The sequence below is a fragment of the Rutidosis leptorrhynchoides genome, chromosome 10, assembly GCF_046630445.1.
Source record: "Rutidosis leptorrhynchoides isolate AG116_Rl617_1_P2 chromosome 10, CSIRO_AGI_Rlap_v1, whole genome shotgun sequence".
Lineage (NCBI taxonomy): Eukaryota > Viridiplantae > Streptophyta > Magnoliopsida > Asterales > Asteraceae > Rutidosis > Rutidosis leptorrhynchoides.
Window position 1 is genome coordinate 334,976,813 of NC_092342.1, and position 72,089 is coordinate 335,048,901.

At 34.6% G+C, this 72,089-nt stretch overlaps 6 protein-coding genes across 7 annotated transcripts; 1 reads left to right on the plus strand and 5 right to left on the minus strand.

Annotated features, from left to right (window-relative positions):
• Nucleotides 1–3,102: 3,102 nt before the first annotated feature.
• On the minus strand, nucleotides 3,103–3,960 carry LOC139871377 (F-box/kelch-repeat protein At3g23880-like). Its single transcript, XM_071859094.1, has one exon. It carries the CDS (start codon nucleotides 3,958–3,960, stop codon nucleotides 3,103–3,105), a length of 858 nt encoding a protein of 285 aa, XP_071715195.1.
• Nucleotides 3,961–5,087: 1,127 nt separating this feature from the next.
• Nucleotides 5,088–6,065, plus strand: LOC139871378 (uncharacterized). Its single transcript, XM_071859095.1, has 2 exons — nucleotides 5,088–5,187; nucleotides 5,659–6,065. Exons 1-2 carry the CDS (start codon nucleotides 5,088–5,090, stop codon nucleotides 6,063–6,065), a joined length of 507 nt encoding a protein of 168 aa, XP_071715196.1.
• A 22,110-nt stretch (nucleotides 6,066–28,175) lies between these two features.
• Nucleotides 28,176–30,648, minus strand: LOC139871380 (F-box/kelch-repeat protein At3g23880-like). The gene is made up of 4 exons (XM_071859096.1): nucleotides 30,638–30,648; nucleotides 30,330–30,540; nucleotides 29,655–29,746; nucleotides 28,176–29,292 (listed from the first exon to the last, which is right to left on the minus strand). Exons 1-4 carry the CDS (start codon nucleotides 30,646–30,648, stop codon nucleotides 28,176–28,178), a joined length of 1,431 nt encoding a protein of 476 aa, XP_071715197.1.
• A 244-nt stretch (nucleotides 30,649–30,892) lies between these two features.
• LOC139873559 (F-box/kelch-repeat protein At3g23880-like) lies at nucleotides 30,893–32,650 on the minus strand. 2 transcript variants are annotated; one of them, XM_071861481.1, is made up of 3 exons: nucleotides 32,557–32,650; nucleotides 31,795–32,176; nucleotides 30,893–31,698 (listed from the first exon to the last, which is right to left on the minus strand). In XM_071861481.1, exons 2-3 carry the CDS (start codon nucleotides 32,168–32,170, stop codon nucleotides 31,076–31,078), a joined length of 999 nt encoding a protein of 332 aa, XP_071717582.1. In that variant the 5' UTR covers nucleotides 32,171–32,176; nucleotides 32,557–32,650; the 3' UTR covers nucleotides 30,893–31,075. The 2 variants fall into 2 exon arrangements, with proteins under 2 accessions (XP_071717582.1, XP_071717581.1); XM_071861480.1 differs by having other exon boundaries at nucleotides 30,893–32,176.
• A 1,094-nt stretch (nucleotides 32,651–33,744) lies between these two features.
• Nucleotides 33,745–34,906, minus strand: LOC139871381 (F-box/kelch-repeat protein At3g06240-like). Its single transcript, XM_071859097.1, has 3 exons — nucleotides 34,869–34,906; nucleotides 34,175–34,588; nucleotides 33,745–34,087 (listed from the first exon to the last, which is right to left on the minus strand). The coding sequence occupies exons 1-3, from the start codon at nucleotides 34,904–34,906 to the stop codon at nucleotides 33,745–33,747; spliced, it is 795 nt and encodes a 264-aa protein (XP_071715198.1).
• A 16,553-nt stretch (nucleotides 34,907–51,459) lies between these two features.
• Nucleotides 51,460–53,064, minus strand: LOC139871383 (F-box/kelch-repeat protein At3g23880-like). Its single transcript, XM_071859098.1, has 2 exons — nucleotides 52,957–53,064; nucleotides 51,460–52,557 (listed from the first exon to the last, which is right to left on the minus strand). Exons 1-2 carry the CDS (start codon nucleotides 53,062–53,064, stop codon nucleotides 51,460–51,462), a joined length of 1,206 nt encoding a protein of 401 aa, XP_071715199.1.
• Nucleotides 53,065–72,089: the final 19,025 nt, after the last annotated feature.

A 72,089-nucleotide genomic window follows, 5' to 3' on the forward strand; every position in this document is an offset into this window, starting at 1 on the left:
CATGACCCGGTTTAGGACTCCCCGTTTCCAGTTTGCCATAGACCGAATCTTCATCAAAAGTAACATCGCTAGAACTAATTACTTTTCTAGCCTCGTTTTTTCAACAACGATATCCCATTTCATCTGACCTGTAGCCTATGAAAATACACTTCTTTAACTTAGCTTCAAGTTTGTCTCTATCCTCATCTTTGGTCTTCACATATGCATTACACCCAAAGATCCTAAGATGACCATAACTCACCTTCTTACCATGCCATTCTTCCTCGAGAATTCGGAAACCCAACGGTATTGAGGGTCCCCTATTTATCAAATAAGCCGCCATGTTAACCGCATCCACCCAAAACATTTTAGGCAAACCGGCATGTAGTATCATACTCTTTGCCCTTTCATTTAACGTACGATTCATACGTTCGGCGACCCCATTGTGTTGCGGTGTCTCCGGTACTGTTTTCAACATTCTAATACTGAGCTTTGCAAAATGGTCTTTAAACTCAAGACTACCATATTCCCCTCCATTATCCGACTTCAAGCACTTGACCTTCAAGTTAGTCTCATTTTCTACCATAGCTTTCCACTTCACAAATGTATTAAATACATCAGATTTAGCTTTAAGAAAATAAACCCATACCTTTCGAGTGGAGTCGTCAATGAAGGTGACATAATAGCGAGAACCTCCATGTTATTCTACATTCGTTGGATCAAATACATCCGTATAAACAAGCTCCAATTTCTCCAACTTAGGTGCATTCCCCGATTTCCCAAAAGTCACCTTCTTTTGCTTCCCATAGACACATGGTTCGCAAAACCCAAGTTCTACCCTTTTTAAATCCGGAATTCTCCCACTCGAAACGAGCATCTTCATACCTTTCTCACTCATATGCCCGAGTCTTCGGTGCCATAGAGTTGATTCAGACTCAACATGAACCGTAGAAACCATCGTGTCTTCATCAAACACTTCAACCATATAAAGAGTTCCCCTTTTAAGTCCACGGTCCACAATACAACTACCCTTAACCACCTTCCATTGGTGGTTTTCAGAAGTAACCGCGTTACCTTCATCATCTAATTGACCAACCGAAATAAGTTTCCTTTTTAATTTAGGAATGTACCTTACATTTTTCAAGGTCCAATTAGAGCCAAGAGTAGTCTTCAATACAACATCTCCAATGCCCTCTATATTGAGTTGTTTGTCGTCCGCCAATCTCACCTTGCCTTGATATGAACGAAAATTCTTCATCATGCTTTTGACATGAGTAGCATGAAACGAAGCTCCCAAATCCAAAATCCAAGACTCCATAGAATTTTCAACACTACATAAAAGTGCATCATCACTTTCTTCCTCGGTCAAGTTCACACCTTTCGCCGGACCATTTTTACAATTCCTTTGAAAGTGTCCTTTTTGATTGCAACCCCAACAAATAGCTTCACTTCTATCTTTCGATGGATACCTCTTCTTAGACTTATTTCTACTCTTCTTCTCACCGCGATCAAATTTCCTACCACGGTTGTCGGTACTTAACAAAGACTCGGATGTCGATTCCCCCGAGTTTCTCCTACGAGTATCTTCACCAAGAATCAAATCCCTTATTGCTTCAAATGCTAGCTTAGTAGTTCCCGAAGAGCTACTAACCGCGGTAACCGTACCCGACCAACTTTTCGGTAATGATGAAAGCAAGATTAGTGCTTTTAGTTCATCATCAAACTTAATCTCTACTGATTCAAGCCTTGAAAAAATATTATTAAATTCATTGATATGATCCGTTGCACTCGTACCTTCCTTCATCTTTGTATTGAACAATTGGCGCATGAGAAATACCTTATTAGAAGCGGTAGGTTTCTCATACATGTTAGAGAGTGCTTTCAAGCAAGCAAACGTCGTCTTCTCATTCACAACGTTGTATGCAACGTTCTTAGCAAGTGAAAGACGAATCGCACCCAAAACTTGACGATCCAAAAGCGTCCAATCGGCATCGCTCATGCTTTCGGGCTTGGTCTCTAACAGAGGTTGATGTAGCTTCTTTTGATACAAGTAATCTTCAATTTGCATCTTCGAAAAGCCAAAGTCTCTTCCATCGAATCGGTCGATTCTAAACTTTCCGTCTTCCGCCATCGTTCCCTTAAAGAAACCTTGTGCTCTGATACCAGTTGTAAGGATATTAGGACCCAAAACAACGCAAGTGATTCAACAAGATCACTCACCGATAGTAATTCTACAAGATTACTAACCCACTTAATGAACGAAAAATCTAAATGCAAGAAATTTAAATCGACATAAGAGATAACGTGGTTATATGCAATCGTTGTGATTGCTTTAGTCCACGGACCAACTAGAGAATGTATTTACTGAATATTTGTGGTGTGTTTACAATGAGTTACAAGAGGGTCTATTTATAGAATGGTTTAAGGAGTAAGCTAAAAACAATTCCTTGAAGTTTCATGTGAGTTTCCTGACAGCTTCATGGAGGCTACATGTGAGTATCCTGACAGCTTCGTGGAAGCTACATGTGAATTTCCTCACAACTTTGTGGAAGCTACATGTGAGTTTCCTAACAACTTCGTGGAAGATACATGTGAGTTTTCTAACAACTTCGTGGAAGCTTCGTGTGAGTTTCCTGGAATCTTCCCTCTAATTGTTTAAAGTTCTCCATATCTCCAACACCCAACAATACACTTCAAGGATGTGATGTAAAAGAACAATTATATTACTATGTTATTGTGACATTGCTTTTTTAAATTACAACGGAGTATTTTATTTAAATAGAGATTATCTTTTTTCTTGTATATATTTTGTATTGCAAGTAATGAATCAACAATTAGAGTAAACAAAGAATAAATAAGCTAGTACTTCAACCATGTTCATCAGAACCATATTATTCACAATCTAACATGTCTACTTACTAAAATAGTAAATTAGGTCTACCAAAAATATAATAAAGATTACATAGTCACTCCAACCAAGCTACAGCATTGCACTATAAATAATATAAACAACTTTTTGTTGCCTAAAGATTGGTCATAATTTTCTTCTGTTCATGCTAATAGAGTTGAAGGTGAGATTAAAATGATAACTACAAGATCAAAACCGGAAAAACATTAATCTGTTCATTTTTTTCTGGTAAAATACGGTTGGTTTGCATTAATGCAAACAGTTCCTATGTCGAGTAATGCAAGGCTTTCAACATACATTACCATGTCAACTGTTGGAGAATCACGCACGCATACTTCTGAGCACACTCCTCCTTTTGGATAACGAACTTCATACACATTCTTATAATTTCTGATCAAGAAATTACCATTCTTAAGTTGCAATACTGCCTTTACACCCCCTTCGAATTGAAAATTTTTCAATTTTAAAACCATATACCAAGACGCACTATTATTATACTCTTTCATTGCCCAAATAGGAGTGTAATAATCATTACTAAACGACATACCTAGAGATCCATTAAAATTAAAGATTATTGGGCGCATGGTGTGCCGATTAGGTTCTTCTGGCAACATTATCTCGCTAAATAATTGAGTACTCAAATCAAATGTCAAAATAATTTCATTGAGTGAATAACATGAAACAACCCAATGCAACACCCCATTAACAAAACACGCACGTGACCTGACACGCAAGATGTGAGTAGAAGGCGGAGTGATTTCACACCAAACACGTTTCTTCACGGAGTAAACTATTGATTTATATGGTTCTCCACATCCAGGATAGAATACTCCTACTCGGTTGTAATCATCAGGATAGAATAGTCTTATAATCTTGTAATCATCAGTCTTGGAGTCAAAACCAAAACCAACAACGTTACAGTTTTGTCTAAAATAATCATGAAAAGGTAAATCTAGCTTACGTCTAATTGAAGGGTTCCAGTGACTAACATCGTTACTACAGAGATCACGCAGACAGATAATTCCATTACATGAACCTTCAATATAACAACCGTTTGGGAACTTCATTGGCATTGTGCCATAGTTTCCATACTGGGATCGGATTAGTAATGTACCGTATAGAAATCTTCCCAACGGTAAGTTTGATGTTGGATAAGAATATTTTGATAGTTTCTCGCAGATTGAAGAGTCGTTTGCTTAAGAATGAAATTAGGGCTAGAAATACGGGAACACCATGATTTGGATAAAAATCTGAATCGAAGAAGAGGTTTGGATGGTAGCCTTTGAAAAATTTCATCAAGCAACTCATCACATATGTAACTTGACATCATAAAATCCTACAAAAATAAGTACTGTAATAATTAAGTAAAATATATTGTATACTTTGATACATTCGAGAACAATAATAAGTACCCTAATAATTAAGTAAATACAATTCTATCATTTGTAGTCGATAACACATTATAACTGTACGTTAATGGAACAAATAATTCAATAAAATCTGACCCCTGAATTATAACCTAAAATTTTTACAATCAACACAAATTATAGAAGGAAATAGATATCAGAAACTACAAAAATTTACTCACCGTATGTTAGAAGACACTAAAATCAAAATTCCGGTGAAGAAGGATTCTTCGCCGGAGATTGACAGAGAGTTTTGGAGGACGAACTTGATAGCCGGACAGAGGCGGAGTGATCTTCTAGGGCTTTAGAGTTTGTTGGTATAGTTTCGGCTTTTGCCAACTCTACATTTTTACACTATTAGATAAAACACCGGGGGCCCAATACGCCAATACATTAATATGTTTATTTAGACGTGAATTAGTGCAGCGTGATCGAGCGAATTTGGTCCCATCATGCCCCCTATCACCCCTCTATGGGGCGCGATGGTCTTGGTAGATCGCCGGCGCGATGGATCCATCACATGCAGGTGATGGTCCGAATTGCGAATGGGTGCATGCCACGTGTAAAGCTGGTGCAGGGAGCCGTTAGTAATAGCGGTTTGATTTTTTATTTTTTATTTTATTTTATTTTTTTTAAATACCCCAACTCTTATACCATTATTCACACACATTTCATTCAATATTATTAAAATTCCTATTCTATACTTCAAAAAAATAAAATGGTACGTGGGTTGTTCCAAATGTTTAATATTTGGGATTCCGACGATGAAGAGGATTTGGATTTTTTTACGAGAAATGGCCGAAGAATTGGATGCTGAAGAAGCTGAAGAAGCTGCCAACGATGACCGAGTTCGAAAGCGTCGAGTTTACCTGCGTAGAGATCGTGAAGAAGCAGGTAAAAATTTACACAAACATTATTTTTCAGATCATCCAACTTATCTTGATCGTTGGTTTAGAAGACATTTTAGAATGAGTAGAGATTTATTTTTACGCATCCAAAATGACATACTTAGTTATGATGTAGAACCTTTACCTAGTCATTTCGAGTATTTTATACAAAAAAGAGATGCGCTTGGTAGACTAGGTTTTACTACTGAGCAAAAGATTACATCTGCCTTGCGTCAATTAGCGTATGGTACAGCAGCAGACATGTTTGATGAATATTTACAAATGTCGGAAGCCACATCAATAATATGTCTTAATATGTTTTGTAAGTGTGTTCTGGAACTTTATGATGACGAATATTTGAGGAAACCAACTAGTAGTGATATAGCTCGCTTGTATAGCGCTCATGAAGAAAAGCACGATTTTAAGGGAATGCTTGGAAGCATTGATTGCATGCATTGGAAGTGAAAAAATTGTCCAGTTGCTTGGAAAGGGCAATATACGAGTGGTCATCAAAAACACCCAACCATTGTTCTTGAAGCCGTTGCTTCATATCATACGTGGATTTGGCATGCATTCTTCGGTGCTGCGGGTGCAAACAACGATGTGAATGCTTTGAATCAATCTTCATTATTCGATGACATCAAAAATGGAAATGCACCATTTGCTCCATTTACTGTTAATGGTCATGATTACTTGAATGGTTATTATTTAACCGATGGGATTTACCCAGATTGGGCAATATTAATCAAGGCGTATTCGACACCAACCGATGAGCCACGTGCAAAATTCAAACAATTTCAAGAAAGTGCACGTAACGATGTGGAGAGAACATTCGGTGCTCTTCAAGGTAGATTCCATATTCTACAAATGGTTGGACGACTGTAGTGACCCGAAATATTCCATAATTATATATTAAATGAAAACTATATTTACATGATTAAATGTTTTCAACATGTTAAGCAATCAACCTTGTTAAGACTTGATTATTTGAAATGAGTTTCATGTAGACAATTGACCACCCAAGTTGACCGGCGATTCACGAACGTTAAAACATGTAAAAACTATATGATGATATATATATGGATAAATATATAGTTAACATGATATTATGATATGTAAGTATCTCACTAGATATATTAACAATGAGTTATATACATAAAATGAGACTATTGAATTAAGAAACTCGAAACGATATATATAACGATTAATGTTATGACTATGTCTTACTAAATACATATGTATCATATTAAGATATTGTTACACTATATTTAACATGATAAATGATAAATATATATATATATATATATATATATATATATATATATATATATATATATATATATATATATATATATATATATATATATATATATATATATCATTAAGTATGTTAACCATGAACTACATATGTAAAACAAGACTACTAACTTGAGAATTTTGAAACGAGACATATATGTAACGATTATCGTTGTAATGACATTTTAATGTATATATATCATATTAAGATATATTCATACATCATAATATCATGATAATGTGATAATTTAACATCTCAATAGATATAATAAACAATGGGTTAACAATATTAAATGAGATCGTTAACTTAAAGGTTTCAAAATAACACTTACATGTAACGACTAACGATGACTTAAGGACTCAGTTAAAATGTATATACATGTAGTGTATTAAGATGTATTTGTACACTTTTAAAAGACTTCAAGACACAGATCAAAGTAATTCTACTTAACTAAAATGCTTACAATTGCATTCTCATTCATTTTCATCAACAATTCTACTCGTATACACCCGTATTCGTACTCGTACAATACACAGCTTCTAGATGTATATACTATTGGTATATACACTCAATCATCAGCTCCTTAGCAGCCCTTGTGAGTCACCAACACATGTGGGAACCATCATTTGGCAACTAGCATGAAATATCTAACAAAACAACAAACTAATGGAGCCTATATGGATCCTCTAAATTCACGTGAATGGGGAGACTCACAAACACAATTCCATTTCAATTTTCTTGAATCAAACTACTCTCTCTCAAGTGTTCTTCCATTGTTCTAAGTGTTCTTCATCATCTTCAACAAAATCTAGCTCAATCTAGTTCATAAATCCTAACCTAGATCAATAAACAAAACAACAACTCAAGAACACATCAAGAACACTTTCAAGTTTACTAGTTTACTTCCAATCTTGCAAATCCATTTCAAGTGATCATCTAATCTCAAAAAATCGTTGTTATTTACAGTAGGTTATCTTTCTAGATCAAGGTAATACTCATATTCAAACTTTGATTCAATTTCTATAACTATAACAATCTTAATTCGAGTGATAATCTTACTTGAACTTGTTTTCGTGTCATGATTCTGCTTCAAGAAATTTCAAGCCATCCAAGATCCTTTGAAGCTAGATCAATTTTTGTCACTTCCAGTAGGTTTACCTACTAAACTTGAGGTAGTAATGATGTTCATAACATCATTCGATTCATATATATAAAACTATCTTATTCGAAGATTAAAACATGTAATCACTAGAACATAGTTTAGTTAATTCTAAACTTATTCGCAAACAAAGTTACTCCTTCTAAATTGACTTTTAAAATCAACTAAACATGTGTTCTATATCTATATGATATGCTAACTTAATGTTTTAAAATCTGGAAACACGAAGATAACCGTAAAACCGGACATACGCCGTTGTAGTAAACCAGGGGCTGTTTTGGGTTTGATAATTAAAAACTAAGAAAAACTTTGATTTAAAAGTTATTCTTATGGGAAAATGATTTTTCTTATGATCATGAAACTATATCCAAAAATCATGGTTAAACTCAAAGTGGAAGTATGTTTTTCAAAATGGTCATCAAGATGTCGTTCTTTCGACGGAAATGACTACCTCTTTCAAAAGTGACTTGTAACCTGTATTTCTGACTATAAACTTATACTTTTTCTATTCAGTTTCATAAATTTCTGATCATTATGAAACCAAAGCAACTTGATTCACTCAAAATGGATTCATAACGAAGAAATGGTGGGTAAAACAAAATTGGTTAATTTTACTAGTTTTAGCTACGAAAATTTTGTAACAAATCTATACTAACCATAACTTAACTAACTTATGTTGTACATGTATACTAACATATATTTATGTAATCTTGATAGACCATAGACACGTATACAATGTTTTGACATATCATATCGACGTCATCTATATATATTATTTGGAACAACCATAGACACTCTATATGCTGTAATGCTGGAGTTCGCTATACAGGGTTGAGGTTGATTCCAAAATAATATATATACTTTGAGTTGTGATCGAGTCTGAGACTTGTATACACTGGGTCGTAGATTAATTCGAGATAATATATATTGATTTATTTATGTACTACTAACTGTGGACAATTAGTTGTAGATTACTAACGTTAGACTTAACAAACATAAATCGTTAAAACGTAATAAAATATGTTGCGAATATATTTCGATCATACTTTGATATATACATATATTTGTTTTAGGTTCGTGAATCAACCCGTGGCCAAGTCTAAATCTCGACGAATTGGTAATCTGTGAAAGTGAGTTATAGTTCCATTTTTACTAATGAATATTTTTTGGGATGAGAATACATGCAGTTTTATAAATGTTTTACAGAATAGGCACAAATACTTGAAACTACATTCTATGGTTGGACTATTAAACCGAATATCTCCCTTTTTAGTCTGGTAATCTAAGAATTAGGGAATAGAAACCCTAATTGACGCGAATCTTAAAGATATATCTATTGAGCCTAACAAACCCCATTCGGGTTACGGATGCTTTAGTACTTCGATTTTATCATGTCCGATGAGAGTCCCGGAATGATGGGGATATTCTAGATGCATTTTTGTTAATGTCGGTTACCAGGTGTTCTCCATATGAATGATTTTTAATTCGCGGGTTACGCGTATTATTTTGTACACGGGTTACGTGTGCGGTTATAATTGAAATCTTGTGGCCTATTATTATTATTATTATTATTATTATTATTATTATTATTATTATTATTATTATTATTATTATTATTATTATTATTTAAGATAAAGATTAAACCTATAACTCACCAACATTTTTGTTGACGTTTAAAGCATGTTTATTCTCAGGTGATTATTAAGAGCTTCCACTTTTGCATGCTAAATAAAGACAAGATTGGATTCTGCATGCTTGTATAATATTGTTTAAAAACTGCATTCGAAGACTCATATTGATGTGTAATATTATTGTAAACTATTATGTAATGGTCGTGTGAAAATGCTATATTTAAGATTATCATTATTTGATAATCGTCATAATATTTTAAACCTTTATCGATAAAATAAAGGTTATGGTTTGTTTCAAAAATCGAATGCAATCTTTGAAAAACGTCTCATATAGAGGTCAAAACCTTGCAATGAAATCAATTAATATGAAACTTTTATAATTATTATGAACGGGACATTTCAGTTGGTATCAGAGCGTTGGTCTTAGAGAACCCGAAATTGCATTAGTGTGTCTTACCGAGTTGTTAGGATGCATTAGTGAGTCTGGACTTCGACCGTGTTTTCTTTAAAAATGATTGCTTAACACTTTTTGTTGGAAACTACAAATTGTTAACATGTAAATATTATGTGATATATTAATCTCTTAATGTGTTTGATATTGTGTGATAGATATCTACCTCTAGTACAAATCCCATCGACTCACCTAATAATAATGAAGAGTCGAATATATATTGGGAAGATTCACAAATTCCCGAAGAGGAACCGGAAGAAGAGGAATCGGAAGAAGAGGAACCGGAAGAAGAGGAACTGGAAGAAGAGGTTCCAGAGGGGGAAATATTAGGAATCACAGAAAAACAAATAAATAAAAGGAAATCCTCAACCAATGGACCAAAGTTAATAATGGTCAATGGTGTTTCCGCCAAGGAAGCAAAATATTGGGAAAATTACCAATTTTCGGATGAATCGGATCCCGATGAGGATTCCGATGATGTTATAGAAATTACTCCGACCCAATTTGAAAAAGCAAAAGAAAACAATAAGGAAAAAGGCAACAAAATAGAAAAACCCGAGTCCAAAACCGATGAACTTTATGTTAACATGAAACATCCCGATGGGAAATACCGTCAACACCCGTATTTCTTAAGTTTTAGCTATAACCTGGAAATATCTAAGCCACCAGGTTTTTCTAGACCATTTGTGAAAAGAACGGCTCGTATTAGGGGAGCACCATATATCCCTAGGAAATTAGCGAAACGAACCAAGTCCGAAGAGGAAGAAACAAGTGAGTCGGAATAAAGAGTAGTAACCATGATGTGTAGTATATGTATTGAAGTGTGCTTGTACTTTTATGTTGTATGTAAAAATTGCTTGTATTGTTTGTAAAAAATTTTTTTACGAATCTAATCCTCGTCTATTTTACAGTATAAAAACACACACTGGACGTTAAGGATAGACAACCGAAAATTTTAGAAGACCTACCAGGGGATATGATTGATGAAATCTTGTCTAGAGTCGGTCAGAATTCATAGGCACACGGCAAAATTAGTTTGTCGAACATTTGAAAGACGTTTCAAGCATGCCTTAGTTTATAAAAGGCTTTCCTTTGAAAGAAGGGGTTTATCACATTGGGGAGACCTTAAGTTACGCCAAGTTTTCTTTAAAGCATTAAGTGCGGGGAACCTAAATACAATTTTACGCTACGGGTTGAGAGCCTATTTTGACTCCACATATCCCAACATAGGACTTCGTTCTTTAGAAAGAGCTTCAAATATGCAACATAAAGAAGCATGTTATGTTTATGGGTTAGTAATGTTCGCTTCTCACCAAATTGAGAAAAAGAACATCGGATTACAACTTCTAAATAAAACATTTCCACAAGTAACGGATTCAGTAGTTGGGGTGAGAAACAAGGTTTTTAGATTGTTACGGGGCTGTTGGGCATTACGTAACCCTCGTCCTTTTGACGACGTTACAACATGCTGCCTAGTCAACGGTCACAACGGTTATTTTTCACAAGACCAAGGATGAGAAATAATACTAGTAAAACCCGAATGCATGACTTGTTTCTGGACTTATGAATTACGTGTCTTTATTGCCTTTGTTGAACGACTTGCGTATTAACTAGAATTGTTTTCGCAACTGCCTTGTATCAAAGTTATTATGTGCTAGACTTCATGCTATATGTAAAATAGCGGTATTGTAAATTTGTAAAAATATTGTATAAAAGTTTGAACGTGAAATATTATTGTATTTAGTTTTTCATATAGAATCGTAGTAGTTGAATTGTATAGTAGCTACTAAGTATGAACTTAACGGGTAGGTACTACCCGAATTAAAACTATAAAACGCTAATATGAAGAAAAAGCTTTTATAAATAAGTTCATATTATGCTACGAAATACTATTGACTACTCTTGAATTCTATATGATTAACTCAATTCTTTTGGCTATTTTTGAAGGAAATGGCACCGACTGTGACGACCCGGAAATTTTCGACCAAATTTAAACTTAATCTTTATATGATTTCGATACGATAAGAAAAGTATGTAATGTTGAGTCTAGAAATTTTTGAAACGATGTTCATATATTCAATTGACCTTTGACTGCTCTCGACGATTCACGAACAATTAATTGTAAATAGATATGTGTGTATGTATATATAAATAATAATTCGAAATATAATTTGAAGTATTATATGTTGTTGTTATTACAAATTTATAAAATAAAAATAGGATATTATAATAATTATTATTTAAAATATATCTCTATATATAAATAAAGTATATTAAAAATAAATATTAAATGATTGTAATACTCGTTTGATGTTTCGATTGATATTAAGTATGTTAAATTCAAACTTATATAATTTTAAAATAAACGGTGAGACGAAAATGAGTTATATAAATTTTAGGCTTATTAAAAATGTATTTAGGAACTATTTGTTAAGTTTTAACACTTTTTATATTTCATCCATAAATGAGAGGGACAGTTGATGTAATTTTTATTTAATAAATTAATGATCGAATATTATACCATAATGACCAAAATAAATAAATATATTTAATTTAAAAATATGGAATTTTTCTGAGAGCTTATATCCACCACTGATTAACAACGGAGTACGAAATAATACCCCTAATTTTTATGTCATTAGAGTAATGACAATTAAGGGCGGCTAGTATATTAACATGCTTTAAAATTGTGAGAATTATATTAATCTATTTTGTTATTTTCAAACTTTCCGGTAGAATAATGTAACGTGAATTTTCAACTTGTGTTTGTGATTCATATTAATTATTGTTGTTGTCTCCACTTTTGAAAATTTCATAGGCAACTTGGATACTTATTTGGTCTGTGAATTGCATTATGAAACCGAGTAGTACTATGCTACTTTTTGCTTTACTATTTTACGGATTCTTTTCTAAATGTGATGTTAATATGATTATTATATTAAATCATTACATCCACTACCACTCTTTCTCTGCATATATAGATATATATATACATGAACCATTTACATGAAATTGTCATCACCATATTACCACTTGATCTCTCTGTAAATATATACATACATTTAAAATGGATATACATATTCATGTGCATAACATAAAGCACACAACCCTCGTCATTCTTACTAAACCATCGGGTTGCACCACAACAACCATCAAGAACACCACCCGACTACCATCAACCTCGACGCCATCATCGTCACTACAACCACCACCACCGGTCATCAATCACCACCAAGCAATAACCACCATCCACCGGTATCACCAAGAACAACCACTTGACCACCTCTTTCTCTCTCTCTTTCTCACTATATATATATATATATATATATATATATATATATATATATATATATATATATATATATATATATATACGTATTTTTATGCTTACTTCCAAGTTTTATAGAACACCTTGAATAACAACCACCATCACCTCATCACCCCTTCCAACCTTCTTTACTCGCCATATTGCATCATCTACTGCAACACCCTATCGCCACCTTCACCACAACCATACACAACCAACACCTCATTCTTTCTTTATCCTACTTTTGATTTAACCGCTACCTAGTTTTATCACAAACACCACCTTATGTCCCTATCACATGTTCTTTGTAAACGACACCCTAAGCCAACTAACACAGCCACACCACCCTCACCCCAAACCGTTACCTACAACTTGTCTATGCTACAAATGCGTCTTTTTTTTATTTTTAATTTTTTTTTTCATGTTCGCTATTATATTACAAAGTAATATAAGTGATTGATTGAAAGTTGCTTTTACATATAAAAAGAAGAGGGGAGGAGACCATGATGAGACGTGTTTTGGATACCTAAAAAGCACGAGCAAAGTTTGTTTATTTTTTTTTTTACAGACCTTGAACTGGGCCGTTAATGGATTGTTTGAGCTACCATTTTTTATTTGGGCTGTATTCCTATTTTGATTGGGCCAAGAACTGGTATAAATGGCTGTTGAAATGGCGACAATAATGATTATGATTATGGAATAATGACAATAATAATACTCTTAAGATGTCATGATATTGATGGTGATATCGTATGTGATGATCGATATTGAATACAATGATGATAACAATGAAACGAAAAACGTTAATTATGTTGGTAACGTGATCGTGATATGATGATGAGGATTCAATAAGAATAAAAATGATGATCATGATAATGATCATGAAGATAAATGAGATTGGAATAATGGAGATTGATGATGGTTACGAAGATGATAATGGATAATGGCATGATTAAATGATGATGATGGTTTGATCCATATTAGATGATGAAGAAGGTAAAAACTGAAAGTTACATAAATAGAATTAATAGAATTAAGTAAGATTACATTTCAGAAAAACATAAATGGATGGATGGTATGTGTGTATCTCGGGGTAGCGAGAGGTTGGGGGTTCGAGCCTAGGCTCGGGCAATTTTTTTTAGAGAAAGAAGAAGAAGAGAAATTTTTTTTAGAGAAAGAAGAAGAAGGATACAGAAGTAAGGGTTAAAAACAATTCAAGTTGGGTGTTATTTCAGAGTTGAAACACATAGCGTAATGGTTAAGGATGTTATCGGGTTAGCGGGACGTCGCGGGTTCAGACCGGACTTGGGCATTTTTTTAAGGACTACTCCTTTGAGGTAGTTTACTTAGTACTCATTATTATTATTATAATTATTAACATTATTTTATCAAATAAATATTAGATACATAAAAATATATATTTGATACATAATATAATTATATTAGTATTACATAAGATTATAGAATGAAAATAATGACATTAATTATATAAATATTACCTATAACAAATTACTGATTTTGATATAATACTAACTACTGTATACATATGTTAATATAACTATATGTATAAATATTAATTATTTTACAAAATAAATATATGTAACACATAATTGAAGATATAATGTATATATCTTAAATAGATTTGAGTACGATTATTATATAATTAAAATACTTAAATAAATAGCACATAATTAATAAATGGAATTATGTGATTATATATTTAATATATATTACTGATATAGGTTCGTGAATCCGAGGCCAACCTTGCATTGTTCGGTTCAGTCGTATGCATATTTTTACTACAAAATATCGTATCGTGAGTTCATTTGATTCCCTTTTACTCTTTACATTTTTGGGACTGAGAATACATGCGCTACTTTTACAACTGCTTTATTAAATTCTTTTGAAATACATTTTGAACTGCGAATACATGAAATGCTTTTATAAATGTTTGACGAGATAGACACAAGCAAAACATTCCTCGAATGAATTATGTGGACGTGATAATTGCCACCATTGAATTATGTGGACGTGATAATTGCCATAATTGATATGAATATTTTTCCCCTGATTATTATTGCTTGGTAACCTAAGAATTAGGGAACATCACTAATTTTGAGAATTAGTGCACGCCTAATTCACGCGAATCCTAAAGGTAGCTACCGGGTTTAACACCCCCACCCAGAATGTTCACTAGACGGAAGGGCTAGTGAGCGTGGTATTTAGTACTTCGAAGTTTATATGATTATTATACAGACGAGATGTTCTGTGTTGGGGATATTATTATGCGCATTATATGTTAAGGTCGGTAACTAAGCCAAGCTATTGAAGCAATGAAAAGTGAATGTTATGTATCGAGAGAATGATTTTATACACAGGTTATGTGTATGTTATTTTTGTGCACAAGATATGTGTACGGTTACTAAGATTTATGAAAGATAATTTCGTACACGAGAAAGGTGTACTGTATTTAAAAGATATCGCATGTACATTACAGGTGGGTATAGGATTCGGGCCCATTTGTATCATGCATCATTTAAATCTTGTGGTCTATAAAAATGATGAATTTTATTGTTTTATGATAAACTTATGAACTCACCAACCTTTTGGTTGACACTTTAAGGCATGTTTATTCTCAGGTATGAAAGAAATCTTCCACTGTGCATTTTATCATATTACATGGAGTCGTTCATGGCATATAGAGGTCAGAACCTCGCAATGGGACCAACTGTTGAAGACTTCGTCCAGATGGATTAGGACGGGTCACTACACCGACGACTCGTCAGAACTTGAACATGAGTAAGGAAGACTTCCGTATTTTCCTTACTGCGAACATAGCCGCAGTGCAGGCCGCAATGCAAAATAACAACAATAACTCTAGTTCTAGCAGTGGAACTGATACCACAAGAAATCGTGTAGGATGCTCCTACAAAGAATTCACTGCATGTAAACCTTTGGAATTCGATGGAACCGAGGGTCCAATCGGATTAAAACGGTGGACCGAAAAGGTTGAATCGGTGTTTGACATAAGTAAATGTACTGAAGAAGATAAAGTAAAGTACGCTACGCATACCTTCACAGGTACTACGTTAACATGGTGGAACACCTATCTCGAGCAGGTGGGACAAGATGCTGCTTACGCACTACCGTGGTCAGCATTCAAACACATGATGACTGAGCAGTATCGTCCCAAAAATGAGATCAATAAGCTCAAGGTAGAGCTTAAAGTGTTACGAACACAAGGATTCGATATTACCACATACGAACAACGATTCACAGAGTTGTGCCTATTGTTTCCAAGAGCGTTCGAAGATGAAGAAGAGAAGATCGACGCATTTGTAAAAGGTTACCAGAAAGGATTCAAGAAGATATATAAGTTCACATGAGCCCGCCTCCATACAAAAGGCAAGTCGAATGGCTCATAAACTCATAAATCAGATTGAGGAAAGAATTAAAGAGCAGGCGATTTAAGAGGCCAAAATGAAGCAAGTCAAGAGGAAGTGGGAAGAAAACAGTGACAAGAGTCACCAATCTTACAACAACAACAATCGTTATAACAACCACAACAACCGCAACATTAACCGCAACAACAATCGCAATCCCAACAACAACTACAATAACTCCCATAACAACTACAACAAACGACCCAACAACAACAATTCCAACAACTATCTCAATAACAAAAATGGCAACCAAAATCAGAAAATTCCGTGCAAAAGGTGTGAAGGGTACCATTCGACTACTTTCTGTTCGGTATTATGTACCAAGTGTAAAAGAACGGGGTATAGTGCGGCAAAGTGTGAAGTTTACGGACCAGAGGTTAATGGAACAGAAAATACCGACGTTACTTATTTCGGATGCGGGAAAAAGGGCCATTACAAAAGTATGTGTCCCAACCAGGGGAATAATAATGGTCAAGGCCGGGGAAGAGTTTTTAATATTAATGCGGCAGAAGCGCAGGAAGACCCAGAACTTGTTACGGGTACGTTTCTTATCGATGAAAAACCTGCTTATGTTTTATTTGATTCGGGTGCAGATAGAAGCTATATGAGTAAAGATTTTTTTGCCAAATTAAGTTGTCCATTAACGCCTTTGGATAATAAATTTTTACTCGAATTAGCAAACGGTAAATTAATTACAGCAGATTAAATATGCCGGAACCGAGAAATTAAATTGGTTAGCGAAACGTTTAAGATTGATTTGATACCAATAGAGTTAGGAAGTTTTGATGTGATAATTGGCATGGACTGGTTGAAAGAGGTGAAAGCAGATATCGTCTGTTACAAGAATGCGATTCGTATTATGCGCGAAAAGAGAAAACCCTTAATGGTGCACAGAGAGGAGAGCAACGCGAAGTTAAATCTTATTAGTAATTTGAAGGCGCAATAGCTAATAAGAAAAGGTCGCTATGCCGTTCTAGCACACATCGAAGAAGTCAAAATCGAAGAAAAGAACATCAATGATGTTCCCGTCACGAAAGAATTTCTCGATGTATTTCCGAAAGAATTACCGGGACTACCTCCACACCGATCTGTTGAATTTCAAATAGATATTGCACCGGGAGCTGCACCAATAGCTCGTGCTCCATACAGAATCGCACAGAGCGAAATGAAGGAACTCCAAAGCCAATTACAAGAACTTTTAGAGCGTGGTTTCATACGACCAAGTACATCACCGTGGGGAGCTCCTGTTTTGTTTGTCAAGAAGAAGGATGGTACATTCAGGTTGTGTATCGACTACCAAGAGTTGAACAAAGTTACCATAAAAAACCGTTACCCACTACCGACAATCGACGACTTATTTGATCAACTACAAGGCTCGTCAGTTTATTCGAAGATTGATTTACGTTCTGGGTATCATCAAATGCGGGCGAAGGAGGATGATATTCCGAAGACTGCTTTCAGGATGCATTACGGTCATTACGAGTTTATGGTTATGCCGTTTGGTTTGACTAACGCACCAGCTGTGTTCATGGACCTCATGAACCGAGTGTGTGGACCATATCTTGACAAGTTTATCATTGTCTTCATCTATGACATACTTATTTACTCAAAGAATGATCAAGAGCACTATGAACATTTGAGAAAGGTGTTAGAGTTATTGAGGAAGGAAAAATTGTACGCTAAATTTTCAAAGTGTGCATTTTGGTTGGAAGAAGTTCAATTCCTCGGTCACATAGTGAGCAAAGAAGGTATTCAGGTGGATCCGGCAAAGATTGAAACCGTTGAAAAGTGAGAAACCCTGAAAACTCCGAAATAGATACCCCAATTATTAGGACTGGCTGGTTACTACAGAAGATTCATCCAAGATTTTTTTAAAATAGCAAAACCCTTGACTGCATTAACGCATAAAGGGAAGAAATGTGAATGGAAGGATGAACAAGAGAAAGCGTTTCAATTGTTAAAGAAAAAGCTAACTACGGCACCCATATTGTCATTGCCTGAAAGGAATGATGATTTTGTGATTTATTGTGACGCTTTGAAGCAAGGTCTTGGTTGTGTATTAATGCAACGAACGAAGGTAATTGCTTATGCGTTCAGACAATTGAAGATTCACGAGCAAAATTATATGACTCATGATTTGGAATTGGGCGCTGTTATTTTTGCATTAAAGACTTAGAGGCACTACTTATATGGGGTCAAAAATATCATATATACCGACCACAAAAGTCTCCAACATATATTTGATCAGAAACAACTGAACATGAGGCAGCGTAGGTGGATTGAATTGTTGAATGATTACGACTTTGAGATTCGTTACCACCCGGGGAAGGAGAATGTGGTAGCCGACGCTTTGAGTAGAAAGGACAGAGAACCTATACGGGTAAAAGCTATGAATATAATTATTCGTAATAACCTTACTACTCAAATAAAGGAGGCGCAATATGGAGTTTTAAAAGAAGGAAATTTGAAGAATGAAATGCCCAAAGGATCGGAGAAACATCTTAATATTCAGGAAGACAGAACCCGGTATAGGGCTGAAAGAATTTGGGTACCAAAGTTTGGAGATGTGAGAGAAATGGTACTTGGGGAAGCACATAAAACTAGACACTCAATACATCCCGAAGCGGGAAAGATGTACAAGGACCTCAAGAAACACTTTTGGTGGCCGGGTATGAAAGCCGATATCGCTAAATACGTAGGAGAATGTTTGACGTGTTCTAAGGTAAAAGCTGAACATCAGAAACCATCAGGTCTACTTCAACAACCTGAAATTCCAGAATGGAAATGGGAAAATATTACCATGGATTTCATTACTAAATTGCCAAGGACTGCAAGTGGTTATGATACAATTTGGGTAATAGTCGATCGTCTCACCAAGTCAGTACACTTTCTGCCAATGAGAGAAGATGATAAAATGGAGAAGTTGGCGCGATTATACTTGAAGGAAGTTGTCTCTAGACATGGAATACCAATCTCTATTATCTCTGATAGGGATGGCAGATTTGTTTCAAGGTTTTGGCAGACATTACAGCAAGCATTGGGAACTCATCTTGACATGAGTACTGCCTATCACCCACAAACTGATGGGAAGAATGAAAGGACGATACAAACGCTTGAAGACATGCTACGAGCATGTGTGATTGATTTTGGAAACAGTTGGGATCGACATCTACCGTTAGCAGAATTTTCCTACAACAACAGTTACCACTCGAGTATTGAGATGGCACCGTTTGAGGCACTTTATGGTAGAAAGTGCAGGTCTCCGATTTGTTGGAATGAAGTTGGGGATAGACAAATTACGGGTCCAGACATAATCCAAGAAACTACCGAGAAAATCATTCAAATTCAACAACGGTTGAAAACAGCCCAAAGTCGACAAAAGAGCTACGCAGACAGTAAAAGAAAATATATAGACTTTGAAATTGGGGACATGGTCATGCTTAAGGTATCACCTTGGAAAGGTGTTGTTCAATTTGGAAAGCGGGGAAAACTAAACCTGAGATACATTGGGCCATTCAAGGTTATTAACCGTGTCGGACCAGTAGCCTACCGACTTGAATTACCTCTACAACTCGCTGGCGTACATGATACTTTTCACGTCTCGAATCTGAAGAAATGCTTAGCCAAAGAAGATCTCACTGTTCCTTTGGACGAAATCCAAATCAATGAAAAACTTCAATTTATTGAAGAACCCGTCGAAATAATGGATCGTGAGGTTAAAAGACTTAAGCAAAACAAGATACCAATTGTTAAGGTTCGCTGGAATGCTAGTAGAGGACCCGAGTTCACCTGGGAGCGTGAAGATCAGATGAAGCTGAAATATCCTCACCTATTTCCAGAAGATGCGTCAACACCTTCAACAGCTTAAAATTTCGGGACGAAATTTATTTAACGGGTAGGTACTGTAGTGACCCGAACTTTTCCATAATTATATATTAAATGAAAACTATATTTACATGATTAAATGTTTCTAACATGTTAAGCAATCAAACTTGTTAAGACTTGATTATTTGAAATGAGTTTCATGTAGACAATTGACCACCCAAGTTGACCGGCGATTCACGAACGTTAAAACATGTAAAAACTATATTATATATATATATATATATATATATATATATATATATATATATATATATATATATATATATATATATATATATATATAGTTAACATGATATTATGATATGTAAGTATCTCACTAGATATATTAACAATGAGTTTTATACATAAAATGAGACTATTAAATTAAGAAACTCGAAACGATATATATATATATAACGATTATCGTTATGACAACGTCTTACAAAATACATATGTATCATATTAAGATATTGTTACACTATATTTAACATGATAAATGATAAATATATATATCATTAAGTATGTTAACAATGAACTACATATGTAAAACAAGACTACTAACTTAAGAATTTCGAAACGAGACATATATATAACGATTATCGTTGTAACGACATTTTAATGTATATATATATCATATTAAGATATATTCATACATCATAATATTATGATAATGTGATAATTTAACATCTCATTAGATATAATAAACAATGGGTTAACAACATTAAATGAGATAGTTAACTTAAAAGTTTCAAAACAACACTTACATGTAACGACTAACGATGACTTAAGGACTCAGTTAAAATGTATATACATGTAGTGTATTAAGATGTATTTGTACACTTTTGAAAGACTTCAAGACACATATCAAAGTAATTCTACTTAACAAAAATGCTTAAAATTACATTCTCATTCATTTTCATCAACAATTCTACTCGTATACACCCGTATTCGTACTCGTACAATACACAGCTTCTAGATGTATATACTATTGGTATATACACTCAATCATCAGCTCCTTAGCAGCCCTTGTGAGTCACCAACACATGTGGGAACCATCATTTGGCAACTAGCATGAAATATCTAATAAAACAACAAACTAATGGAGCCTATATGGATCCTCTAAATTCACGTGAATGGGGAGACTCACAAACACAATTCCATTTCAATTTTCTTGAATCAAACTACTCTCTCTCAAGTGTTCTTCCATTGTTCTAAGTGTTCTTCATCATCTTCAACAAAATTTAGCTCAATCTAGTTCATAAATCCTAACCTAGATCAACAAACAAAACAACAACTCAAGAACACATCAAGAACACTTTCAAGTTTACTAGCTTACTTCCAATCTTGCAAATCCATTTCAAGTGATCATCCAATCTCAAGTAATCTTTGTTATTTACAGTAGGTTATATTTCTAAATCAAGGTAATACTCATATTCAAACTTTGATTCAATTTCTATAACTATTACAATCTTAATTCGAGTGATAATCTTACTTGAACTTGTTTTCGTGTCATGATTCTGCTTCAAGAACTTTCAAGCCATCCTAGATCCTTTGAAGCTAGATCAATTTTTGTCACTTCCAGTAGGTTTACCTACTAAACTTGAGGTAGTAATGATGTTCATAACATCATTCGATTCATATATATAAAACTATCTTATTCAAAGATTAAAACATGTAATCGCTAGAACATAGTTTAGTTAATTCTAAACTTGTTCGCAAACAAAGTTAATCCTTCTAACTTGACTTTTAAAATCAAATAAACACATGTTCTATATCTATATGATATGCTAACTTAATGATTTAAAATCTGGAAACACGAAGAACACCGTAAAACCGGACATACGCCGTTGTAGTAAACCGGGGGCTGTTTTGGGTTTGATAATTAAAAACTATGATAAACTTTGATTTAAAAGTTTTTCTTCTGGGAAAATGATTTTTATTATGAACATGAAACTATATCCAAAAATCATGGTTAAACTCAAAGTGGAAGTATGTTTTTCAAAATGGTCATCAAGATGTCGTTCTTTCGACGGAAATGACTACCTCTTTCACAAGTGACTTGTAACCTGTATTTCCGACTATAAACTTATACTTTTTCTATTTAGTGTCATAAATTTCAGATCATTATGAAACCATAGCAACTTGATTCACTCAAAACGGATTCATAACGAAGAAATGATGGGAAAACAAAATTGGTTAATTTTGCTAGTTTTAGCTACGAAAATTTTGTAACAAGTCTATACTAACCATAACTTAACTAACTTATATTGTACATGTATACTAACATATATTTATGTAATCTTGATAGACCATAGACACGTATACAATGTTTTGACATATCATATCGACGTCATCTATATATATTATTTGGAACAACCATAGACACTCTATATGTTGTAATGCTCGAGTTCGCTATACAGGGTTGAGGTTGATTCCAAAATAATATATATACTTTGAGTTATGATCGAGTCTGAGACTTTTATACACTGGGTCGTGGATTAATTCGAGATAATATATATTGATTTATTTATGTACTACTAACTGTGGACAACTAGTTGTAGATTACTAACGTTGGACTTAACAAATGTAAATCGTTAAAACGTAATAAAATATGTTGTGAATATATTTCGATCATACTTTGATATATACATATATTTGTTTTAGGTTCGTGAATCAACCCGTGGCCAAGTCTAAATCTCGACGAATTGGTAATCTGTGAAAGTGAGTTATAGTCCCATTTTTACTAACGCATATTTTTGGGATGAGAATACATGCAGTTTTATAAATGTTTTACAGAATAGGCACAAGTACTTGAAACTACATTCTATGGTTGGATTATTAAACCGAATATCACCCTTTTTAGTCTGGTGATCTAAGAATTAGGGAACAGAAACCCTAATTGACGCGAATCCTAAAGATAGATCTATTGGGCCTAACAAACCTCATACGGGTTACGGATGCTTTAGTACTTCGATTTTATCATGTCCGATGAGAGTCCCGGAATGATGGGGATATTCTAGATGCATTTTTGTTAATGTCAGTTACCAGGTGTTCTCCATATGAATGATTTTTAATTCGCGGGTTACGCGTATTATTTTGTACACGGGTTACGTGTGCGGTTATAATTGAAATCTTGTGGCATATTATTATTATTATTATTATTATTATTATTATTATTATTATTATTATTATTATTATTATTATTATTATTATTATTATTATTATTATTATTATGATTATGATTTAAGATAAAGATTAAACCTATAACTCACCAACATTTTTGTTAACGTTTAAAGCATGTTTATTCTCAGGTGATTATTAAGAGCTTCCGCTGTTGCATGCTAAATAAAGACAAGATTGGAGTCTGCATGCTTGTATAATATTGTTTAAAAACTGCATCCGAAGACTTATATTGATGTGTAATATTATTGTAAACCATTATGTAATGGTGGTGTGAAAACGCTATATTTAAGATTATCATTATTTGATAATCGTCATAATATTTTAAACATTTATCGATAAAATAAAGGTTATGGTTTGTTTCAAAAATCGAATGCATTCTTTGAAAAACGTCTCATATAGAGGTCAAAACCTCGCAACGAAATCAATTAATATGAAACGTTTATAATTATTATGAACGAGACATTTCAACGACCACATAGTGTGAACAAGTTAAGACGAATATTGTATTGTTGTGTGCTATTGCACAACATGATAATCGAGGATAACGGGTTTAACATTACCTGGCTCGAGGAAGAATTACTTGCCACTGATGAAGCAAATCCTAACTATGTAAGGAATCGATCTTCAAGTCGTGATGTACGAGAACAAGAAATACGAGATATAAACGTTCATGACCAACTTCGACATGATCTTACTGAACACATTTGGAGCCTTCCCCCAAACTTTAGAACTATGAATGGTTAATTTGTGTGTTTGTTGTATTTTGAATTTCATTGTTGTATTTTAATAAATTGCTGTATTTTAATAAATTGTTGTATTTTAATAAATTGTGTCTTTGTTGTATTTTGAATTTCAACATTGGATTCGTGTAATAAAGCTGTGATGAGCAGAGATGCTCTGCATAAAGTTGTGTTGAGCAGAGATGCTCTGTATAAAGCTGTTTCCACTATTACTTTTATTAAAGCTGTATGCAACATGTGATTTTAATTCATGACCATTGGATTCGTTCAAACAAGTGCTTCAATCCCCTATAAATACAACCCCCCAATTGTTAACAAACCACACCTCAAACACTTATCTCTCTACTAAATCTAAAATTTATAACTCCATCACATAACCATCACGCCCACTACTACAAACTCCATCACGCCCTCACCCCCATCACATTTGCCAACTCAGCACTATACCCCACAAAAATCTCAAAAAACCCCCCATCACCCCCATCACCTCCATCACCACTAAATAAGGTCTTATATAGTATTATGTTTCTACTTTATGGTCTTAACTAGTTTTTCAACCCTCGCTTCGCGCCGGGGTTCGGTTTCCAATGTATTTTATTGCGTTTATTTTGCAAAATTATTTCGTGGCTAACGATGATGTCGTTGAAGCGCAACTCGAGTCGAACGAAAAGGTATAACCCGTCAAAGATTTAAACGATATCTTAAATTAACAGTACATGTGTATTTTCGCGGTTCGCTATTTTTAAAATTTAACGCAATTAACTCGTTAGCTTATAATAACACTCCGTATGATTTAAGAATAGAATATTTACCAAGTAATATCAAAAAAATTACTAAATAATAAGTTTTTAAAAAAATAATAAGACCCATATGTATATGTTGTTAATAGATGAAAATAGTTACGGAGCCCGTGAGGAAAAAATCAACGTGTATGAAAGGTGGACTCAAATATTTAGCGTTTTTTAAAAAGCGTCCGTTTTGGATATAGTTAGTGACATTGTGTTCGTAAAGTTATTTCGAGTTTAACGATGGTGTTCGAAAAAATTTAACTCGTTGCGGGCGAGAATATATGACCCGTTGAATATTTGAGTGAAGTGTATTTAAGATTTTTTATGAAAATGTTGATTTGACACTTTACCCTCGTGTTTGGGGGGTCGATTTTAATTTTTGAACAAATTGTGGGGGACTTTTCGGGGAAAAAAAGAAGGTGAAAGAACGAAAATGCCCTCGGTACTGTTCATAACTTTTGTCTAATAGATAATATGGTAATAATATGGTAATTTGATCTTTTAATGAAACCTAAATTCTTAATTACAATAACGGTTTTACTAACGTACGTCCCCGTGACATATCTAAGCTACATTTATTGAACTCTTAATTTCTTTAAAATCGATTTGATTTTTCAAGGTGAATGGTAAACGTTTGAAGCTCGTGTCTAAATGTAAAAGCTCTAACGTTGAAGTCGGGAATTTTTTTAAGAATAAGGATAGCTTGTTCGGTGGGGTCATTCAGGTTCTTATTCGGTTTGTTTTGTTGTTAAGTCTTTAGTGTGGTTAGTTCGTAGGTGGTTTTGTTGGTCTAGTTGTTCATGTCGCTCTCATTTCCTTATTTTTATAGAGTAGTTTGTATGTTACTTTTGTTGTCCTCATATTTGTTAGTCTTTGTCCTCCGTTTGCAAGTTTGTAGGTTTTCTTTCATTTTATGATGAAAGTTTCATGTTGTTTTAATAGAGTCTGTCTTTTTTTCTTTTGAAAAAAAACAAGATCTTGTTGAGGTGCAAACCTATCCCACGTAGGAGGGAGACAAAAACAAATGTATGTATATAAGTCTAAGGGGAAATCTCTCTAATACCAATTGGTTTTAGAAAAGGATGGACTCTTGGGCTTATATTGCAGGACATTGTGTTTGGGCTATGCGATCTTACAAATGGTATCAGAGCTAGGCTATAGCCCGATGTGGTGAACGATGCAGTGGTGGCGCACCCCTAAGCGCACGGTGCGACATAGCGCACCCCTCAGTTTGCCAACGATAATGGAGACATGGTGCCTTATATCGAAAGTCTTCCTTCCCAAGGCGTGGAAGTGCGGCGTGTCCCGATGGTGAAAGAAAAGTGAAAGAAAGAGATCGGCGGTATAAGAGGCATGTCCCGGTAGTGAAAGAAAAGTGAAAGAAAAGAGACCGGTGATATAAGATGGCGGGAGTATCGTTGAAGGGGAGGCTCGGTGATGTGGTCTCGGTTTGAGGGGAGGATTGTTGGGGTGCAAACCTATCCCACATAGGAGGGAGACAAAAACAAATGTATGTATATAAGTCTAAGGGGAAGTTCCTCTAATACCAATTGGTTTTAGAAAAGGATAGACTCTGGTTTTAGAAAAGGATGGACTCTTGGGCTTATATTGCAGGACATTGTGTTTGGGCTATGCGATCTTACATGTCTCTATATGATAATTAATAAGACAAGACTAACCATATTCATAGCGGTTTAATATGCAGCGAAATATTCACACATATGAGACTATAGACATCAAATTTCTATAGTCTGTATTGTGCTAAAATGTTATCTTCTGATGAACTGGGCGATTTATAGCTGTTTTCAAAAATCCATCAAAAAGATTTTGTTTCAAGTCTAATCAAAACGTATGCTGTTTAACAGTGTATCGGAAGATAGTCCAACGAGTGTAAGAGAGTTTGCTATTGTGTAGCTCGAAAACATATTCTGCTGCTCAATTTTATGCCAGCCTGCAGCTTCTGTTCTGGACTGGACTTCACTTAATCTAGCACAAGTTTCAGCCCTTCAGATCTCATTGTTAGAAGCACAATTTTCGGTTACAAAAGTCGAGGAAGTCATTAAAGGGCTCGATGGTTTCAAAGATCTTGGTCCGGAAGGTTTTACGATGCGATTTGTTGTTTCTTTAGGCTTAGGCTTTTGTATTTTCTTGTAGTTTTCTTCATGGTGTTTGTGTGGTTCTTGCATTTTCTCATCGGCTTTTCACGCCTGTCACTGTTTTTTGGACCTTCATTGCTTTAATGAAAGTTTCTTTCAATATGTTTCCTTTTTTTTCGCCAAAAAAAAAAAAAATGACTACAGAGTCAGAGACGATTAGTTATAGAGTTTTCATTGTAATTTGTTGTCAATTACAGAGAAGTGTTCTAAATTCTCTATATTGTGATTTTTGGGGTTTTCATTCCTTGCTGAAATGTTCCCAAACTATTTATATATTCTCGTTTTTTCGTAAAAAAAAAAAAGAGACTAAACAGAGGGAGGGAACATGGATTTCATATGCATAGAAACTTAAAGAAAGTTGAGTATTGTTGTATATGCAAAGAAATATGATACTCCGTATATATTAACATCACAGACATTGCTTTTGTGTATAAAATTATAAATATAAATATAAATATATAAAAATAAATTAATTATTTTTATCGATTAAATATCGGGTAGTACTCGGTATATTGCAAGTAAAGCTACTAGCTAGATCAACCATCATAACCATAAAATTCACAATCGCACATGTCCGTACTTATTAAAATATCGAATAAGGTCAACCAAACAAATAATACGAGTATAGATCGATTATATAGTCACAACAGCTTTGCAATAATTTAATGAAATACTGTAAATAATAACAGAAACCATAAATTTCACAATCTCACATGTCTATACTTAATAAGATTTCAAATAAGGTCAACCAAAACATAAATAGATTACGTAGTCACTGCAAGCTACAATTCTTTGCCCTTAATTATACGAAGTACTGTAAATAATAACAGAAGGTGTTTTTGTTGGCAAAGATAGATCATAATTCACTTGTGTTTATGTTGATAGAGTTGAGGTTATAGTACGTGGTTAACTGAGCAAGTCAATCAAAGCCGAAACATAATGATCTGCTACGTACTACCATTCTATCGTCTCATGATCAACTTAATACGATTTGCTCTGTGTAGCAAACAGTTCCTATGTCGAGTAATGCAAGGCTTTCGACATACATTACCATGCCATTTATCTTAACTGTTGGAGAATCACGCACGCATACTTTTGAGCACACTCCTCCTGGATAACCAACTTCGTAAACATTCTTATCATTTCTTATCAACATATTACCATTCTTTATTAGCAATACTGCATCTACACCCCCTTGGAATTGAAAATTTTCCAATTCTAAAACCATATACCAAGACGTATTATTATTGTACTCTTTCATCACCCAAAAACAAGTGTAACAATAACTAGTAAACGAAATACCTAGAGAACCAATAAAATTTATTGGGCCGATGAGATACTTAGTATTCATTGGTGGGAACGGGATCTCGCTAAATACATGAGTACTCAAATCAAATGTCAAAATAAAATCTTTGACAAAATCACTTGCAAGAACCCAATGCAACGCCCCATTAACAAAACACGCATGTGGCCAGACACGCATAATGTGAGTAGAAGGCGGAGTGATTTCACACCAAACACGTTTCTTCAAGGAGTAAACCATTGATTTATATACTTCTCCATCTATAGGATAGAGTAGTCTTACAATTTTGTAATCATCAGTGTTGGAATCGAAACCAAAACCATCAATAGTATAATATTTTCTTGAAAAATCATGATAAGGTAAAGTTAGCTTACGTCTAATTGAATGATAAGGTAAAGTTAGCTTATGTCTAATTGAAGGGTTCCAGAGACTATAATTGTCATTATGTTCATCGCGCATACAGATAATTCCATTACAGGAACCGACAAAAGAACCTGCTGGGAACTCCAATGGTTCGGTGGCATTGTATTCAAATCTGGAATTAACAGGGTAATGTAACGTATATAAATTTTTGGAATGAGAAGTTCGGTGTAGGATAAGAATTTTTTCACAGTTTCTCGCAGATTGAAGGGCCGTTTGTTTAAGGATGAAATCGGGGCTAGAAATACGACAACACCATGATTTGGATAAGGATCTGAATTGGAGAAGAGTTTTAGATGGCAGCCTTTGGAAAATTTCATCAAGCAACTCATCACATATGTTATAACTTGACATTATGAAATTTGAAATCCTACAAAATAAACATTAGTTATAAACATAATAAAGTAAGAAATGAATATATAAAACAAATGCACAACAATTGATAACAACAACCCTTAAAAGGTTTACACATTAATAACTAACTGTAAATTATAAGTACCATTAATAATAATTAAGTATATACAATTCTGTCATTTGTATGCGATATCACATTATAACGGTACGTTAACGGAGCAAGTAATTCAACAAAATCTGACCCCTAATTATAACCTAAACAAATTATTATAATCGGCACAAATTATAGACGAAATTAGATATCAAGAACTAATAATTTCACTCACCGTATTTTAGAAGACCCTGGTATCAAAATTCCGGTGAAGAAGGATTCTTCACCGGACAACGACAGAGTTTTGAAGGACATAGGCGGTGTGATCTTCTAGGGCTTTAGAGTTTGTTTGTATAGTTTGGGCTTTTATGGGCCAAGTCTACATTTTTACAGTATTAGATAAAGAGCCCTTAAGTAAAGAACCGGAGGCCCAATAAGCCAACACATTAATTTTATTTATATTTTATGTCTCTATTTATGGTTTTAATATTTTTTTTATACCTAACAAGCGTAATGGGACGGAGTTGGATTTTTGATTGGTGGAGAATGAAGTTAGTGAGATTTTCTAAAACTGTATGCAAAAAGTAAGTGGACACTTGTAATGGGACGGAGGGAGTAATTAGTTTTGAGGTTTTACTCACGTATGACCATGACATATGTTAAGCTACATGTAATGAACTTTTGAAGCTCTTCTCTAAATATAAGAGCTCTAATATATTGAAATTGAGAATTTTCTTAAAAATATGGATAGCTTGTTCGATGGGGTCATTCGGGTTCTTAGTCGGCTTGTTTTGTTGTTTAGTCTTAAGTGTGATTAGTTTGTAGGTGGTTTTGTTGGTCTAGTTGTTGTTCATGTAGCTCTCGTTTTCTCATTTTTACCGTTTGTATTTTAGTTTCGTTGTTCTCATGTTTGTTAGGCATTGTCCTCGGTTTGTAAGTTTGCAGGTTTTCTTTCCAACAACCTCGGAACAACGAGCCTTATGAGCAAGAACGTTGCGCCTAAAAGAGTCGCAACACAAGCAATCTTTCTTCAAACCCGAACCCGTGTCATGAGCATCATCCACACCAACAAGCGTCTTCAATGTGGCACCCAAACCTTCACTAATATCTAAAATATCAACCGGGGCATTTGTTGAAGGCGCCAAGTTATTCACCAATACTTCTTCTTTCGACCTGATATCAGAATTATAGACCTAACCAAACCTAGCTAGCCAATGCAATTTTTCGAACACATTGTTGTGCATAAACATTCGACACCGGGACATCTTACATTTGCACCATTCAAAACCGATTTGATTCACTTCAGAATCTCCACGAACAGGTTCTTCCAAAACACAGAAAAATCATATTACTATGTTACTGTGAATAGAGATTATCTTTTTTCTTATATATATTTTGTATTGCAAGTAATGGATCAACAAATAGAGCAAACAAAAAATAATAAGCTAGTACTTCAACCATCAGAACCATAATATTCACAATCTCACATGTCTACTTACTAAAATACCAAATAAGGTCTACCAAAAAATAATATAGATTATTACATAGTCACTGAAAGCAAGCTACAGCATTGAACTATAAATAATAGAAACGAGTTTTTGTTGCCTGAAGATTAGCCATAATTCACTTATGTTGATGTTAATAGAGTTGAAGTTACAGTACACTATTAACTATGATGATCAAAACTGAAACAGAATAAGTTGTTCATTCATTGTTGTCTGGTGAAATACGGTTGGTCTGCATTAATGCAGACAGTTCCTATGTCTAACAATGCAAGGCTTTCGACATACATTACCATGCCAAACATCTGAGCGGCTGGATAAACAGGCACGCATACTTCTGAGCACACTGCTCCTGGATAACCAACTTCGAACACATTCTTATCATTTCTTATCAACATATTACCATTCTTAAGTTGTATTACTGCACGTACTCCCCCTTTAGATTGAAGATCTTCCAATGTTAAAACCATATACCAAGACCTATTATTATTGTCTTCTTTCATCACCCAAATTTTAGTGCAACAAGAATTACTAACCGACATACCTAGAGAACCATTAAAGATGATTGGGCATACGATGTGCTCTCTGTAATTAAGTTCCTCTGGTAACATTATCTCACTAAATACATGCGTGCTCAAATCAAATCTCAAAATAAAAGCATTGGACAAATAACTTACAAAGACCCAATGCAACGCCCCGTTAACAAAACACGCAGGTGACTTGACACACATTATGCGAGTAGAAGGCAGAGAGATTTCACACCAAACACGTTTCTTCAAAGAGTAAACCATTGATTTATGTGGTTCTCCATATTCAACATAGAATAATCCTACAATCTTGTAATCATCAGTGTTGGAGTCGAAACCAAAACCCACGAAATTACAGTTTTGTCTAAAATAATCATGAAAAGGTAAATCTAGCTTACGTCTAATTGAAGGGTTCCAGAGACTAACATCACGAGTACTGAAATAACGCAGACAGATAATTCCATTACATGAACCTACAATGTAACAACCCTTTGGGAACTTCATTGGTCTTGTGCCATAGTTTCCATATTGGGAGTTAAGCGGGGATTGGTAATGCACTGTATAGAAATTTTCTGAATGGTAAGTTCGATGTTGGATAAGAATATTTTGATAGTTTCTTGCAGATTGAAAAGTTGTTTGCTTAAGAATGAAATCAGGGCTAGAAATACGGGAACACCAATATTTGGATAAATATTTGAATCGAAGAAGAGTTTTGGATGGCAGTATTTTGAAAATATCTTCAAGCAACTCATCACATATGTAAAATGACATCATCAAATTCTACAAAAATAAACATTAGTTGAAAACATAACAAAGTTAGAACTTAGAAACACTCTGTAAATATATAAAACAAATGCAGAACAACTAATAATAACAACCCTTTAAAGGTTTAGACATGTAAAATAATGCTCCAATAATGATAAATATAAGACATAAATAAATTAAACAACAATTATTTAGTAGAAGTCTATCATATGTACGTGATATCTCATATAGTTCACGGAGGAAATAATTCAATGAAAATATGACCCCTAATATATAACCTACATAAAATAAAATTATTATAATCGGAACAAATTATAGGCGTAAATGATACATGACATATGATTGGCACAAATTATAAACGTAAATAGAGATCAATAAATAATAATTTTACTCACCGTATGTTAGACGACACCGATATCAAAAATCGGGTGAAGAAGGATTCATCACCGGACAGCGACAGAGAGTTCTGCAGGACGAACTTGACTGCCGTACAAAGGCGGGGTGATCTTCTAGGGCTTTAGAGTTTGTTTATATAGTTTTGGCTTTAGTGGGCCAACTCTACATTTGTATAGTAAAACATCGGGGGTGATCTTCTAGTACTCCGTATTAGATAAAACATCGGGGGCCCAATAGGCCAACACATTAGTTTGTTTATTTATGTTTCTATTTTATGGTTCTATAAATTTTTTTTTTTAAGAAACGTTATTTTATAAGTACAATATGTGATCAATATCTTGTTTTAAAATCAAACCTTTAATCATAATTATTGACGGCATGGGACGGTTATAATCTAAAGATCAATAAGTAAAAGTTGGAGTGAATTAACAAAAAGTAAATAAAAGTCATGGTTTGAGTAAAATTGTAAAATAACCGATTATAATAAACACAAGATAAAAACATAATTGAACTCACGAAAGTTGTTATTACAATGTTCGTGATCAGAAACGTAGAACTAGCAAGATTTGTTATTGTTAGCTCATTAAATAAAGGGTTGTTAAAGCTATAAATTGATTATATACTTTTATTTTTGTTACGATGTAGACTATATAGTTAAAAATACTAGTGTAGGTTATAAACTTATTGTTTATGTATTATTATCAAACACATTTAAAGTTTGACTTGATAAAGTTTTGTTAAATTTACACGGGGATGAGTTAGCACATACATGACTATCTTTGTAAAAGTTGAGCATTGTTGTTTATGGAAACAAATATGGTACTCCGAATATATTAAAAGGTTGTGTTTATCTATATAAAATCTATATATATAAAACTTAAAACTAATATCTTTTATATTGATTAAATATTTCGAGTATGTTGCAAGTAATGTATCATTAACCATGTACATCAGAACCATAAAATTCACAATCTCAAATGTCTATACTTACAGTACATGGTTAACCGAGTCAATCAAAGCCTAATCAGAGTGATCTGCTACTACCATTTTGTTGTCTCATGACTTGATACGATTTGCTCTGCTTTGCAAACAGTTCCTATGTCGAGTAATGCAAGGCTTTCGACATACATTACCATGCCGAGTATCTCAACTGTTCGAGAATCATGCACGCATACTTCTGAGCACACTCACACTGCTCCGTTTGGATAAACATCCATCACACGTTTATGATTTCTGAATAAGTGAATAACAAAGTTACCATTCTTGAGCTGCAAAACTGCATCTACACCTCCTTCATATGTACAATTTCCGAAATTTAAAGTCATATACCATGATGTCACATTATTGTACTCTTTCATCACCCAAACCCGATGGTGGTAACAATCTTTAGTACTAACCAACATACCTAAAGAACCATTAAAGATTATTAGGCGTTGTATGGTGGACTGCTTAGGTTCTTCTGGCAACATCATCTCACTAAAAACATGAGTACTCAAATCAAATGTCAAAATAAATTCTTTGGATACATCACTTCCAACAACTCAATGCAACACCCCGTTAACAAAACACGGGATGGCACATGATACAATGCGAGTAGAAGGGGGAGTGATTTCACACCAAACACGTTTCTTCAAGGAGTAAATAATTGATTCTTCCCCACGTATTATTACAATTTTGTAATCATCGGTCATGGAGTCGAAACCAAAACCATGGACAACACAAATTTTTGTCAACAAATCATGATAAGGTATAGTTAACTTGCGTCTAATTGAAGGGTTCCAGAGACTAACACAGCCTAAAAAGGCATGGACTTCACGAAGACAGATAATTTCATTACATGAACCCACAATATAACCTATTGGGCACTCCAATGGTTTTGTGGCATTGTATCCATATTGGGAGTAATTATAATGTGGGGATTGATAATGTAAAGTATAGAATTTTTTGTAATAAGAAAGCTGGTGTTGGATAAGAATCTTTTCATCCTTTCTCGCAGATTGAAGAGTCGATTGCTTAAGAATGAAATCGGGGCTAAAAATACGGGAACACCATGATTTGGATAGAGATCTGAATCGTTACCTAAACGTAACAGCCTCCAACTTATGATAAATAAATTAAACTACAAATATTTAATGGATGGGAAAATCCTTAACGACATTCCTTAGTGTTTCGTTAACAAGATAAAATGTGAAAGACTTGTGATCAAATTATCTCGTGACTATTTCCAACAATTATATAATTTATGTTACGATAACGGTAAACAAATGAAGTTAATGAGGTTTTTTTGGTTACCAAAGAAAACAAGTAGTACGGAGTATGTCGTAATAACGAAAAAGAAACACTTTCCATATTGTTCGCAAAAAAAAAAAAGAGTACATAAATATTGAATGAGGGTTTCACCAAGAGTTCGGTCATAGAAAGAAAGAAAGAGTTTTTTTAAACTGAAAGGAATACTCAAAATAAGTTCATGATTAGTGAAGAAAAGAATAATGTTTAACCATGAAACATTCGTTCAATGTAGAGAAGCATTAGGTCTATCATCTAATCCCTGTTGGAAGTTAAACTTGATTTTGGGCTATGTGTTTTGGATATGGGCTTGCAAGTATACAAATATATGGATCAAGATTGTAGTCCAATATCTAGAAACTTCTTGTAATATGTAGTAGTGAAAGTGTGTAGAATAATCTTGTAAAATATCTAGGTCTAGAAATACTAGGAAATATCTAGATAGTAGTAGATGATGGAGTGATCTAGACTACTCCATTGAGTAGTATAAATAGAGGGCTTCACCCCTCATTTGTAATCAAGCAACAAAGCAATTCAATAAGTAATAAAAGAAGAGTTTTCAAGATCAATCAAACTTCTAAATTATCAATCCTCTCTTCCACAAATAATATACACATAACCTCCTATTTCCAACAAATTGGTATCAAGAGCTTGGTTCGACAAGATGATGGCCAACAATGTCATCACATTTCCTCGCCTCACAAAGGATAATTATGATCGATGGAGCATCCAAATGAAGACCTTCCTAGGTGGACAAGACTTATGGGAGATTGTGGAGGAAGGCTATGAGGAACCTGCAGAAAAAGGTCCTCTCGGCAAGGAGAAAAAATTAATGAAGACGAACGATCAAAAGGCTCTTTCCATCATCCAACAAAGTGTAGATGATGGAGCTTTTGAGAAAATTGCAAGTGCAACCACCGCCAAGAAAGCATGGGAGATCTTGGAGAATTCTCACAAGGGAGTTGAAAAGGTGAAAAAGGTTCGACTACAAACACTACGAGGTGAGTTCGAATCCTTAAATAAGAAAGACTCAGAATCAATTTCCGATTATTTTACAAGAGTCTTGGCGATTGTCAATCAATTAAAGAGGAATGGTGAAACTCTAAGTGATGTAAGAGTCATTGAGAAGATTCTTAGATCATTAGATTCGAAATTCGACTATATAGTCGTAGCCATCGAAGAATCTAAAGATCTAGAATCAATGACTATCGATGAACTCATGGGTTCACTACAAGCCCATGAAGAGAGGTTCAATAAGAAAAATAAGGAGCCTTTGGAGCAAGCTTTACAATCAAAACTGTCTTTCAAGGAAGAGAGTAGTGAAAAGACTCATCAACCGAGTCAACGAGGTCGTGGTCAAGTACGTGGCCGAGGACGAGGGCAAGGATATTCCAAACGTGGAGGTTATAGTTCTTATAAAAATGAAGAAAGAAGTCAAGATTTTCACCCGACAAGAGGTCGCGGGAGAGGCTACACAAGTAGAAGGCCAAGGTATGACAATTCTCAAACCAAATGCTATAATTGTCATAAATTTGGCCACTATGCCTCGGAATGCGAGAAATCAAACAATTACGTGCAAGAAAGAGCAAATTTAGTGCAAGAAGATACCGAAGCCGTGAAAAACACTTTGTTACTAGCATGCAAAGGTGAAGATAACGGAGAATCAAATTTGTGGTATCTCGACACGGGTGCAAGCAACCATATGTGCGGTGACAAAAACATGTTTGTGGAGTTAGACGAGGTAATTAGTGGAAATATCACCTTCGGAGATTCCTCTAAAGTCCCGGTTAAAGGCAAAGGTAAGATTCTCATCCGCTTGAAAAATGGAAGGCATCAATTTATCTCTAACGTGTATTATGTGCCTAATATGAAGACGAATATACTGAGTATTGGACAACTCTTAGAGAAAGGCTATGATATTCACATGATAAATCGTACTCTTTCTTTAAGAGACCAAAAAGGAGGTTTGATTGCTAAGGTGCCAATGTCAACGAATAGGATGTTCATGCTAAATATTCAACATGACATTCCAAGATGTTTAAAAGCATGTTTCAAAGATAATTCTTGGCTTTGGCACATGAGATACGGGCACTTAAATTTTGGAGGGTTAAAATTATTATCAAGTAAAGGAATGGTGAAGGGTTTGCCTCCAATTAATCATCCGGATCAAATATGTGAAGGATGCCTTCTAGGAAAGCACTTCCGAAACAGTTTTCCAACAGAAGCTTCTAGTAGAGCGAAGAAACCTCTAGAACTTATTCACACGGATGTGTGTGGACCCATAAGCCCACCGTCTTTTGGTAAAAATAGATATTTTATTCTATTCATTGATGATTTTAGTCGAAAGACATGGGTCTATTTTCTAAAAGAGAAGTCGGAAGCTTTTGGAATGTTCAAGAAGTTTAAAGCATTTGTGGAGAATCAAAGTGGTCTCACCATAAAGGCGTTGAGATCCGATCGTGGAGGAGAGTTCACATCCAAGGAATTCAAGGAATTTTGCGACAAAAATGGGTTACGACGTCCTCTAACCCTTCCGTATTCACCTCAGCAAACTGGTGTTGCGGAAAGAAAAAAATGGACCATTCTTGATATGGCTCGGAGTATGTTAAAGAGCAAAAGGATGCCTAAGGAGTTTTGGGCTGAGGCAGTGGACTGTGCGATCTATCTAGCAAATCGTTCGCCCACTAGAAGCGTCAAGAACAAAACGCCCATTGAAGCTTGGAGTGGAAGGAAGCCCGGCATCTCACACCTTCGAGTGTTCGGAAGTGTGGCATATGCTCATGTGCCAGATCAGAAGAGGACGAAGCTCGAGGATAAAAGTGAGAAACTCATATTCGTAGGTTATGACTCAAGTTCGAAGGGTTACAAGCTATACAATCCCAAGAATGGTAAAGTAATCTCAAGTCGAGACGTGGTGTTCGATGAAGAAGCAACATGGGATTGGAATGTTCCCAAAGAGGAGAACTACGACTTTCTCCCTTATCCATTCGAGAGTACTGCAAAGAACGAAGAATATCTAGAAGTTCAAGAACCTTCTAGTACACCATCTCCGCACTCTCCACATACTCCAACCACTACACCTAATGAAGTGACACCAACATCAGGAGGAGAATCAAGTAGGCTACAACATCACACAAGGAGCATTGAGGAGTTGTACGAGGTAACACAGCCTATGGAGGATCTATCATTGTTCTGCCTTCTTGCCGATTGTGTGCCAATAAGCTATGAAGACGCAACAAAAAGCCAAAAGTGGAAATGTGCTATGGACGAAGAGATTCAAGCAATCGAGAAGAATAATACGTGGGATCTTGCCACACTACCAAAGGGACATAAGGCTATTGGTGTAAAATGGGTGTACAAGGCCAAGAAGAATTCCAAAGGTGAAGTTGAAAGATATAAGGCAAGGTTGGTGGCGAAGGGATATAGTCAACGAGCCGGCATAGACTATGACGAGGTATTTGCTCCCGTCGCTCGTCTAGAAACTATAAGATTGATAATCTCACTTGCGGCTCAACATAATTGGAAGATTTATCAAATGGATGTCAAATCCGCGTTCCTTAATGGCCACTTAGAAGAAGAAGTCTATATAGAACAACCTTTGGGATACATCGTGAAAGGCCAAGAGAATAAGGTGCTAAAATTGAAAAAGGCCTTATACGGGTTGAAGCAAGCGCCTCGGGCATGGAATAGCAGGATAGACAGGTATTTCCAGCAGAATGACTTTACGAAATGCCCCCATGAGCATGCCCTCTACACCAAAGTTAGCAATGATGGAGATGTTATGATTGTGTGCCTATACGTGGATGACTTGATATTCACCGGTAGTAATCCCAAAATGTTTGAGGAGTTCAAGAAAGCAATGGTTCGGGAGTTTGAGATGACCGACATTGGACTTATGGCTTACTATCTTGGGATCGAGGTAAAACAAAAGAAAGATGGAATATTCATATCCCAAGAAGGTTATGCGAATGAGGTGCTCAAGAAGTTTAAGATGAATGACTGCAAGTCAATGAGCACACCGGTGGATTGCAATCTCAAATTGTCAAAAGATGATGAAGGATACTTGGTGGACCCAACACAATACAAGAGTTTGGTTGGAAGTCTGAGGTACCTAACCTGCACGAGGCCAGATATTCTCTACGGAGTTGGACTAGTAAGTCGATACATGGAAGCACCTACAATAAATCACTTGAAGGCGGCCAAGAGGATACTCCGCTACATCAAAGATACGATTGACTATGGCCTGTTTTATTCACCTTCTGATCACTTCAAGCTAGTTGGATACAGTGATAGTGATTGGGCTGTAGACATAGATGATCGTAAGAGTACGAGTGGTTTCGTGTTCTATATGGGAGATACGGCGTTCACATGGAGCTCGAAGAAGCAACCCATTGTGACTCTGTCAACGTGTGAAGCCGAGTTTGTAGCAGCAACATCGTGCACCTGTCATGCAATATGGCTCGGGAAGTTACTAAATGAGCTTAAGTTTTTTCAAAAGGAAGCTACGGAGATATATGTGGATAACAAGTCTGCGATTACTCTAGCAAAGAATCCAGTCTTCCATGATCGAAGCAAGCACATCGATACGAAATACCATTACATCAGGGAGTGTGTTACAAATAAAGAGGTGCAGATAAAGTACGCGAAGTCACTTGACCAAGTTGCTGATATTTTCACAAAGCCTCTAAAACATGAGACGTTTCAGAGATTACGGAATATGCTCGGAGTGACGAAATCAAGTTTAAGGGGGGCTGTTGGAAGTTAAACTTGATTTTGGGCTATGTGTTTTGGATATGGGCTTGCAAGTATACAAATATATGGATCAAGATTGTAGTCCAATATCTAGAAACTTCTTGTAATATGTAGTAGTGAAAGTGTGTAGAATAATCTTGTAAAATATCTAAGTCTAGAAATACTAAGAAATATCTAGATAGTAGTAGATGATGGAGTGATCTAGACTACTCCATTGAGTAGTATAAATAGAGGGCTTCACCCCTCATTTGTAATCAAGCAACAAAGCAATTCAATAAGTAATAAAAGAAGAGTTTTCAAGATCAATCAAACTTCTAAATTATCAATCCTCTCTTCCACAAATAATATACACATAACCTCCTATTTCTAACAAATCCAACCCTATCGCTAATGATTGACTTATTTCAAGGACTAGTAAGCTAACGGAGTTCTCAAACGAAAATGTTGATCTCGACAAAGAATAGAAGTACAAGCAACTACATCAAAAACAAACATCTATTACGCCTTACAATCAAATGAACCATTTCATAACTAACGTGACCGAGAATATTTAAAAAAAGAGAAGACGTACAGGAATAAACACAACATTGATTAATTACACACGCCTCGATCAAAACAAATCGCGAATAGAGACTAACGACCATTGGCTGTGGACCCGCAACCACAACTTCTTAGCATCAAAAAGAAAACACTTTTCAGACTCTTAATCATTGAGCCTCCTTAAAAATTGTTATTGGAAGTATAACTTATAATTACTTCTGGTTCTAGTGTATGTGACCTCACGGGGAAAAAAAAAAGTTAATCTCAACTCTATCATAAGTACCATACAATAAATTAATTGAAGAAATCTATCATATGTGCGTGATATCTCATTATGATTATAAAGTTATGGAGCAAATAATTTACCGAAAATATGACCCCCAAATTTATAACCTACAGAAATTATTATAATCGAAGACAAATTATAGGCGTACAGAGATATCAAGAACTAATAAAATTACTCACCGGAAGTAAGATAGAACTGAAATCAGAACTTAATTTATCACCGCAGGAGTTTTCTAGGGCTTTATAGTTTGTTTATATAGTTTTTTTTGCTATTATGGGCCACCTCGACATTTCTACATTTGCTAAGACACCGAGAGCCCAAGAGGCCAACACATTATTTTGTTTACGTGTGTTTCACTTAATTTTTGTTTTAATTTAATAAGGCGTAATAAATCTTTTAATTTAGGACAATATTTGATCACAAGTTCATAAAACGACCGCGCGATGTTGCGATTGTTTTTGGCTGTGCTTTTGAGTTTTGCTGTTGTGATAGCGATGAAATAGCTGTTTTATGCTATCTGATAACGTTATATGCAAAATGACTATGTACGTGTACATAGTGAATATTATCCGATAGAGTTACATAACATTTACAGTGTACACGAAGAAAATGGCTATGATAGTTAGGTTAATTATTATACTACGGAGTACAAACTTGGAAATTGGCTATCGACGATGATTGTGGTGTTTATTCTTTTTTCTTCTTGAATTCTTTGCCTTCGGTTCCAGTTAACTGTGCTCTTTTTATGGAAGGGTTGGATTCTTGGTCGTTTTTGTTGGAAATAGGATATAGGGAATGACCGGATAAACCTTTGAATCGTGAAACTACTGTCGCAATAAAGTATTTCGACCCTATACATTGTCATGTACATTGTCTTAGGGTTGCACGAAATATTCATTGGGATAAGACAAAGACACAACTCCGCAATTAAAAGTTTGGAGTCAAGAACATAAAGATTATGTATATTTGTGATTGTTCGCTTTTTCATCATCTTTAAATGTGAGACAAGAACTCGATCCATATATATATATATATATATATATATATATATATAGTGTGAAAGGTTGTAGCTTTTGATGAAAAGATGTTCATGAATGGTTATAACTTTTCATGAAAAATTTTCCATGGAAAATTACACCATTTTATGAAAATATACACCCTTTCATAAAATACACCATTTCATGGAAAGTTACATCATTTTTTAATTTACATCATTTCATGAAAAGTTGTGTCTTTTGGTCAAAAGACATAAATTAATAACATAACTTTTCAATTGGATTAATCATGTTAGGTTATATAATGTTAGGTTATATAAGCGTTCACTTCGCACTCTCTTAACTTGTATTTAAACTTAACTTGAAATCCTCTTGTTTCAAATAAATCACTAATCACACAAAATGGCCGATAACAATAAAATCACTAACAGTTTTTGCCTTGAGTTGTCTCTGCAAAGTAAGATGGTGGTTATATGGTGTTATTTTTTTTTTATCTAGAGTGAATTTGTGACGGCTCGTTGAGGCGGTAAAGTTGTTAAGTCCAGTACGTGGTGGGTTTGAAAATCACAAAAATGTGTTGAACAAACTATAACTTCAACTAAAAGGGTGTAAAGTAAGCTAAAGAAGTATATCATGTAGCATACATTTAACCACTTGAAAATAAGTTGCACACACAATAACAAAACAAAATAGATGCACACAGCACACACTATGAAATAATAATACATAACACTAGGGCTGTTCAAAACCGGATATCCGAAATTTCGGATATCCGAATTTCGGATATCCGAAATTTCGGATTGTGGATTTGGTCATCCGATATCCGAATCCGAAATTTCGGATATCCGATTTTCGGATATCCGAAATTTCGGATTCGGATATCGGATTATCCGAATATTCCAAATTAAGTTTGAAAGTTGGATAAAATACAAATTACATGAATTATCCCAACACAAACACAACACATGGATGGCTGGATTACATAATACATAAGTCCCATACCTGGATTACATAATACATAAGTGCCATTACAAAATACATAAGTCCCATTAGTCCATTACATAAACATAACAAAGAGATTATCCAAATTACTACTACTAAAGTTCAATATCCAAATTACAAAATACAAAGTGGTAATATAGATCTTCAATTCTTCAAATTTCCAATCATCAAACGAACAAATCGACTACCTGTACATAGAAATAAAAAAAAGTTTGAATAATATTGACTTTACATATTAGTTTAATAGTTTTTCCATTCACACTACATATTAATATACTACTCAAAAGGTTGAGCTTTGGCTATGACTAACTAATTGGTCAGTAGATAATTGCATAAGAGTTGAGTTGGTTAAAATTTCAACTTTATCTCTTTTATATATTTATACTCATATCAAAAACAGTCCACAATAAAACTCATATTTAAACAGTCAACACTTTATCATTAACATATCAGCAGTAAGATAGCACAAATTAAAACAGTCACAACTGTAAGTTATAATTACCTAAAACAGTCACTATATCTAAAACAGTCCACAATAAAACTTATATTTAAAACAGTCAGCACTTTATCATTAAAACAGTCACAGCAGTAAGATAATTGCATAATACTCATATTTAAAACACAGTAAGTTGTAATGTAGCAACAACATCAGTCACAACAGTAAGTTATAATTACCTGGTTAGTCATTAACATTCACCACATTATCCTCGCTATCCACAGTTTCGTCAATGATGATGGTAGGCTGCCCCAAGGTTAGCTCCTTAACTATTAAGAATCAAGCACACGAAAAATAATTATGCAAAAACAGTAAGTTTAACAAGTTAAATATAATATAAATTAGATATATATTAGTACTAACATTCATCTTCCATTCTCTCAATCTCAAGAAAAGTGTCATCAAGGAAAATAGGAGAATGGGAAGACCGAATCCAATCTTGTGTACAAACTAGAGCTTCAACCATTCGAGGAGTTAAGGAAGTTCGGTATGAATTAAGCACACGTCCCCCGGTGCTAAAGGCAGATTCGGAAGCAACTGTAGAAACAGGAATAGCAAGGATATCTCTGGCCATTTTGGCAACGGTTGGATATCGAACTTGGTTCACTTTCCACCAATTCAAAATGTCAAAATTATGGTCAAGCGGTTCATGATCTTCGTTCAAGTATTTATCTAACTCGGTCTTTTTAACAATGGTTTCTGAATTTCCCATAGCCATTTCAAAGCGGCGAGTCATGTGTTAGCCATACTTTTTTGCTTTTTATCAATGTTAGCTGGATATTCTTTGCAACTATTGATGTGATTTCTTAAAGGAGTAGTCCCATTATCACTTCCACAACCAATACTTTTTTGACAATAACGACAATTAGCAAAATCTATTTTATCGCTTTCTTCGAAATGTCTCCACATTTTTGATCTCTTTTTCTTGTTTCCAAACATTATAACTTCACTTACATTGGATTGTTTAGGTGCACATGGTGGTTTTTGAGTTATGGTCTTTTTCGCTTTACTTACAACTTCACTAGCAGCAGCCACCACATTTTCAGATACAAATTCTACATCAATTTCGTCATTATATTCCTCAAAATAGTTCTCTGCTTTATCCATCTGCATCCGAAACATATATCAGACTATATGAGAGAGTTACAAAATTAATCATTCAATATCAAAGTCAAAGTAAAATGCATATAGAATTTCTTAATAAATCATCACAAAAAAACAGCATATTTAGCTTTCAATGCATAAATGCTTTCTAATATGAAAAGTTACAGCCTAAATCGACAGTAAAAACACACACAGTAATACACTATGCATAAATGATTTCTAGTAAAAACACACAATTCATTACAAGTATAATTATTAAACAATCAACAAATTTATAATTAATTATAAGCCCTAATCGACCTAGATCAGCAGGGATGAGTGACGACTGCTGAAACTGTTAATACGAATTTACAGATTATTAAAAGCCCTAATTGCTGAGATGAAACTTACCTTGAAATCTTGAATAGTGAGGATAGATGCAGTCACGTACTCACGCAGGGAGGAAGATTGAAGATGAGATGAAAGACGATGAAGAATAGATCTAGGGTTCGTGATATTTGAGATATGAGAGAGTGAAACGGTGTTGCAATTTTAGATCTAGGGTTATTTGAGTTTTTAAGTCTGTGATATATTACTGACCGATGAGTTATGACCTGATGATGTAGTGAACTAGTGATGGATATTTTGATGGGCCACTAATAGAAACCCAATGGGCCACTAAAACATTAATTATCAGTCCATTAAATTTCGGATATCGGATTATCCGATTATCCGAAAATTTTGAAAAATCGATCCGATATCCGAATCCGAAAATCCGGATATCCGATTTTCGGATATCCGAAAATCCGGATATCCGAATTTTCGGGTATTTTCGGATCGGTTTTTCGGATTATTCGGATTACGGATTCGGATTCGGATATTATGAACACCCCTACATAACACCAAGTGACCATACTATGAAATACTTACACACACAAATAAAAACTAAAATGATGAGCTGGTTACCCATTATTCAATCATTTAGTAACTAAACATTAAAGTAAAGCATTCAAGATCAATGAAGTTTATGTATAAAACTAATTTGTTTTATGGGTCATACCCCAAACACGATATTGTGGTTTCGGGAAACTTTTGGTGAATTTAGACCCTTAAGTCACTTGAAAGTACACTTGCATTTAAAGTTACCAATTGCTTACTATAACAATGATATGCTGCCATGAGAATAGCAACACCAACCATTATACTAATGATTTACTTAATTGGTTTCTTTAAGTAATAGAGACTGTTAATTAATAAGAAATAGAAGCTAAAATGATTGTATTGATTATTGATCAGTGATTATTTCACTTGAATTGATTACTTTACAATGGATTGCTATTTGATTTATAATACAAAGAATATAACAGCTAATTCCTAATTTGGAATAATGCTTTGTTACTTTCTTGAAGAATCTACTTTTGACTAAAAAGGAAATAGCCGTTGGTCAACTGGTGCACTTTGGTCAACTCTGGTCAACTCTTTCGTTTGGTCTTTTCCAGGAAATGATGAGCAAATATAGTTCTGATCCTTTTTATTTCAACACTCCCCCTCAAGTTGAATAGTGGGATCTCCGAAATTCAACTTGAACAGTACTTCGTTAAATAGTCTTCCATTGATCGCTTTGGTAAGGATGTCTGCGAGTTGGTCTTCTGATCTCACAAATGGAAGTGAGATGATTTCTGCTTCTAGCTTTTCTTTGATAAAATGTCTGTCAATTTCAACATGCTTTGTTCGATCATGTTAAACTGGATTTTCTGAGATAGCAATTGCTGCTTCGTTGTCGCAAAAAATTTGACTAGTGTCTTCTAGTGGAAATCCGATCTCTGTTAGAAGCTTTCGGATCCATAACGCTTCTTGTACTCCTCGTGCTATTCCTCTGAACTCGGCTTCAGCACTTGAAAGAGTTACAACCTTTTGTTTTTTACTTTTCCACGTAACCAGGTTCCCGCCGACAGAGGTGAAATAACCCGATGTGGATTTTCTGTTTCCTTTTTCACCTCCCCAGCTTGCATCTGTGTATATATGAGTTTTGAGGTGTCCGTTGTTTTTGAATACAACTCCATGTCCAGCAGTTGCTTTGAGGTATCTGATGATTCTCCACGCAGCTTCCATGTGATGTACTTGAGGATGATGCATAAACTGGCTGGCGACTCCTACTGCATACACTATATCTGGACGAGTATGAGCAAGGTAGATAAGCTTTCCAACGATCCTTTGGTATTGTTCTTTGTTTGCAAGTTCAACTCCTTCTTCGATAAACAACTTCTGCTTTGGAATTGCAGGGGTCTCAGCTGGTTTGCAGTCGATCATCCCTGTTTCAGCAAGTAAATCAAGCACATATTTCTTTTGACATATAAATATTCCTTGTTGAGATCGTAAAACTTCAATTCCTAAGAAGTATTTTAGTCTACCCAAATCTTTCATTTCAAATTCATTTGATAAGTATGTTTTTAAGTTAAAAAATTCATCACTGACATTTCCTGTATTTATCATGTCATCGACATAAATAATCAAACAAGTTATCAGTTTGTTTCTCTGTTTAAAAAATAGTGTGTGATCTGAATTACTTTGTTTATAGCCATATTTTTTCATTGCTAAGGTAAATTTCCCAAACCAAGCTCGAGGGGATTGTTTTAGCCCATATAAAGATTTTTTAAGGCGACAAACTTCCCTGTTTTTGAAGTTTTCTGAGAATCCTGGTGGAGCTTGCATATAAACCTCTTCCTTGAGCTCGCCATGTAGAAAAGCATTTTTCACATCAAATTGGTGAAGGGGTCATCCTTTATTTGCGCAACAGAGAAGAGAACTCTAATGGTGTCAATTTTAGCCACTGGTGAAAAAGTCTCAGAATAGTCTATCCCATAAGTCTGAGTATATCCCTTGACAACTAGCCGGGCTTTATATCTTTCAATTGTGCCATCTGGTTTGTGTTTTATTGTAAACACCCAGCGACATCCTACTGGCTTCTTTTCTTGGGGAAGAATACATTTTTTCCATGTATCACTTTTCTTCAAAGCTTTCATTTCAACTTACATTGCATTTCTCCAATTTTTTGATTTCATCGCTTATTCTATGGAAGTTGGTATTTCTTTCGAGTATATCGTGGAATTGAATTTCTTTGCTTCTTTTGATAAATTTCCTTTTGCAATATTTGCCATCGGATATCTCGATCTAAGAGCTTCTTTCTCGGGATCATATCTTTTAGGTGGAACTCCCCTGTTAGCTCTTGGAGGAAGAACATATCCATTGTTAGATTCATTCTGACTTGCTTGACCCGGTTCGTCGGGAACTTGTTGAGTTGATTCGTGACATGAACTTTGTGGTTCGTCGGGAACTTGTTGAGTTGATTCGTGACTTGAACTTTGTGATTCGTCGGGAACTTGTTGAGTTGATTTGTGACTTGAACTTTGTGGTTCGTCGGGAACTTGTTGAGATGATTCGTGACTTGAACTTTGTGGTTCGTCTTGTGCTGGAGTTTCTTGCTCTATTTCGATTCTTGTTTCTTATGTTGACTTGTGATTAACTTCTCCTAGTGAGAAAATTCTTTCCAACCAACTCACAGTGTCATTAATTTCAATCTCCCCCTCACTTGTGTGTTGGGGACTATAAAAATATTCAGTCTCAAGAAAATCACAATTCATTGTAGTGAATATGTGACGTCTTTTCGGACTGTAGCATCTATACCCTTTTTGGTTAACACCATATCCAACAAAAACACATTTTTCAGTACATCGGTCTAGTTTGGTTCGTTCTTGTTTAGGTATGTGAACGTAAACAGAACAACCAAAAATTCTGGGTTCAAGGTTAAGATAAGACGGGAGGTCATGAAATTTAGATAGTACTTGAAGTGGGGTTTGCATATCAAGAACTTTGGTCGGAAGTCGATTTATCAAATAAGTTGCCGTGGCAAGTGCTTCAGGCCAAAAACTCCTCGGAGCATTGGACTCAATAAGTTGAGCCCGTGTCATTTCTAACAGTAAACGATTTTTCCTTTCCGCCACCCCATTTTGTTCTGGGGTATGGGCACACGAGGTTTGATGAATAATTCCTTTTTCTTGACAAAAAAGTTTCATGGAAGAGTTTACAAATTCTCCTCCATTATCTGACCTTAAAATTTGTATGTTTCTTTTAAATTGAGTTTGAATCATAGTATAAAACATAAAAAATTTGCCAGACACTTCCGATTTATTTTTAAAAGAATAAGTGTATGTCATCCGTGTGCAATCATCAATAAAAAGTAAAAAATATCGAAGATTTTTGCTCCCGTTAACTGGAGCTGGACCCCATACATCCGAGTGAATTAGTGAAAACGGAATATTTTTCCTTGTTTTACTAGGTCTATAAGTACTTTTATGGCTTTTTGCTAAAATACAAGTCTCGCAAGTTAAAACGCAATTTGGAGGAAATAATTTTGGATAAAGGAGATTTAAATAACTTGCGGAAGGGTGCCAAGCCTCCCTATCAGGTGTTCTGTGTGCAAGCATCACGATACCTTGTTGGGTTACTTCGTCTACATAATATAACCCACCCCGTTCGGTGCCACGCCCAATAATCACCCCAGTCCTGATATCTTGAAGGATACAGAAAGTGGGGTGTAATAGAACAGAACAATGTAGTTCTTTTGTAACGTGGCTAACAGATAACAATTTATGAGACATGGCTGGAATATATAAGCAATTAGATAATTTCATGGTCGGAGTAATTTCAATTTTCCCACCCCCTTCTACTTGTACAACTCCTCCATTGGCCGTTTGAATTTTACTAACCCGGGGTTTTGATTCTGAACAAAAATCCGTTTTTTCAAGAGTCATGGTGTGAGTAGCATTCAATCAAAAATTCATTTGTCACTTTTTGTATTGTTTGTGACAATATTAACTTTTCCACAATAACTTTTATTTTCTGAATTTAAAGGTTTTATACAGTAAGTGGAATCAATCGGGCCACTACTATTTTTTAAAATAATAATTTCGGCGGGGTCATTCCTTGGTACATTTGTCGTAAGCAAATTTGGCTTCAATACATGATTTGAGAACCTTTTTTCATATATCGATTTATCTTTATCTTTAAAATAATTTTTTAATTTCTCATTAATTGAAAAATCGTAAACACCTTTTGACTCTTGATTATTTGAAGGGTTTTTTGAAGTGTCTTTTTCTTTACAGCTCATCCCACCAACCATATTTATATTTAGACAAAATTGCCCAAATCATCTTCGTGTTTATGATTTTTTGCCCAAATCGTCCATTTGTTAACAAAACTGCATAAATCATCCTTACATGCCAAATAACGTCCCAAATTAGTCTCTGCCTTAACTTTTGTTAAACTCTATGTTAGTTAAAAATATACGATTAGTCCCTGAATTTTCTTAAAAGATTGCAACAAAGATCCTTTTCATCATCTTCAAGATGAAGAAAGTTTAAAAAAAAAAAATTTAAGTTTGATAGAAAACTCGTCGACATTTTAGTAAGGAAGTATTTTTTTCAAAATAAATATTAACTTAGATTGAATCTAAGATATGTACACTTCAATTTTAATAAACCTAGCTCTCTATATGTCAAGAAGAAATTGTTAGTCTTTTGGCATAAAATTTGAGATACTGTTTTTTTCAATGGTGAATAATGATATCAGATAATTGATGTTTGCATATTTAGGCATTATATACAGTGAAGCTTATTAAGTATGATAATTGCTGCTGTTGAGTAAGTTTCTTTATCTGGGGACATAAGCTGTATTTGGTTTGTAAGTCCCTCCATTTTATCTCGTCTAAGTAAGTTGTGGGTGGGAGGAAGACCTTTATGATGAATAAATGTAATTTTTATAAGATTGCTATAAGATTGTGTTGCTACGATTGTGATTTGTGATAATGATCCCAACAGGATTCGCGTGCATAGATCTAATTTATGTTTTTATTCTTATTTCAGATGTGTTCAATCGATTTTCAACCAGGAGGCTCTGGCGAGTAATAAAGAGACAACTTGAGGTTGACAAGTCTACTTCAGTATGGATTCACCGACTTTGACTTTAATATGTCCAATTGATTTTTTAAGCTTTCACTAAAGCTTTAAAAATAATGAAGAGGATCTTTGTTGCAATCTTTTATGAAACTTCAAGGACTAATCGTATATTTTTGACTAACGGAGAGTTTAACAAAAGTTAAGGCAGAGACTAATTTGGGACGTAATTTAGCATTTAAGGATGATTTATGCAGTTTTGTTAACACAAGGACGATTTGGGCAAAAAAAACCATAAACACAGGGACGATTTGGGCAATTTTGTCTTATATTTGTATTTATATTATCGAACAAAGATCCAGAAATACTGTTTAACTTCCCTTTTTCGATTTCTTGAAGGCAATGGAATCGATTTGGGTTTTTCCTTTCTTTATGCGATTTGCAGTAAATAGAGTTAAAGTCTTGTGACTTTTTTATGGCCGATTTATGTAAATCAAGGTTTGAGAGCTTTTCCATTACCCTTTCAACCGGTTTATGTAATTGAAACAAAAAATCAGAGTTTGAGTTACCTTTTCTTGAATTCTGAGAGGATTTGAAGACGCCGTTGCCGGCAACCTCATGGTGGCCGCCGACCGTCGTCACCACCTCAGCGGTTTCACTGTCTCCGGCCGCCATCTTTTCCGTCTTCAGCCTAATACCTTTTTGGTAAGCTTTGAATTCTGCAGTTCTGATGGTGACCGGTGGTGGTTGACAGAGAACGCTAAGGTAACTATTTTTGCTCATCCTTAATTGTTCAATTGTTCAGATTTCATATTATGTGTTCTAAAATTGTTGCAGTGGGTTTGTTTACTTGAGCTACCATTATCTCTTGATATGGCAGCTTGATTCGAGAAGCTTATTTCCTGCTTCTGTATTTTTGGGTTACCGTCAATTTTTGACATGGCAGCCTAAAATCGGTAAATGATGAAGCTAAGATTGTATTTTGATCCAAGATCAACACTAAAGCTCTGATACCATGTTAATTAATACTCCGTAAGAAATAGAAGCTAAAATGATTGTATTGATTATTGATTATTGATCAGTGATTATTTCACTTGAATTGATTACTTTACAATGGATTGCTATTTGATTTATAATACAAAGAATATAACAGCTAATTCCTAATTTGGAATGGTGCTTTGTTACTTTCTTGAAGAATCTGCTTTTGACTAAAAAGGAAATAGCCGTTGGTCAACTGGTGCACTTTGGTCAACTCTGGTCAACTCTTTCGTTTGGTCCTTTTTATTTCAACACAGACTTAATGTCAATTGAATTCAAACCTAATAAAATATAAATTTAAGCACTGATGAACCAGTATTAAAAAAAATTAAACTATACAATATAAATTTTATAGTAAGATTCATACAAATATACATTACGATTGATACGGCCCTGATCATAATTCACTTGTGTTTATTTGATGGAGTTGAGGTTACATGAGTCAATCAAAGCCAAAACAGAATGATCTGTTACTACCATTTTGTTGTCTCATGACTTAATACGATTTGCTCAGTGTTGCAGACAGTTCCTATGTCGAGTAATGCAAGGCTTTCGACATACATTACCATGCCAACTATGGAAAGGGTTGAATACTCAGGCATGCATACTACTGAGCACAGTTCTCCATTTGGATGAAAATTCATCACGAGATTATGATTTCTGATCAACAAATTACCATTCTTGAGCTGCAAAACTGCATGTATACCTTCATATGGATGATCTCCAAAATTTAAAGTCATATACCATGACGTCACATTATTGTACTCTTTCATCGCCCAAACCCGATGGTAACAATCTTTAGTACTGACCAACATACCTAGAGAACCATTAAAGATTATTGGGTGTTGTTTGGTGTACTGATTAGGTTTTTCTGGCAACGTCATCTCGCTAAAAACATCACTACTCAAATCAAATGTCAAAATAAAATCTTGGAATACATCACTTCTAACGACCCAATGCAGGACCCCATTAACAACACACCCAGGTGAATTGACGCATGTAATGCGAGATGAAGGGGGAGTGATTTCACGCCAAACAGGTTTCTTCAACGAGTACACCATTGATTTATGTTTTCCATGTCGAAAGCAGGATAGTATTACAATCTTGTAATCATCAGTTTTGGAGTCGAAGCCAACCCCAGCGATCTCATAGTTGTTAAGAGAAAAAAAAGGATAAGGTAAGGTTAGTTTACGTCTAATTGAAGGGTTCCAGAGACTAAAATTGCCACTATAGTGATCACGTAGACAGATAATTCCATTACACGAACCTACAATATAACCATTTGGGGACTTCATCGGTCTTGTGCCATAATTTCCATATTGGGAGTTAAGCATGGATTGGTAATGTACAGTAAAGAAATTTTGGAAAGAAGAAGTTCGATGTTGGATAAGAATATTTTGATAGTTTCTCGCAGTTTGAAGAGTTGTTTGGGTAAGAATGAAATCGGGGCTAGAAATACGGGAACACCATGATTTGGATAGAGATCTTAATTGAAGAAGAGTTTTGGATGGCAGCCTTTTGAAAATTTCTTCAAGCAACTCATCACATATGTAACTTGACATTACGAATTCCTACAAAAAAAAAAAAAAAAAAAAGTAAAAGACAAAAAAGTTAAAAACAGAATGAAGTAAGGAACACTCTGTGAATATATAAAATAAATGTAAAAAACAATTGATAACAACAACCATTAAAAGCTAGGTTTAGACATGATGTAAAGAAAACTGGTACCTAAACGTAACAGCCTCCAACTTATAATAAATTACAAGACAAACTTTATCATAAACTCTGGTAAACAAACTTCATCATAAACTCTAACAAATCAAGACACTCTTCTTACACATAATTACAACCAGGTTATCACATAACTATTTTCAACACTCATACAGATCAGGTTTAACAAGGTTAGTTAAACGGATAACGGTTTAGATATTGCGTGTTCATGGGAGGCCGATTATTTTATATGGCCTAACCGGTGTGATCCCGAATTTCATGACAGTTTTCGACTCTTTACTTAGCCACCCAAATATATTGCTACTCGGGTTTGAATTTGAGATCATGAGAATATCAACACCAACCATTATACTAATGATTTACTTAATTAGTTTCTGTAAGTAATACAGACTTGTTGTCAATTGAATTTAAACGTAACACTGCGTGATATTTAACTTTAAGCATTAATGAACCACTATATAAGAACATAAAACTATACAATAGAGATTTAAAGTGAGATGCACACAGTTTATTGTATACTTAAATGCGTTCGAGAACAACTATTAATTGAGTAAATACAATTCTGTTATTTGTACGCGATATCACATCATAACTGTACTAATGGAGCAAGACAGCAAGTAATCCAATGAAATCTGACCCCTTAATTATAACTAAATAAATTATTATAATCGGCACAAAATTATAGACGTAAATAGATATCAAGAACTAATAATTTTACTCACCGTATTTTAGAAGACGCTGGTATCGAAATTCGGGTGAACCGGACAACGACAGAGTTTTGCAGGACAGAGGCGGAGGGATCTTCTAGGGCCTTAGGGTTTGTTTGTATAGCTTTGGGTTTTGTGGGCCAACTTTCTACATATTAAAGTACGGAGTATTAAAGAGGATCACCTAAATGCCCATTTTTTCCTAATTTTTGGCTCGAAACCCATAAAAAAAAGTTTGACAATTTGTCCGTGCAAGCCGCAAGGGTGCAAGATGCCTCTTTGCGACATTGCTTCCCGGTAGGTGCAAGGACGCAAGGTGCCTCTTGCGACTTTGTTTTCCTGAAAACGCAAGGACGCAAGGTGCCTCTTGTTCCTGCCTACATATCATAATCAATGTTTTCTTTCAGACATTTCATCAAACACCTTACGTGTAATTTTTGTGCAATTTCCTGAAAGGACCGGTTATAGCCCAACAAGCACCAAACATATAAGCCATGAACTCCCAAATTACTCTAAAACCAATTGGTAGTAGAGAGAGACACTCATGAGTTTATATGTTGATCTTGACATTTATCCCCAACCAATGTGGGATTGGGTTTGCACCCAACAATCCTCCCCTCAAACCGAAGACCACATGGCCTTCCCTTCAACGATATTCCGCACATGATCCATTAATCTTATATCGCCGGCCATTACCCGCAACTCTCAACCTGACCAAGGCCAAATCAGGAAGATCTCTTTGATATAAGGCACACACAAGGATTCATTATCGTTGGCAAACCGGGGCGATTAATCCACATTATAATTTTTGGGCTAACCCACTCTGATACCACTCGAATAGATCCCATCTTCACGATCGGAGAGAAAATCTCATCAAAATCAATACCCTTTTTCTGGCTGAATCCTTTAACGACTAACCTAGCTTTGTACCTTGGTTGTGAAGTAAGCTCATATGTCTTCACTTTGAATACCCATTTGTTTCTCAAAGCTCTTTTGCCTTTCGGTAACTTCATCAGGTCATAAGTATTGTTCTCATACAAAGAATTCATCTCATCTTGCATAGCTTCACCCCACTCTTCTTTCTTATGCTCATCTTTCATTTCTTCTGAATAACACTCTGGCTCTCCCCCATCAGTGAGTAATACATACTCATTAGCAGAATATATAACAGAAGGATGACGGTCTCGAGTGTGGGACAAATGGGGGTACATCTGTTACCGAAATCTCTACCTGCTCCGGAGCATCACCAACATCAGTACCATGTTCATCATTCTGAACATTATCTCCAACATGTTGTGGAGTAACTGGATCCAAATCAACAAGATCAGTACTAGGTTGGAACTGAATCTGTCTTCTCAACATCTTTTAACATCTGATCTTCTGTAAAAACAACATCTCGGCTTCGTACAAGTTTCTTCTGAACTGGATCATATAACCTGTACCCAAAAATCATCTTCACCATAGCCGAGGAATACACATGGCTTAGTCTTCATATCAAGCTTTGACCTCTCATCTTTGGAAACATGAACAAAAGCTTTACATCCAAAAACTCGTAAATGACGGTAAGAAACATCTTTGCTGCTCCAAACCCTGTTAGGAACATCAAAACGCAAAGGAACACAAGGGGTTAGATTAATAATATGAACTGCCGTATTTAAAGCCTCACCCCAAAAGGAATCGGACAACCCTGCATGTGAAAGCAAACATCTAATTCTCTCAACCAAAGTTCTGTTCATCCTCTCTGCTAAGCCATTCAACTGAGGTGTCTTTGGTGGAGTCTTTTGATGCCGAATACCATTCTCCTTACAATAAGCATCAAATCTGCCAATGTATTCACCGCCATTATCAGTCCGAATACACTTGAGTTTCTTCCCCATTTGCCTTTCAACTAGTGTATGAAATTCCTTAAACTTTTCAAATACTTGATCCTTTGACTTTAAGGTATAAACCCACACCTTCCTGGAATGATCATCGATGAAGGTAACAAAGTAGGAACATCCACTAAGTGTCCTAGTCTTCATAGGCCCACAAACATCCGAATGAACTAGATCAAGTACGTTCTCCATTCGAAAAGGAGAATGACTCTTAAACGCAACTCTGGTCTGTTTCCCTGCCAAACAGTGAGAACACTTACTCAAATCAATACCACTAACACCCGACAACACATTCTTCTTGAACAAGATAGACATCCCCTTTCCACTCATGTGGCCAAGTCTTTTATGCCACAACTCAGTAGAATCAACATTGTCCACTGCGTTAACAATGTTCTGGATGATCTTCGGACACGTGATGTATAATCTTGAGTCTTTTTTGCCTCTTCCCACTATCATAGAACCAAGAGTTAGTTTCCAAATACCATTACCAAAACCGTTATAATAACCATCATCATCAAGAATGCCTGTTGAAATAACATTAAGTCTCATATCCGGAACATGTTTTACATTATGCAAAACTAACTCCATTCCCGTGTCAAATTTCAAACAAACATCTTTGTCCAACTCTGCACCGAATGGTACTATCACCATGGAATTGGCTAAGGGTAGTATTTTGAATGAAGAGATGAGAAGAAAGTCACAAGGTTCCTCTTCACAGTCAGATATCTTGGTCACAGAAACGCGGGGGAGAAGTCATAGTAGAGGTCAGGGTAAAAGAGGCAATCATCGTAGCAGCTCACGCAAAGGCAAATTTGCTAATGTTGAGTGTTATAATTGTCATGAAAAGGGGCACACAAAGTGGTATTGTTCAAAGTTAAAGAATGAGAAGAAAAAGGCATATGACAAGAATAAACAAAAGAAAAGTGATGGTGGTGATGATGATAAGGTTGAAGTTAACGCTATCACAGATGAGTTCTTTGTATGTATTGATTATGATATGATTAATCTTACTCATGATGACACGAGTTGGATTGTTGATAGTGGTGCTACATGTCATGTCAATTTGATGGGAAAATAAGTCACAACGGGCAATCTACAAAACGGAAACGAACATCCGTTTGACAACCATTTCCCGACCCGTATGAAACCGTGAGGATGCTAACAAATAAGCTATACCAAATTCAACCCAAATCAGCCCCAATTCTGTCCCAAATCAGCAAATACGAAATAAATAAGCACACACAATACACACGAGACTTTTTACGTGGAAAACCTCTCAAAATCGAGAGTAAAAACCACGGGACTCGTAAGCCACTTAAATTCCACTATCATCAACAAAGAGAGTAATATAATAATCCTTCTCTAGATCAAATAGAGGCATACAACATTATCATACTCTTGAACAACAATAATCAACAAGTATATGAAACAATTAAAGATAAAAGATGAATGAATCACCCAATAATCTGCTCTCTGTTGCAGCAGCAAAATCACGAGCTACAAACCTCTTTAGATGAATTCAACGGTTGAAAATGTTGGCACTGATGTCAGGAAGACACATCCCAAAAATGAAGAAGATTCAACGGTCGGATCTCTGGGGATCGTCTCTTTTATGGACTGCTGTAGCTAACAACGGAAATTGGGGTTTTCTCCCTTTTTTCTTAAAACTCTCTGATCTCTCTCTCTCTCTCTCTCTCTCTCTTAATAAAAAATTGGATCTGCACTTGGAGTTCAAAATGCCTAGAATGCTTGACCAAGTCAACAAGCATTTTGGGCCTAATTTGTTGGGCTTTGACATTTGGGGTAAGTATTCCTCATATTTGTAAACTTAAATATAAACTCAACAAATCTCCCCCTTTCCAATTATGAGGAAGGGATCGCCATCCCGGCGATCGAGCAACATACCTTGAGCTTCTCACTTGCTAAAGCCTTTGTGAACATGTCGGAACCATTATCATCGGTATGAACTTTATCAAGTTCAAACAAACCATCTTCAAGACGTTCTCTAATCCAATGATACCTCACATCAATATGTTTTGTCCGCTTATGATACATAGAATTTCTAGCCAAATGAATCGCACTCTCATTATCACAAAGAACTACATATCGTGATTGCTTAAATCCAAGGTCTTGTAGAAACCTTTTCATCCACAATAGTTCTTTGCACGCTTCTGTTGCTACCATATACTCAGCCTCGGTTGTTGACAATGCAACACACTTTTGTAACCTTGATTGCCATGAAACCGCTCCCCCTGCAAAAGTCATCAAATATCCAGAAGTGGACTTCATGTTATCTTTGTTTCCTGCCATATCTGAGTCTGTATAACCAACAAGCATCGGCTTTCCATTTCCAAACGTGATACCCAATTTTGAAGTACCTCGTAAGTATCTCATAATCCATTTAACTGCTTCCCAATGCTTCTTACCCGGATTTGACATAAACCGACTAACAACACCTACCGCATGAGCTATATCAGGCCTAGTACACACCATAGCATACATCAAGCTACCAACCGGTATAGCATATGGAACTTTATCCATCTCCTCAACATCTGTAACGACTCGACAAAATCGTCATTGACGGCGCCGTTAACTTAGGTCCCGTTACGTGGTCATAGTCCCTAAATGAGACGCGTTTGACCAAAATTATGTCGCATTCATTTGAAATGTACAAAACTTGCAAAGTTTAATTTACCAAACGGATCGACAACAAGTTTAAGTTTACAAAAGTTATGAAGTGTAAATGAAACAACTTGTGACATAATTAGTTTAAAATCACGGTTTGCTATAAATAGCGAAAGTATGTATGCTTTAAGTTTGAATCCAAAGGTGCTATCACTAGCGTATGCATGTATGATTGACTCCAAGCAAGTAATCAAAGTGTGCGGAAGCATGTATCAAGTAGCCAAGTATGAACCTGAGAAACATATAGAAAACTGTCAACGAAAAACGTTGGTGAAATCATAGATGTAGTAATAAACGTTATTTTTGAATCACAAGATTTAGTATTTCCATAAAATTGATCATCCAAAAGTTGCATTCCAAAAATAGGTTCGCGAGCACCCAATTATCAATGCTTAACATTCCTTCCATAGAACCCCATCACAATAGTGTTAGAACATACACTGTTTCTCGAAAATATATTTCATTCGTAAACGGTAGCGAACCATTTGAATGAGAGTTTGTCAAACTCAAATGGATCCATACAACATAAGTTCTCGCTTACACCCGGCAAGTGTAACTAATGATAATCGAATTGAGGATTTTGTTCTAAACTCGCTGTAGAATGTTTGTTTCATTGGACTTGTGTTCAAAACATAAAAGTAAGTAGTACAAGATGTAACAAAGTATATGTTTCTTAGCCCACGATTTAAAAGTATAAAATTTGTTGAAAAGGTGGGACTATGATCTCACATCGAGTGCACGAGTATAAATGTACTTCACAAAGTAAACGTGTACATGAAAGTTGCTTAGCCTTGACCTAAACAAGTAAGTTGTATCAATTAACCAGTTACGACACAAGGTCGGGCGAAATGTGTTCAATTAGTCCTATGGCTCGTTACGACTCGATTATATAACATGTGAATCAAATTGTCAAGTTTCATGCAAGAGTCAAGTATAAAAGAAGATTAGGACGATTGCATAAGTATTTGGTTAAGTTTGACTAAAAGTCAAACTTGGTCAAAGTCAAAGTCAACGCGGTCGGGTCGGGTCTTGGACAATTTTTCTAAGTTATATAATCATATATGAGCATGTTGGCCAAGTTTCATGTTAATAGGAGGTGCGTAGCATAGTTAGAATTAAACGGTAAACGACCAAGCGAAACAGAATCTGGCAGTTCATCTGGATGGCGTCCAGATTTACTGGACGGCGTCAAGCATTGAAGGACTGGACAGCGTCCAAGAATCTGGACGGCGTCCAAATCAGTATACAGACCCTGTTTTGCTGAAACACACAAGTGCACGAACCAAAACTCAAACTAACACAATTTTTGAACCGAAAACACTTAGAACGTGTATCTTATATCATTGGAAAGGTATTTTGACAAGGAGTACAACTAACCACATATCATCAATCGGGTTCATCATTTACCACAACAAAACCTCATCAAATTATCATTAAATGTTCAAAATTAAAGTCTCAAGTTCGCAAAATGCATTTCATGATTTGAGAATCCAATTTATACATATGATATGCCGTTTCGAAGGTAATCAAGCATACAATCCAACCAAACACTTACCAACAACATTTCATGGCATTCAAATCATCAAAAGTCCATTTTAAGAGTTATCAAACCCTAACCAAAACTCACAAAATCAATATTCAATTTTATGAAGTTTTCTAAAGCAACCTACATATCAAATTGAAGCTAGTGATACTAGTAACACAATTAAAACATGAACTTTAACAATTTAACAACATTAACTCATCCAAAATCAAAGATTAAGCACACTCATTTCAAATGTTCATACTAGTTACTCAAAACAACAAATCGAGCAAATAAATCATATATTCATGCTAGACACGAGCCATAGACACTAACTAACACCATTTTAAGTCAAAAACACTAATTTAGAGAAATCTAGAGTTTTCGAAATGTTACCCAAACGAGATGAAGTTGGTATCAAATTGTAGAGGATGAAGAGAGGATTCCAAATATGTAATTTGTTTTGTTGCAAGCTTCCTAGCTCGAATTTAGATGATGATTTTGTGTTTGAGGGTTTGAGAGAATAAAAATGGAAGTAATGAAATGGGGAGGATGAAATGAATGGAGGAGAGTGAAGGTTGACTAGTTGACCTAGTCATCCCTTTGCCCTCTTGGCAAGTTTAGTCCCTCAAGTTTGTAGTCGGGTGCGGGAATTAACCAAACGAATTATTTTAAAAACGATCAAGTAAACGAGTGATGTTATAATTAAATAACAGAAATATTAGGACGTTAGTCAACGAAAGGTACGAATTTAGATAACGGAAGATATTATCAAAAAAAAAAAAATACGGATGTTAAAATAATTTAACGGAAAAATGCGAGATGTTACATTACCTACACCTTAAAAGAAATTTTGTCCCAAAATTTAGTTGGAAGTATTAGTCATTGTTTCTCCCTCGAGATCTTGCGTTGTCAATTCTACGGATAAGTGAAGGTACTTCCCTGAGCATTTCAACGAACCTTGACATTCGGGATTTTACGTTGTTTTAAAGTTTGGTTTTCACGATTCACCATTTCAACCGGTTCTCCTAGGAAGTGAAGTTTGTCATCGATAGTATGTTCATCAAAAGGAATAACAAGTTCTTGTTCGGCAAGACACTTCTTCAAGTTTGATGCATAGAATGTAGGATGAACGGAGCTCAAATGAATAGGAAAATCTAAATGGCTAGCAACGGGTCCAAAATGCCCCAAGATTTTTAAAAGAATCAAAATATCGCGGATTTAGCTTTCTACGTTTCCCAAAACGGATTACACCTTTCTAAGGTGCGACTTTGAACGTTACGCGGTTTCCCACTTGGAATTCGAGAGGTTTACGTCTAACATTTGCATGGCTCTTTTGGCGACTACGGATCGTCTTGGGCCTCTCTTAGATTTGAACGATCTTAACGGTTATTTCATGAATGAGTTCGATTCCGGTGGTTTGATTGTTGCCTACGTCGGCCCAACAAATTGTAAAATGATAATTGCGGACATATAAGGTTTCGAAAAGGTGCGGCGTTAATACACGAAAGAAAATTTTGTAGTAAGAGAATTTGACTAAAGGCAAGTACTTTTCCTCAAGTAAATTTGAAGTCGATAACACGAACTCGTATTATGGTTTCCAAGGTTTGAATCGTATGTTTGTTTGGTCCTTTGGGATGTTGTTGATGTGTTGTACTCATGTTTAAACGTGGTCCCGAGACTTTTTGTAAGGCACTCCAAAATCTAGAAGTGAAACGAGGATCTCGATCCGAAACGAGGTACATCTCTTTAAGGTATATTGAACAAGTTCGTTAGGACTTGAAAACGTTAGTTAAATCAATTTTCTCAAGAAATTCGCGCCGCGAAAGATTTATCGGTTTTCGAAAACGTTCGTTAGGAATATTCCCCCTCGTGGCGAATACTAGTATAATGTGAAGAGTCTCTCTCTCTCCATTGAGAATTTAGATAAAAGATTTCCTTAAACGGAAGTACGAGTGTAATGCGAGAGAAGTTTTCGCCTCGATGTAAGCATACCAAACAGTTTGTAGTTCGTCGATAAAACTGTGCGAAAACGAGATAGTATACACGTGTAACATACGTCTGATGTTGAAAGAATTTTTCATTCATTTGAAGCATAAATATGGTTCGACAATAATCGAAGATGTGTCTCGGGTATGGTTGTTATCAGTATTCTCGGAGTTTTCAGATGTTCAAACAAGAAAAATGAAGTCATGTACATGGCACATGGTGGTGATTAGGTTGATCGAGTCCAATCACCATCACGACTCATTAGAACTTTGGTATGACTTACCGTAATATAACCACGTTAATCGAGTGTCGTTATATTACGCTAACTCATATCTCCATTCCCACATCACTCCATAGATTCAAGTTCGTGTAATCGTGAAAATTTAAAATGAACAAAGTGTAACGACGTCTCTAACGTGACTCGTATTGAATCGAAAGAATTAGTGCAACTCTAAAGAAGCGTTCTCCGAGGGAAGTGTATAAATGATTGTTCACGTCAAGCAGTTCAAGTCAAATAATAATGTATTCCGGTACGAGAAGTGTAACGAATCATGATAACGAATAGTACGCAACCGTAGTGATAAATAGTGATGACGATACTCACCTAGAGTAGTGATGGTAGTAACAAGAAGTGGTAGATAGTAAGGAACACCGGTGCGACACCGATAGTAAGTTGAAATGGTGGCGAATAACAATCTGGGAGACAGAGTTCCCGAACAAGTGTGACTAATGAAGTCATCGTCATCCTTACGCGTATGAATCTCGAATTTACGTGTGTTACCAGAAATGGCAGAGTACGAGTTCGTAAGATGAAAACTTGGTACCATTAAGAAGTTTGCCTAAGAATGATTCAAGTATAATGCACAAGTAGTCAAGTAAGTGCTATCTATAGCAAATGTATGTCAGAATGCAATGGTTAACTATCCGGTTGTAGTCTAGATTCACTAATGCATCCTAACGACTCTGTCAGACACACTAATGTATATCCTAGTTCCCTACAACCAACGCTCTGATACCATCTGTAACGACCCGACAAAATCGTCATTGATGGCGCCGTTAACTTAGGTCCCATTACGTGGTCATAGTCCCTAAATGAGACGCGTTTGACCAAAATTATGTCGCATTCATTTGAAATGTACAAAACTTGCAAAGTTTAGTTTACCAAACGGATCGACAACAAGTTTAAGTTTACAAAAGTTATGAAGTGTAAATGAAACAACTTGCAACATAATTAGTTTAAAATCACGGTTTGCTATAAATAGCGAAAGTATGTATGCTTTAAGTTTGAATCCAAAGGTGCTATCACTAGCGTATGCATGTATGCTTGACTCCAAGCAAGTAATCAAAGTGTGCGGAAGCATGTATCAAGTAGCCAAGTATGAACCTGAGAAACATATAGAAAACTGTCAACGAAAAACGTTGGTGAAATCATAGATGTAGTAATAAACGTTATTTTTGAATCACAAGATTTAGTATTCCCATAAAATTGATCATCCAAAAGTTACATTTCAAATATAGGTTCGCGAGCACCCAATTATCAATGCTTAACATTCCTTCCATAGAACTCCATCACAATAGTGTTAGAACATACACTGTTTCTCGAAAATATATTTCATTCGTAAACGGTAGCGAACCGTTTGAATGAGGGTTTGTCAAACCCATATGGATCCATACAACATAAGTTCTCGCTTACACCCGGCAAGTGTAACTAATGATAATCGAATTGAGGATTTTGTTCTAAACTCGCTGTAGAATGTCTGTTTCATCGAACTTGTGTTCAAAACATAAAAGTAAGTAGTACAAGATGTAACAAAGTATATGTTTCTCAGCCCACGATTTAAAAGTATAAAAGTTGTTGAAAAGGTGGGACTATGATCTCACCTCGAGTACACGAGTATAAATGTACTTCACAAAGTAAACGTGTGCATGAAAGTTGCTTAGCCTTGACCTAAACAAGTAAGTTGTATCAATTAACCAGTTACGAAACAAGGTCGGGCGAAATGTGTTCAATTAGTCCTATGGCTCGTTACGACTCGATTATATAGCATGTGAATCAAATTGTCAAGTTTCATGCAAGAGTCAAGTATAAAAGAAGATTAGGACGATTGCATAAGTATTTGGTTAAGTTTGACAAAAAGTCAAACTTGGTCAAATTCAAAGTCAACGAGGTCGGGTCGGGTCTCGAAAAATTTTTCTAAGTTATATAATCATATATGAGCATGTTGGCCAAGTTTCATGTTAATAGGAGGTGCGTAGCATAGTTAGAATTAAACGGTAAACGACCAAGCGAAACAGAATCTGGCAGTTCATCTGGATGGCATCCAGATTTGCTGGACGGCGTCCAGAATTGAAGGGTTGGACGGCATCCAAGAATCTGGACGGCGTCAAGATCAGTATACAGACCCTGTTTTGCTGAAACACACAAGTGCACGAACCAAAACTCAAACTAACACAATTTGTGAACCGAAAACACTTAGAACGTGTATCTTATATCGTTGGAAAGGTATTTTGACAAGGAGTACAACTAACCACATATCATCAATTGGGTTCATCATTTACCACAACAAAACTCGTTAAATGATCGTTAAATGTTCAAAATCAAAGTCTCAAGTTCGCAAAATGCATTTCATGATTCGAGAATCCAATTTATACATATGATATGCCGTTTCGAAGGTAATCAAGCATACAATCCAACCAAACACTTACAAAAAACATTTCATGGCATTCAAATAATCAAAAGTCCATTTTAAGAGTTATCAAATCCTAACCAAAACTCACAAAATCAATATTCAAGTTTTTGAAGTTTTCTAAAGCAACCTACACATCAAATTGAAGCTAGTGATACTAGTAACACTATTAAAACGTGAACTTTAACAATTTAACAACATTAACTCATCCAAAATCAAAGATTAAGCACACCCATTTCAAATGTTCATACTATTTACCAAAAACAACAAATCGAGAAAATAAATCATATATTCATGCTAGACACGAGCCATAGACACTAACTAACACCATTTCAAGTCAAAAACATGAATTTAGAGAAATCTAGAGTTTTAGAAATGTTACCCAAATGAGATGAAGTTGGTATCAAATTGTAGAGGATGAAGAGAGGATTCCAAATATGTAATTTGTTTTGTTGCAAGCTTCCTAGCTCGAATTTAGATGATGATTTTGTGTTTAAGGGTTTGAGAGAATAAAAATGGAAGTAATGAAATGGGGAGGATGAAATGAATGGAGGAGGGTGAAGGTTGACTAGTTGACCTAGTCATCCCTTTGCCCTCTTGGCAAGTTTAGTCCCTCAAGTTTGTAGTCGGGTGCGGGAATTAACCAAACGAATTATTTTAAAAACGATCGAGTAAACTAGTGATGTTATAATTAAATAACGGAAATATTAGGATGTTAGTCAATGAAAGGTACGAATTTAGATAACGGAAGATATTATCAAAAAAAAAAAGACGGGTGTTAAAATAATTTAACGGAAAAATGCGGGATGTTACAACATCCTCCTTTGAAGTAGGGCAATCTCTATCTGTTAGCTTAAAGTTGTTAGTAAGAGGGGAACTAACCACTTTAGCATTCTCCATGTTGAATCTACTAAGCACCTTTTCAATGTATTGCTCTTGCATATATTTAACGTCTTGGCACCTTTATCTCTAGAAATCCAAATGCCAAGAATCTGTTTTGCTGGCCCGAAGTATTTCATAGCAAAAGACTTGCTCAATTCTCGCTTCAACTGCACAATTCTTTTAATATTTTTACCAACAATCAACATATCATCAACGTATAACAACAATATAATGAAATCATCGTCACCAAACCTCTGAAAGAAAACACAATGATCTGAAGTTGTCTTTCGGTAGCCTTGCTTTCTTATAACCGACTCAAACTTCTTATACCACTGTCTCGGTGCTTGCTTCAACCCATATAAACTCTTCTGAAGTCTACAAACATAATCTTCTTTACCCTTAACCCGAAACCCTTCAGGCTGCATCATGTAGATTTCCTTATCCAAATCACCGTGAAGAAAAGTAGTCTTGAAATCCATCTGTTCAACCTAAAGACCAAGACTAGTAGCTAACCCAAGAACCACTTTGTGTGCCCTTTTCATGACAATTATAACACTCAACATTAGCAAATTTGCCTTTGCGTGAGCTGCTACGATGATTGCCTCTTTTACCCTGACCTCTACTATGACTTCTCCCCCGCGTTTCTGTCATCAAGATATCTGACTGTGAAGAGAAACCTTGTGACTTTCTTCTCATCTCTTCATTCAAAATACTACCCTTAGCCAATTCCATGGTGATAGTACCATTTGAAGGAACCCGTCCTAATCCATCCGGACGAAGTCCATATTGATTACAAACGATTCACAATAGTTGATTACATCGCGAGATACTTGACCTCTATATGATACATTTTACAAACATTGAATTCGTTTTTAATAGACAAACTTTCATTTACATCGACCGTTAACAGCATGCATACCATTTTATAATATATCCATCAATAATTGACTTAATAATAATCTTGATGAACTCAACGACTTGAATGCAACGTCTTTTGAAATATGTAATGAATGACTCCAAGTAATATCTCTAAAATGAGCAAATGCACAGCGGAAGATTTCTTTCGTACCTGAGAATAAACATGCTTTAAAGTGTCAACCAAAAGGTTGGTGAGTTCATTAGTTTAACATAAATAATCATTTCCATCATTTTAATAGACCACAAGATTTCATATTTCCATTTCTCATAATCGTACATCCCATGCATAGAGACAAAAATATCATTCATATGGATTGAACACCTGGTAACCGACATTCACAATATGCATATAAGAATATCCCCATCATTTCGGGATCCTCCTTCGGACATGATATAAATTTCGAAGTACTAAAGCATCCGGTACTTTGGATGGGGCTTGTTGGGCCCGATAGATCTATCTTTAGAGTTCGCGTCAATTAGGGTGTCTGTTCCCTAATTCTTAGATTACCAGACTAAATAATAAGGGGCATATTCGATTTCGATAATTCAACCATATAATGTAGTTTTGATTACTTGTGTCTGTTTCGTAAAACAGTTATAAAAACAGCGCATGTATTCTCAGTCCCAAAAATATATATTGCAAAAGCATTTAAAAAGGGAATAATGAAACTCACCTAATGTATTTTGTAGTAAAAATACATAGAACGACATTGAACAAGTATAGGGTTGGCCTCGGATTCACGAACCTATATTAGTTGTAATTATGTTAAAACGCATAATTGCATTCGAACAACATTATATATATATATATATATATATATATATATATATATATATATATATATATATATATATATATATATATATATATATATATATATATATATATATATATATATATACATATATATATATATATATATATATATATATATATATATATATATATACATATATATATATATATATATATAATTTCATTAGTTATATCCTTTTTATATTAAATATATATATATTTCATATTTTCATTAAAAATATTTATTTTGTTAAAAATGATAATAGTTATAATACTTGATTTTACTAATAAAAGCAATAATTATATTAAAGATAATAATAATGATATTTATAATAATGGCTGTAAAATATTAATTTTATTTTTAATGATATTTATGATAATGATAGTAATAATAGTAATAATAAAGATAATCATAATTCTTTAAAAATGAAAATTTTTAATAATAACTCCAGTCAAAATGTAATTTTTAATAAAAAGATAGTTTAAAAAAAAACAACATGATAAATTTGATAGTTTTTCATTAAAATAATACTTTTGGTAATAATAATTATAATAGTAATAATACTGATACTAATAATTATAACCATCTTATTATTAAGGGTAATCATAATAAAATACTTTTGTTAACAATAATCATAATTCCTAAATGTTTCTAATACTAATATTAATGATAATAAATTTACTTTGCATCATAATAGTGATAATAAATAAACTTAGCAATCCTAATAATAACTATAATTGTAACTAAATCATAATAATGATATTTACTACATTATTAGTTTTGTTAATTAATATCAACAATAATAATAATAATAATAATAGAAATAATAATAATAATAATAATAATAATAATAATAATAATAATAATAATAATAATAATAATAATAATAATAATAATAATAATAATCATAATAATAATAAATGAATTTTGAAATTGAAACTACCTCAACAAAAACGAATTAAAAAAAAATAGGCCTCTGCATGTCTCGAACCCATGACCTATCGTCCCACACAAACACCCTTAGCCATGCTTCTGTTTTTATGTTTCTTTTTTTTAACACCCCGTATTTAAAATATGATCTATATCATTTGTTCTTCATCACCTACGACTCAATCATCATCATCTTTTCACTGCTAGGCCCAACAGACAATTGGACTTCGGCCCAAATCAGAAGACTGACACAGAGTGGACAATTAACAGCCTAAGAGATAATTTAATCTAGCCCAAGTTGATTAATTCTATTCTTATGTTATTGGGTGTTTGGTACAGCTCAATCACCGCAGGAACATATCAACAACGTAGCAGTAAAATAGTTGAGGATTCGATGGTTGGTTTTTGGCTTTTGAATTCGAACAGAAATAGAATATTAGTTCATCATCGTTATCGTGTATCGTTTTCATCATTCCATACTCATCATTAATTCATCATCAACTTCATCATATGTAACAGAAATATATTGGAAACAGAAACGTAGCAATGGTACACGGTAACATCCTCATCTAATCATCGTTTAAACCTCATCAATTTATTATCATAACAAGAAGAATTCAACCGACCCTACTGCCCCAATTAAATTTTAAAAGCTTTCATATTCAAGACTAACACAACAATCCCACAAGTATGGGTCCCGTAGCAAAGTGAAAAGAAAGAAAAAAGAAAGAAACTCGTGGTTCTTATATTTCTCTCATGCTAGCTGTAACACCCACTTGATCTACTTTTATGTTCCATCTTTACTTTAATAAAAAAAATTAATGGGTGAGTGGGGGTTAAAATGATGGAAAGTGTCGGGGGAAAAAAAATATACCCAATAGTGGTTCAATCATTGTCTCATATTCCTCTTCTTTATCATTATCACTTATTGATATCATTGATATATTGCTGCAGCAGCAACAAGAATAATTGCGAAGTAGAAATAGAAGTGATTGAGTAATAGGTGCGGTTCGAAAAGCAAAAGGAGAAGGGAAGTAGAAGATCAACTGGAAGGATAGTCCTTAGCCCAACAACATAAATAATTACACAGCCCAAATGAAAAGGTAAGTTGGTTTAAGGTTGAAGAAGGTGGATTTGATTTGCTAACGATGAAAGGTAACAAGTTGATGTTTAACAAGAGTGATGGTGGTAAAAGAGAACTGAAACAAAACACAAGGTGGTGATGGGTTTATATGAGTTTACAATGGTTATGATGATGGAGGCTCTTTGGTCTCGGTTCAACGTCAACAATTGAGTCTTATGAAGTTGGTTTGAGTCTTGATTGAGTAGCAATCCTTAACGAATATTAACTGGCGGAGTAAGGGTGTGATTTGATTCGTGGGTGATAGGATTTCGTTGATGTTTGGTGACTAGTTTGGTTCGACTGGCAATAGAAGAAAGAAAAGAGATCGTGGTTTCGGTTGTGTTCTACAAGGAAAAGAAACAGGAAAGATATTCAAAAGGTGGTTTATTTCTTAATTGTTTTCGTCTATCAATAGCATAAAAATATAGTAGTAGCTGTAGTTGATGGTGGTTGTATGTGATGAAGAAGGAGGTGGTAATGTGGTTTGTTTGTAATGGTTTAAGTCTTTTGAGATAAACATTTGATTATAACAGATGTATCGACAAAGAGAATCAATCCAGGAAGGAACAAACAAAATTATATTAAGTGTATGTGAGTTTAATACAGCTACAAGATTCGTTGCTTATTGTTTCTTAGCTTGATTGGTACGACAAAGTCTTCAATTAGTAGTAGAGGAATAAAGAAAAAAATAATCAAAGCAGATAGAGATGGGTAACGTAATTTGGATATATCTGATTTTGATTTCAAATCTTATAACATAATTGGAGACAAGTAGTACCAATTTAATATAGTTGATGGAGATGTTAAACTGAATCCTTTTTCTAATCTGTGATTAGATACGTATATGGTGTATATATATTTATATTTATATACCTGTATATGTATAAGTATTCTGTACGTAATTGTATATTTGTATATAACTGATCTGATGTATATCTGTATTTATATATACCTTATTCCTATTTTTGATAATTAATTAGTATAATTATATTAATATTATTAATATTAATAATACTAATATTAATATTAATAATAATAATATTCTTAATAAAGACTAATAATAATAATTGACAAATAATAATATGATAATGTTAATGCTAACCATAATGATAATAAAAATAATAATTTTTGATGATAAAAAAATAACTATTGATAATAATCATAATACTATATTAATTATAATAATGTTTATATTTTTAATGATGATAATATTATTAGTAATAATAATAATATAACAATTTATATATAACAAGTTTCATATTTATATGTTATTTTAATAATACTACTTTTGATATTAATATTGAAAGTAAAATAATATTATTACTAATACAATTAATTTAACTTGTATCTATCTTTAATATATTAATATCACATATTATTAATTATGTAGTATTTAATAATTATATACATAAAGATATATATATATATATATATATATATATATATATATATATATATATATATATATATATATATATATTTATATATATATATATATATATATATATATATATATATTGTGTATTTGCTATTTATACACTTCATATTTATATACATATTATAATATACATATTATGTACAGTAATCATATATACATTTAATTTACAAACATTTGTTCGTGAATCGTCAGGCATGGTCGAAGGTCAGTTGAATATATGAATATCGTTCTAAAATTTTCTAGACTCAACATTACAGACTTTGCTTATCGTGTCGGAACATATAAAGATTAAAGTTTAAATTTGGTCAGAAATTTCCGGGTCATCACAGTACCTACCCGTTAAAAGAAATTTCGTCCCGAAATTTGATCGAGGTCGTCATGGATAACAATAAGAATGTTTTCATGACAAATATGAGTTGATAAATAGAGTTTTATCATCATTGAGTAATATGGATAAATCCATTTGATTTTGTATAGAGTACAAGTGAAGCTATCACCAAAGAGTGAAATGAGTAGGTATAGATTTGTCATATTCTTTGACGTAGATAGGATTGATTTCCAAGTTCAAGAGATTTGGAGAAAATCTTTGTAATAAGATTTGATTCTTCGGTAATGAAAGGAATTAGGATCTGCTTTAAATGCGATCATCTGTTTTGATTGCTGTGTCGGATATTTTACTGTAAATCCACCCTCGTCATTTCCTTACAACTCACACCTCCTATTCTTTCTCCTCACTCCATACTTTATAGTATTTATTAATATGCTCCATCCCGTTTTGATCCTTGATATACTTCTAATCTTCATATCTGTCATTCTTCTCTTTCATCTACCACCGGAGGATTTTATTTACTTCTACTATTATCTTGGGGTTATAGTGTTATAAATTTTTCCCGTGCCTTTACGTGGCAATACGTATTGATATGCACGGTTTGTAATTTATGTGTTGTTGTCGAGCTTTATATCTTCTTTTATATTCAAGGGTTCCATACTTTTGTATCCTCTTCACAACTTCCAGTCAAACGAATAATGGTCTAGAATTCGTATGGATTTTGAAATGAACATAGTTAATGTACTCTGAAAGAAATCGTAATGGCACGATCTTGATTTGGTAAATGACCAGAATATCCGAAAAAATAGAACTATCAATAAGATATGTTCTTAATATGTTTAGAGATTGATTAGAATGTAAGAGTCGGGTAAATGGCACATGATGACGGTATGTTCTGTGAATCATCGCGTCCCATTAGAAACTCAACATGAATTACTGTAATATAATCACGTTGATCAAGTGTAATTATATTATACTAACTCATGCATCAGTTCCCAACACTACTTCAAAAACATTCATATTTTTAAATTTGAATTTTTCAGTATTTAGAAACTAAAATAGCTTTCTTTTATGATATAACACAGATAGAGCGGAGAGATAATTAATATCGGACATGAATATTTATGAAGACATCTTCAGAAATATTGAAGATATTTGTAATGAAAGATACGATGATATCTTAGGATTTTAGAATTAAATTGTGATGAAGTAATTCATTCACGATGATTTAGAGCGGTTAAGGAGTAAGGTATTCGCTAAAGATTTCATCAGGAACATAATCATCTGGATTCTTTATGTACAAGTTTAGTCCTTGTAATTTGTTCAGAGTCTCCTTCATGGTTTGCTCAATCCGGTTTCCAGTTCCAACTTTTCTGAGCTTTGCCAATATACTATTCTTTATCTTTATACCTTCGACGGTTAAGGTCGTGTATAGTTTTTGTTACAGTATTCAGCTTGTACAGTTTTTGCTGCTGTACTCAGCTTTTTCAGA

Coding starts and splice junctions, on each gene's coding strand:
- LOC139871381 (XM_071859097.1), bottom strand. CDS start 34,906: ATGGAAAGTGTTTCTTTTTCGTTATTACGACATACTCC. Junction 34,589..34,868: donor TCGTTATTACGACATACTCC/GTACTACTTGTT, acceptor CCGTATTTTTAG/CCCCGATTTCATTCTTAAGC. Junction 34,088..34,174: donor TCCTTGAAGAAACGTGTTTG/GTGTGAAATCAC, acceptor AGTTGTTGGAAG/TGATGTATCCAAAGAATTTA.
- LOC139871383 (XM_071859098.1), bottom strand. CDS start 53,064: ATGGTTGGTGTTGATATTCTCATGATCTCAAATTCAAACCCGAGTAGC. Junction 52,558..52,956: donor TGAAATTCGGGATCACACCG/GTTAGGCCATAT, acceptor TTTTTTTTGTAG/GAATTCGTAATGTCAAGTTA.
- LOC139871377 (XM_071859094.1), bottom strand. CDS start 3,960: ATGCCAATGAAGTTCCCAAACGGTTGTTATATTGAAGGTTCATGTAAT.
- LOC139873559 (XM_071861480.1), bottom strand. CDS start 32,170: ATGATGTCATTTTACATATGTGATGAGTTGCTTGAAGATATTTTCAAA.
- LOC139871380 (XM_071859096.1), bottom strand. Junction 29,747..30,329: donor ATAAGGCTCGTTGTTCCGAG/GTTGTTGGAAAG, acceptor GTAAAAATGTAG/ACTTGGCCCATAAAAGCCCA. Junction 29,293..29,654: donor CAAAACTCTGTCGTTGTCCG/GTGAAGAATCCT, acceptor TTTATTTTGTAG/GATTTCAAATTTCATAATGT.
- LOC139871378 (XM_071859095.1), top strand. CDS start 5,088: ATGGCCGAAGAATTGGATGCTGAAGAAGCTGAAGAAGCTGCCAACGAT. Junction 5,188..5,658: donor TAGAGATCGTGAAGAAGCAG/GTAAAAATTTAC, acceptor AAAATTGTCCAG/TTGCTTGGAAAGGGCAATAT.